Source organism: Schistocerca americana, chromosome 4, assembly GCF_021461395.2.
Source record: "Schistocerca americana isolate TAMUIC-IGC-003095 chromosome 4, iqSchAmer2.1, whole genome shotgun sequence".
Lineage (NCBI taxonomy): Eukaryota > Metazoa > Arthropoda > Insecta > Orthoptera > Acrididae > Schistocerca > Schistocerca americana.
The window spans coordinates 624,251,873-624,323,961 of record NC_060122.1 but is presented as its reverse complement, the minus strand read 5'-3'; the positions used below and the strand labels follow the sequence as shown (position 1 = coordinate 624,323,961).

Sequence of the window (72,089 nt, the reverse complement as noted above, 5' to 3'; positions counted from 1 at the left end):
AGCAGATAGGCGATGTATTTCTGCGCGAGGTTAATGATTATAAACAAGTATTGAGTAAAGTTATCGTTTGGTTTTCCAACTCACTATGTGCTCTCAAACAGGGATTAAAGCTGTGGACCTGAAATTCTGGACAATCAGTCACCACAAGACGCTTGTAAGCTATGCCACTGCAGTTGTGGGACTTAAAAACTACTAAACTGAGGGCCCCAATCATACACAAAAAAGAAAACACAGTTCTCAAAGGACACCTTTCGACTCCACATTTTCGTGGGGTACGTACGTCACCTTGTCAGCAGTGTTGGATTACCCGACGTGTCTGACTAGCGCAGAGAACTTCGTATAGGTCTGTACACCACTCAAGAGCTACCACTTAGGGACGTCCCGTATCGACCGTTGTTGAAAGCCTCTATAACTCTCTTAACTCAATACTCGTATTACAATCGTAGAGGGAATCGCAACTGAAGTCGTCTTCATCCTATTTCCACCTGTTACTACAACAGAACAGACCAGTGTCAATAGACTATTACGTTGGCCTCAGAACCAAGCCGTGAATCACAGTTCTCAGTAATAGAAACAAGATATTGATACCCACCGATCAGCACATAACAAACATTTCTGATTTGTCTCTTATCAATGGCAGCAGGGCGCAATGAACTCCGATTATTATGGTTTTCTTTAAAGATGTGAGTGTATGTGTCTGATTATTGTGTTTCATTGTAACAAACAATAATTTCGCTTTCATTACTGAACTGTGCACTCCTTAGTCTATCATAATTATAATGTATTTTATTGTACTATAAATTAATTACTTAAGGTTCATTTTCAGTTATTACATTTCAGTCGTGGGACTGAAAAACTATTGAACAGAGGCTCCTTAATACATTAGTTAACTGAATTCATTTCTTATCTAAAGATAGCTATTCAAATCTTATGCAGACCCATTTATAATGATCACACTTCTAACACCTTTGTATGCCAGTGTACATATCCGGAAACGTATGTGAGTAGTCATGTCGAATCCCTTCACCTACCCTTCTCTTCTAATGCTTTATTGCCGATGCTGTCTTTTTGAATGCTGAATAATTCCACCATTATTTTAGTCTCTAGCAGGGTTATGAAAGTTGTGTACGTATATGAAACATTATTCACCCACATAAAAAACAATTTCCTGTGAGATAATAATTATGTACCAGCAGACGACAAAGTAGGCGTATCGGCAGTTACATTTGCTCGTTTCGAATGCCGTATTTTGAATGTGCCATTCAACCTGCGTAATTGCTGAGTATGATGTTGCTATGTTGGCTTACAGTGCGCTTGTGTGTTCCTTGAGCGCATTGCTACTTGCTAATCATTTAGTGTGTGTCAGTTCAAGCAGTAGGTCATGTGTGGATGACGGGGTTTACCATTTCAGAGAAAGCCAACATGCTTATGGTGTACGGAGAGTGTAGGAAGAACGCACTTCGTTCCTGTACGGTCTATATGGCAAGATATCTCGATAGACATAAACCATCTCAGCAATTATTTATCAACCACTTCGACCAGTCACACGAAAGTGGGTGTGTAACACCTGCAAAACGAAACGGAAGGAAGTAAGTGACGTCAGATGAGGGGTAAATTAATGTTCTTGCTGCCGTTTCACTTGATCCGCACGTTATCTCCTGCGCAATTCCACAAGGAGCTTTAGGCAAGTTTAACAAGCTTTCTCCATGCACATTGGTTCCATCCCCATCACATCTCTCTCCATTATGAGTGGCATGGAAGTGACTATGGGAATAGTGTTAACTTCTGTACAAGGGCATTAAGGAGGGATACTCCAGATGTTTAGTGATGAAACAACATTTACCAACTATGGTCAGGTAAATCGCCGAAACATGCACTTTTGGTACGTTGACAATTCTCATTGCCTTCGGCAGTTGGAACGATAGCGTTCATTGATTACAATCATGTGGTGTGGGATAACGAACCATTAGTTCATTGGCTCGTTATTCACAGATGGCACACGGAATGCGCACAAGTATCTAAGGCTCCTAACACACGTATCTTCCACAGTTGCTAGAACGTGTTCCTCTGCAGACTAAGATGGATCTGTGGTGCCAACATGATGGCTGTCGAGCCCATTGTGCAAGAAGTACTACAGCACGTCTTCGTGAATTGTTTCCAAATCGTTGGACTGGACGCAGAGGACCTGTACGTTGGCCATTTCCCGTTTCTGAAGCCCGTAGACTTTTCTGTGGGGAAAGCTGAAAGATGCTATCTACAAGGACATACCAACTACACCCAATGATATGTAACGACGTATCACTACAGCCGGCTGGCACATCTCCAGTGAAATACCAGTACGTGAGCAGCAGTCATTCCATACCAGAATGGAATTTCTGCTGCGGGTGGTCATTTTGAACACAAACTGTGGTGGCCAATTATCTCTTTACTATCCAACTATCTAGTTTATGCCCTTGTGTTTTTCTTTAGTGTCTGCTACCACAGATATTGTACGAGTGTCGGTGTAGTATGTATTCAAAATACAAAAGTTCGTGAACGACTTGCATTAGAATCCTACAACAAATACCACTGGCGTTCTAATCTACTTTACTTTTAGTTTGTTAATGTCAACAGACATTTTTCAATATAAAAATGTGTAAGTTTGCACAATAAGTACGCTTTCTAAGTATTATTACAGTGTGTTGATTGACTAACAATACGAGCCCCTGACTAAGAATCTATTCTGTGAAAACCGCAGATGAACGGCAGTTTCCACTTCTCCAATATTTGAGGTGCTAGTGTTAGGTGTTTCATCGTGTAAATACACTGTGTCGCTATAACTAGAACGCCCATGTTTTAAAAAGCTGTCTGAATATAACAGTAGATGAGCATGGAATGTTTACCGTAGCATATTTTTGCAGTGAGAGTTTGATTCTATCGGCAAAACCCTTCGTATTGCCATTTTACCTACCTGTCCCAATATTCTTTTGCCATTTCAATTAATGGGTGTTAAACAAACCCGAAACAAAAGCAGTTTAACAAAGCTGTTGTCGCCTCCATAGCTGAGTGGTCAGATCAGGCAGCTCCTCAATTGGGCTCACTAAGCTGAGTGCACTCTATTCCAGTCCAGCCTCCGTAGTAGAATGTTTGTCACTATCGGGAATCGAATCCATATTCTCCAGGTCATGAAAACCGACACGGCCGGAACAGAATTGTGCTGACTCCTCATTCCTCCATACTGCATCCATTGACTCAGAGAATGACACGGTGTTCGGTTGATACTGTTTGGACCGCCAGGTCTTTCATGTTTTACATTCTTACATTGTCTCCATCTCATCTTGGTCACCATGTATGCACTTTTCTATTTTGGTTGAAACATTATGACTTCCTTGGCATACACTCAAGTGGTATCCTTTTGATGTATCCATGCGAAACTTTATTTGTTAGTAGTGGCTAATCTCCTTTGTTATTGCTTTTTTACGCCAGATTGTTGTCTTATTTCTTGAGACCGTATTCTCTCTTTTAGCGTTATTCCAAGAAGTGATCTTGGAAACGTGATCTCAGCTGCTCCAGTTCATCATTCATTTTAGTAGGGTACATTATTCATTATCATACGTAAGAGTAGGCTCAGCCGCTACGTTGTATAATCTTAATGCTATTTCTTTCCTCATACGTCTACCAAAATACTTCCTGATACAATCATTTACAGCATTATATTTCCGTATATTCTGAACCACAACTGAATTAATTTCTTATACAGACGTCTTTGTCGAGATATATTTCAAGTAATTTTTGGTATTTATCACCATTCTTGCTCTTTTTATATATTTCTCTTCCATTGCCATTATTTTTGTTTTATTAGTGTATATAACCATTTGATAAGTTTGTAAAACGTTATTCTGTTGAAACACACTTTCTTGTAAAGAGCTTTCACTGTCTGCTACGAGATCAAGTGGTTGTCTGTAGATAAAATAGAGTTAATAAAGTTGTTCCTTTCTGGGATACAAGAAACGGCTGAGGAGAGACCACACCTTTGGTTTACTCTTTAGTTTACAGTCAATAATTCTTTGTTTTTACCTATCTTAGCTTATCTTGCACCGATTTAACTACGTTCAACGATTTTATGAGTACATTGTAGTCAGTGATTATTTCCTATAATTTCATCCTGACTGCCTTACCATAGAATTCTCACAGTCTAAGATGAGCATAAATAGTGGCTTCTTGAACTCTCTTCTCTTTTCCATTAGTTGTTTTAAAATAAATATTTGCTGGAGTATACATAAAAATTTGTTGATTTACATATTTTCAATTCTGTTTGTACACATTGCCACGTTTCCGATACTTTTGCATCATTATCATTCGTAATCCCCCCTCCCCTCTTCTGCTCATCCACCTAATAAACAGATGTGAAATATCGGGACTGGCGCGGATAAGTCTACCACCACCCAAATATACATCTACATCTACGTCTACATTCATACTCCGCAAGCCTCCTGACAGTGTGTGGCGCAGGGTACCTTGAGTGGCTCTATTGGTTCTCCCTTCTATTCCAGTCTCGTATTGTTCGTGGAAAGAAAGTTGTCGGCATGCCTCTGTGTGGTCTCTAACCTCTCTGGTTTTATCCTCATGGTCTCTTCACGAGATGTACCTAGGGGGTAGCAATATACTGCTAGACTCCTCGTTGAAGGTATGTTGTCGAAACTTCAACAAAAGCCCGTACCGAACTACTGAGCGTCTCTCTTGCAGTCTTCCACTGGAGTTTATCTATCATCTCTATAATGGTTTCGCCATTACTAAATGATCCTGCAACGAAGCGTGCTGCTCTCGTTGGATCTTCTCTATCTCTTCTATCAATCCTATCTGGTACGGATCTCACACCGGTGAGCAGTATTCAAGCAGTGGGCGAACTGTAACCTACTTCCTTTGTTTTCGGACTGCATTTTCTTAGGATTCTTCCAGTGAATCTCAATCTGGCATCTGCTTTACTGACGATTAATTTTACACGTTAATTCCATTTCAAATCACTCCTAATTTATGGAATTAGCTGCTTCCAGTTGCTGACCTGCTGTATTGTAGCTAAACGATAAGGGATCTGTTTTTCTATGTATTCGCAGCACATTACACTTGTCTACATTGAGATTCAATTGCAATTCCCACCACCATGTGTCAATTCGTTGAAGATCCTCCTGCATTTCAGTAATATTTTCCATTGTTACAACCTCTCGATATACTACAGCATCATCCGTAAAAAGCCTGAGTGAACTTCTGATGTCATCCACAAGGTCATATATATATACTGTGAATAGCTACGGTCCTACGACACTCCCCTGCGGCACACCTGAAATCACTCTTACTTCGGAAGACTTCACTCCATTGAGAGTGACATGCTGCGTTTGATACCTAGGACCTCTTCAATCCAATCACACAATTGGTCTCCTTGTCCATATGCTCTTACTTTGTTCGTTGGACGACTGTGGGGAACTGTATCAAAAGCTTTGCGGAAGTCAAGATACGTGGCATCTACCTGGGAACCCGCATCTATGGCCCTCTGAGTCTCATGGACAAATAGCGCGAGCCGGGTTTCACACGATCGTCTTTATCGAAACCAATGCTGATTCCTACGGAGTAGATTTCCAGTCTGCAGAAAAGTCATTATACTCGAACATAATACGTGTTCAAAAATTCTACAACTGATCGACGTTAGAGATATAGGTCTATAGTTCTGCACGTCTGTTCGATTTCAATTCTTGAAAACGGGGATGACCTGTGCCCTTATCCAATCTTTTGGAACACTACGCTCTTCTAGAGACCTACGATACACCGCTGAAAGAAGGGGGGCGAAGTCCTGCGCGTACTTTGTATAAAATCGAACCGGTATCCCAACAGGTCCAGCGGCCTTTCCTCCTTTGAGCGGTTTTAATTGTTTTTCTATCCCTCTGACAGTTATTTCGATATCTACCATTTTGTCATCTGTGCGACAATCTAGAGAAGGAACTACAATGCAGTCTTCCTCTGTGAAACAGCTTTGGAAAAAGACATTTAGTATTTCGTTCTTTAGTCTGTCATGCTCTGTTTCAGTACCATTTTGGTCACAGAGTGTTTGGACTTTATGTTTTTATCTACCTAACTCTTTGGCACAAGACCAAAATTTCTTACAATTTTCTGCGAAGTCAGTACCTAGAACTTTATTTTCGATTTCGTTGAACGCCTCTCGCATCATGGCTTTGACTATGTTCATGTTTGCTGTGAAGTTGTAGCAGTTTTCTTACTCGATTGTTGTAGCACGGTGGCTCTTTTCCATCTCTTACGATCTTGCTTGGCACATACTCATCTAATGCATGTTGTACCATGGTTTTGAATTTTGTGCACTGATCCTCGACACTATCTGTACTTGAGATGAAACTTTTGTGTTCAGCTGTCAAGTACTCTGAAATCTGCTTTTTGTCACTTTTGCTAAACTTAAAAATCTTCTTACCTTTTTTAATATTTGTATTTCTGCCTGAAAACACCGATGCTGTAACCGCTTTATGATCACTGATTCCCTGTTCTGCGTTAACTGTTGCAAATAGTTCGGGTCTGTTTGTCACCAGACGGTCTAATATGTTATCATAACAAGTTGGTTCACTGTTTAACTGCTCAAGGTAGTTTTCAGATGAAGTACTTAAAAAATTTCACTGGGTTCCTTGTCCTTGCGACCCGTTATAAACGTCTGAGTTTTCCAGTTTGCTAAATTAAAATCTAAACCAAAAACTATAAGAAGGGCGGGAAATCTACTCGAAATTTTTTTCCAAATTTTCCATCAGGTGTTCTGCCACAACAGCCGTTGAGCCAGGGGGCTTATAGAGACATCCAGTTACCATGTTTGAGCCTGCTTTAACCGTGACCTTCACCCAAATTAATTCTCATTTCGGATCTCCGTCAATTTCCTTCGATATTATTGCACTTTTATCGCTATAAATACGCCTCCCCTTCACTGTCCAGCCTGTCTCAGCGGTATACATTCGAATCGGAGTTTAGAATTTCATTACTGTTGACATCTGGTTTCAGATAACTTTCCTTCCCTAGTACTATGTGGGCATTGTGACCGTATATTAATGAGAGCAGTTTTGGGTCATTTCTATACTCGCTCCTCCAGTTTACTGTTACCACATCAATGTTGTCATTCCATGTCGTGTTTTGCCTACTGCTGCCTTGTCGCGTCTCAGGAGGCGTCTTGTCGGGCCTAGAGAGGGAATTCTCTAACGTAAAAAACCAACATGTGCAATCCACACGGGTACTCACCTAGCCTTGTAGCCGCTTCATAATTGTGTTATACTTAAATTCATCCCCTTCACTTATTCCACATCACCGCTAAGTGTGTCAACTGTCCCTTCAAGAATATTTAGTTTCCGCCAGAGTAGCGGCGTTATGATTATATGCCATCGTTTTTACATCCACAACCACTGCAAATAGGTGTGCTACGTAATGTTCTTGGCCCACAGTATTTATCTTCTTTTCATATGAGCTAGAGAGACAATCTGAGTTCAAAGTAACGCTGTATCTTAATACTTCAGGTAAGAAACAATAGTCGATTTTATGTTGTGTTTTTCTTACCTGTGAATTGAAATGCATGTAAATGCATTAGAAGGTATACTGAGTACATCGAAAAAGATATCAGAGAAAGAGGTGCTCAGTTATAATGTTGAAGGAAATGTGATCAACGGATTACAAATATTCATCAGCCTGAGAAAAACAATAAGTGAAACTACTCTGAAATGAATACATTTATTTGGTAATTTTCACATATTCCTTACATAGAAGCGTTATTTTATTTGTCACAATTCAAAGTGATGCCGGTTGTATATCCATATATTCAGTAGACCGTTACACGCCGATTTCGTCTAAGGATCTCCATTAGCTCCACGCTCCACGAGAAATTGTTCCTACACATGAATGTAAAATCCATTGATTGTCTCTAAAAAAGAAGAGACAAAACGATCATTATGAAAGAAAGAGAAGTGTTTTGTAGGAATTTTTCATGATTTTTATGTCTGAAATCGCGCTCGAAGGGTTTTAATTGCTGAGACATGTGTGCGATGCCTCGGCATACACAGCAACAAGCGACAAACAATCGATTTTTTTAAAATTATGTTAGGAATCCGAAGGCGTATTCTGGAGAGGAAAAGAATTTTGATTAACTTTGGTACTATTGTATTTGTGATGACTGGATTACATTGGTAGCTGTTTCAAAATGCAGCAATTTTTGTTCGTCTGATATCGAGATAAGGAACATTTTTAGCATCTGAATTTTTGTTAGGACAGAGAAATGGATTTAAGAACTAGTTTTGGGAATTGTGTGTAACGAGAGATTATACTCCTGAAGGTCAATTTTTGTAATTATTAGATTGTTATTACGTGATTTCAGGAAGGCTTCACAGTTTTTGGAATTTCATTAAATTTCATCAAGTCAAACGAAATGAAACTGGAAGTGAGTTCATTTATACCAGAGTCACGGTCCACATCCCAAGAGTTGATTCATTATCATTTTATTTAAAACCAATAGCAAAAATTATGGACCAATAATGATAGTAATGTATTTAAAGCACGCATTACACCTCTGCGTATCTCTGTGGTTAAATTTTACACCTCAGTTATACAGACGTACTGTGGTTACGAGAGTAGTTTGCATCCAGGTAACACAAACTGGGTAGTGAACAGATTCTTCCCTTCACTAAACTTTTCAGGGACTGACTTTATTTTCACAGTAATCAGTTTTCTTTTATCAAAATTAATATCCAGATTTTGAGATTACAGTACGTTCGAGACACATAGCATGATTTTCGTAAGGTTTTCGAAGTTGAATTTTTGTCATCAACTTTTAGCGTCACGCTACTTACATATTCCGATTCTCCTTCAGATCTACTTTCATTTACAAAAACGAATTGAAACTGTAACTTTCACTTGGTTCCAGTTTTTCCACATCCAGGGGTCGGGGAGTCTGCTGATATTTTCTTGAAATTGTCAAATCAAGTGTACTCCTCTCGAAATTTTTCGGAAAAGCGGCAGTGAATGAAAATACAGACAATCAAACAATTCATCACACAACTGTTACCACGAATTATTCGTAGAAAAACGATCTTGACCTTATGCTTCAGCATTTGTTACAAGAAAACTACAAATTAATTGAAAAAAAATACAAGAGAGTAATAAAATATTAGCTAATCATTTATCAAATCCCCTTGAAACAAAGTCACAAGAAAACTACAAAATAACTAAACAAAACTATAAGGAAGTAACAAAACATTGGGAAATAAATTATCAAGGCACCATTGAACAAAACTACACGGACATGGCAAAATATTTGAAGCAAAGCAAAAAGAAACTATTGATTCGATCGTAAAGAATGTGACGACATTCATCAGAACAGAATTAAGTAAAATCTCCACAGCAACAGAAGAAACTGTCAAAACACACACACAATCACAATTTTAGTTTTCTCAGATTGTGGCTGAGGTTGATAGAAAATTTAACGAAGTTACAGATACATACCGAAAACACAAAATTAAGTTATTGAACACAGCGACAAGTATTTACAAGTGCCAAAGTCGGTAAAATACAGCGGAAATTACAAAACTATGCGGAACAGTTACAGACTTTGGAAACAGAAACAAATAAAACTGACACCAGAGCAAAAGTAAAATTTAAAACACTGAAAGCACAATTTGATGAACTTTCAAACTTGAGCAATTCCAAGTAAACACAGCCGATTACCCAGCAGACACACAACGAAAACACTGTAAAATAACGGAAACATTTCAATCTTTAGAGCGTTTTAAGGAAGGACTGACGACAGTAAACAAGCAGCACAAACAGGAAATAAGTTGGTTACACACTCATCTAGCTGACATTGAAAAGCATTTGCCACAAGACCAAGAGACACCTGATTGTAGTGAGAGCTGTCACGGATGAGAAAAAGATATCGTGCAATAACAACATTTTGGCCGACTCAGACGTGAAAGCACTTTGAAAATGAGCGCGAACAGTCACAAACGTAATTAAACCACACACAAATTTAATGACTTAAAAAAACACGACGGATCTGACTACCAAAATTTAATATCCGTTAGGAAATTTTATGTTTTTCGCAATGGCATCAATGATGTACATCCTTTAGATTGGATACAACAGTTTACCTTTTCTTCAACACCTGCTGGGTCAGTGACATACGAGTCAGGATATATTTGCAGTTGTTTGGAAGACGAACCAGTGGCGCGGATGCGACCCACAGGAAGACAAAACTCTTCCTTAGATGAATTTCAAAATGCATTTCTTGCAGCCTACTGGTCAGAGACCACATAGTGTCCAGTTGAGGACATACTCATCAGTTTGCCATATTTTTAAAATTCAGAATTTGCCACTTTAACGCATTTCTTCGATTATGTGGTACTGCAGAACCAATATTTAATAGACTCGTTCTGCCAGTCTGCTTTAATCCAACTTTGTATTTCTGAAATTCCTAGATCTTTATGTGTTTCTTTGCTGACAGGATACCAGAAAGGAAACATCTATGCGTTCCGTGACGTTCTGCAGTTACTTGAGATTCGAGTATCCGAATGTACGTAAAAAAGAAATTTTTATCAGAACAACCACAACCACAATGACAATAGGAATCGGGGACATTTCGGATCATCAGTGACTACAGAGACAGAACATACGGAAATAAACAACAGTGCCAAAACCCATATCAGGGAAATAACAGTTTCAATAGATCACCACAATACAACCTGCAAAAAATTCCGAATTTTTATCGCAACAACCAGTGCTTTTATAATGCAATGGGCAACATCACAGTCCTCCACAGCAACATACCAATTTTTAAACAATTACATACAAAGGAATAACAATTTGCTACAATAGGCAGCAACCATATAATCACAACTACTACGACAACAAAGCCACAATTTCCGAGAAATTTACAGATATGGGAATACGAGAAACGAAAATTGCAGACAACAGCAAAATTTAGTTTAGAATGAATCGGACAGTCGTTACACCCACGACAAGATAATTCTAATCCTGCAGAGCAGACAATATCTGTACAAACAGTTGAAGATTTGCAAGCTACTTCACACCAATGTGACAGGGGCGAAGAAGAGTGACTAGAGGAGAAGACTACAGAAGGTTTAAACACAGAGACAACAAGACGAATTACCAGTCCTGCTGACATTACTGAAAATATGATTTGTTTGGAAGATCTCATGCACACATTGTTACAGGAAAAAGGTGAAGTTCGAAAACGAACTTATCATCCAGTCATCTGCATAAAAATAGACACGCACGTATTAAATGCCGTTTTAGATCCAGGCTTTCCTGTTTCAGTAATCATTGATGCAGCATTCAATAAACATAATTTGGATGAAACTTAATCTACTTTACCATTACATAGAACAAAATCTAGAGGAGCTCTTTCAGGGAAATTTGCTATGTAAAATCCAATACACATTTACAGTTTTCCATATTTATTTATTTAATTTCTTCTTTTTACTGTACAAGGTAACACTTTTCTATGCAAACTTCAGGATCGTTCGACTACTAACAACAGAGATTATGCTTGGCATGGATTTCTTAAAGAGACGAAAAGCAGTACTGGATTTTGATAAGTCATGTATATTGCTACAAAACAATGTTGCGCTAGTTACATTGCATTTTGAGAAGAATTTGTCATTGGAGGAACAGGAAATTAACAGGCTACATCAAGCTAAAACATCCATTAATTTTGTAAAATAATTCTTATTCTTCCTCTTTTTTGCTAGTTGGTACACATTTCTTAGCATAGTCATGTTTTGATACATGTGATTTTCTCATTAATGAGGGCATATAGAAGTTAAGTCATAAGCCAGTTCATCCTGCGTGTGTGTGTAGATCATAACTTTTTTCTTGCATAAGGTAATAGAGGTTTTCCATTTCTTTGTATTTGTTTCACTTTATGTATATTAGTTAATAAATGACCTTTACTGTTTCAGATGTAAATTACAATGTCACTAATAAAGAAACTTTCTAGCTGAGTGTGTCTCACAAATATTTAGGCAAAACTACATTCCAAAGAAAGAAGCACCAACTTTCAAACGAGTAGAGTTGTGCAATGGAAGAAAACTATGAGTGTTGGATGTTAACATAGGGTACTGCGTTCAGTAATGGAATTTTTCTTGGGGATAACTCACTGATACATGCAACAACGGGATGTTTATGACAAATGTTGTACAAAACGGAATTGTGGAACAGACAGAGTTTTTCTTTGGAACTCTGAACATAATAACACGTAGTAGTACCTGTAAGGACTCCGTCTACGAACTTTATTTCTTTTTTATTATATAGTGTGTGATGGAAGTAATTCGAAGTTTGTGATGATGAATTAGATGATTTTTTGAACTTCGTATTTGAGGTGATATGTTCCAAGATTGCAGGAGAAAGGGAATGAGACTATGGCCTGTTAGGTATTATGTGATGATTTGGTTGCAGTCCACTCTCTGAGTTGTTGGGGTTATTATACTCGAACGTAATACGTGTTCCAAAATTCTACAGCTGGTCGACGTATGAGATATAGGTCTCTAGTTCTGCACATCTGTTCGATGTCCCTTCTTGAAAACGGGGATGACATGTGCCCTTATCCAATCTTTTGGAACACTACGCTCTTCTAGAGACCTACGGTACACCGCTGCAAGAAGGGAGGCAAGGTCCTTCGCTTACTCTGTGTAAAATCCAACTGGTATCCCATCAGGCCCAGCGCCCTTTTCTCTTTTCAACTATTTTAATTGTTTTTCTATCCCTCTGTCATCTATTTAGATATCTACCATTTTCTCATTTGTGCGACAATCTAGAGAAGGAACTACAATGCAATCTTCCTCCGTGAAACAGCTTTCGAAAAAGACATTAGGTCTTTCGGTCTTTAGTCTGTCATCCTCTGTTTCAGTACCATTTTGGTCACAGAGTGTTTAGGCTTTTTGTTTGTATCCACCTAACGCTTTGAAATAAGACCAAAATTTCTTAGGATTTTCTGCGAAGTCAGTACATAGAACTTTACTTCCGATTTCGTTGAACGCCTATCGCATTGGCCTGCTCAGAGTACATTTCGCTACGTGTACTTTTTGTTTGTTTCGAAGGATTTGGCTATTTTCATGTTTGCTGTTGCGAAGTTGTAGCAGTTTTCTAACTCGGTTGATGTACCACGGTGGCTCTTTTCCATCTCTTACGATCTTGCTTGGCACATACTCATCTAATGCATGTTTCACGATGGTTCTGAAATTTGTCCACTGATCCTCAACACCATCTGTACTTGACAAAAAAGTTTTGTGTTGAGCCGTCAAGTACTCTGAAATCTGCTTTTTGTCACTTTTGCTAAACAGAAAACTCTTCCTACCTTTTGTAATATTTCTATTTGCGCCTGAAATCACCGACGCTGTAACCACTATATGATCGCTGATTACCTGTTCTGCGTTAACTGTTGCAAATAGTTCGGGTCTGTTTGTCACCAGAAGGTCTAATATGTTATTGCCACGAGTCGGTTCACTGTTTAACTACCCAAAGTATTTTTCAAATAATCAAAAAAAAAATGGCTCTGAGCACTATGGGACTTAACATGTATGGTAATCAGTCCCCTAGAACTTAGAACTACTTAAACCTAACTAACCTAAGGACGTCACACACATCCAAGCCCGAGGCAGGTTCGAACCTGCGACCGTAGCAGTCGCGCGGCTCCGGACCCAGCGCCTAGAACCCTAGACCACCGCGGCCGGCTTCAAATAATCCACTTTAAAAAGTTTCACAGGGTTCTTTGTCCTTGCCACCCGTTATAAACGTCTGAGTCTCCCAGTTTGCTAAATTAAAATCTCAAACCAAAACTATAACATGTGAGGGAAATCTACTCGAAATATTTTCCAAATTTTCCATCAGGTGTTCTGCCATAACAGCTGCTCAGCCAGGTGGTATATAGAGACATCCAGTTAACATGTTTGAGCCTCCTTTAACCGTGACCTTCACTCAAATTAATTCACATTTCGGATCACCGTCAATTTCCTTCGATACTATTGCACTTTTTATTGCTATAAACACTCCTCCGCCTTCACTGTCCAACCTGTCTAAGCGGTATACATTCCAATGTGAGTTTAGAATTTAATTACTGCTTACATCTGGTTTCAGATAACTTTCCGTACCTAGTACTGTGTGGGCATTATGACCGTTTATTAATGAGAGCAGTTTCGGGACATTTCTATAGACTCTCCTGCAGTATACCGTTATCACATTAATGTTGTCATTCCATGTCGTGTTTTGCCTACTGCTAATCTGTCGCGTCTCAGGAGGTGTCTTGTCGGGCCTAGGGATGGAATTCTCTAACCCAGAAAACCCACATATGCACTCCACACGTACTCCGCTACCCTTGTACCCGCTTCATAATTGTGTTATACTTAAATTCATCCCCTTCACATATTCCACATCACCGCTAAGTGTGTCAACTGTCCCTTCAAGAATATTTAATGTCCATCAGAGTAGCGGAGTTATGATTATATGCCATCGTTTTTACATCCACAACCACTGCTTATAGGTGTGCTACGTAATGTTCTTGGCCCACAGTATTTATCTTCTTTTCATATGAGCTAGAGAGACAATCTGAGTTCAAAGAAACGCTGTATCATAATACTTCAGTTAAGAAATAATAGTCGATTTTATGTTGTGTTTTTATTACCTGTGAATTGAAATGCATGTAAATGCATTAGTAGTTATACTGAGTACATCGGAAAAGATATCAGGGAAAGAGGTGCTCAGGTTTAATGTTCAAGGAAATGTGACCAACTGATTACAAATATTCATCAGTCTGAGAATACATTTATTTGGTGAATTTCACATATTCCTCACATAGAGGCGTTATTTTATTTGTCAAAATTTAAAGTGATGCAGGTTATATATGAATATATATTCAGTAGACCATTACACGCCGATTTCGTCTTAGGATCTCCATTAGCTCCGCGTTGAAGTTGTTGCTACGTCCAAATCCAAAGCCATTTACTGTCTCTAAAAAAGAAGAAACAAAACGATCATTAAGAAACAATGAGAAGTGTTTTGTAGGAATTTATGTTGTTTTGTACGTCTGAAATCGCGCTCGAAGGGTTGGAATTGCTTATACATGTGTACGCTGCCTCGACATAGACAGCAACAGGCGACAAGCAATCGAATTTTTTTGAATTATTTTATGAATCCGAAGACGTATTCTGGAGAGGAAAAGAATTTTGATTAACTTTGGTACGACTGCATTTGTGAAGACTGGATTACAGGTAATGACAAAGATTGATTTATTATTGGTAGCTGTTTCAAAATGCAGCATTTTTTGTTCGTCAGATATCCAGATAAGGAACATTTTTAGCATCTGCATTTTTGCTAGGACAGAGAAATAGATTTAAGAACTAGTTTTGGGAATTGTGTGTAACGAGAGATTATACTCCTGAAGTTCAATTTTTGTAATTATTAGATTGTTATTACGTGATTTCAGGAAGGCTTCGCAGTTTTTGGAATTTCATTAAACTTCATCAAGTTAAACGAAATGAAACTGGAAGTGAGTTCATTTAAACCAGAGTCACGGTCCACATCCCAAGAGTCGATTAATTTTCAGTTTATTTCAAACAAATAACAAAAGTTATGGACCAATAATGATAGTAATGTATTTAAAGCACGCATTACACCTCTGCGTATCTCTGTGGTTAAATTTTACACCTCTGTTATACAGACGTACTGTAGTTACTAGAGCAGTTTGCATCCAGGTAACACAAACTGGGTAGTGAACAGAATCTTCCTTTCACTAAACTTTTCGGGGACTGACTTTACTTTCGCAGTAATCAGTTATCTTTTATCAAAATTAATATTCAGATTTTGTGATTACAGTAAGTTCCAGACACACAACATAATTTTCTTAAGGTTTTCGCAGTTAATGGTAGCTATGCTTGCTCGCAGGTGAATTTTTTCATCAACATTAAGGGTTACGCTACTTACATATTCCCATTCTGTTTCAGACCCACTTTCATTTACAAAAACAAATCGAAACTGTAAGTTTCACGTGGCGGCAGTTTTTCTACATTCAGGCGTCGGGGATTATGCTGATATTTTCATGGAACTGTCAAATCAAGATTACTCCTCGCGAAATTTTTGGGAAAAAGCGGCAGCGAAATAAAATACAGACGAACAAACAATTCATCACACAACTGTTACCACGAATTATTCGCAGAAAAACGATCTTGACCTTATGCTTCAGCATGTATTACAGGAAAACTACAAATTAATTTAAAAAATACAAGAAAGTAATAAAATATTAGCTAATCGTTTATCAATTTCCCTTCCAACAAAGTTACAAGAAAACAACAAAATAACTAGACAAAATTACAAGAGGGTAACAAAACATTAGGAAATAAATTATCAAGGCACCATTGAACAAAATTACACGGACATGGCAAAATATTTGAAGCAAATCGAAAAGAAAGTATTGATTCAATCGTAAAGAATGTGACGACATTCATCAAAACAGAATTAAGTAAAATCTCCACAGCAACAGAAGAAACTGTCAAAACACACACACAATCACAATTTTAGTTTTCTCAGATTGTGGCTGAGGTTGACAGAAAATTTAACGAAGTTACAGATACATAACGAAAACACAAAATTAAGTTATGGAACACAGCGGCAAGTATTTACATGTGCCAAAGTCGCAAAAATACAGCGGAAATTACAAAACTATGCGGAACAGTTACAGACTTTGGAAACAGAAACAAATAAAACTGACACCAGAGCAAAAGTAAAATTTGAAACACTGAAAGCACAATTTGATGAACTTTCAAACTTGAGCAATTCCAAGTAAACACAGACGATTACCCAGCAGACACACAACGAATACACTGTAAAGAAACGAAAACATTTAAATCTTTAGAGCATTTTAAGGACGGACTTACGACAGTAAACAAGCAGCACAAACAGGAAATAAATTGGTTACACACTCATCTAGCTGACATTGAAAAACATTTGCCACAAGACCAAGAGACACCTGATTGTAATGAGAGCTGTCACGGATGAGAAAAAGATATCGTGCAATAACAACATTTTGGCCGACTCAGACGTGAAAGATACTTTGAAAATGAGCGCGAACAGTCACAAACGTATTTCAACCAAACACAAATTTAATGACTTAAAAAAACACGACGGATCTGACTACAAAAATTTAATATCCGTTAGGAAATTTTATGTTTTTCGCAATGGCATCAATGATGTACATCCTTTAGATTGGATACAGTAGTTTACCTTTTCTTCGACACCTGCTTGGTCAGTGACATACGAGTCAGGATATATTTGCAGTTGTTTGGAAGACGAACCAGTGGCGCGGATGCGACCCACAGGAAGACAAAACTCTTCTTTAGATGAACTTCAAAATGCATTTCTTGCAGCGTACTGGTCAGAGACCACATAGTGTCTAGTTGAGGACACACTCATCAGCCTGCCATATTTTGAAAATTCACAATTTGCAACTTTAACGCATTTCTTCGACTATGTGGTTATGCAGAACCAATATTTAATAGATCCGATCTGCCAATCTGCTTTAATCCAGCTTTGTATTTCTAAAATTCCTAGATCTTTATGTGTTTCTTTGCTGACTGGATACCAGAAAGGAAACATCAATGCATTCCGTGACGTTCTGCAGTTGCTTGAGATTCGAGTATCCGAATGTACGTAAAAAAGAAATCTTTATCAGAACAACCACAACCACAATGACAATATGAATCGGGGACATTTCAGATCATTTAGTGACTACAGAGAAAGAACACACGGGAATAAACTACAGTGCCAAAACCCATATCAGGGGAATAACAGTTTCACTAGATCACTACAACACAATCTGCAACAAATTCCGAATTTTTATCGCAACAACCAGTGCTTTTATAATGCAATGGGCAACATGGACAGTCCTCCACAGCAACATAGAAATTTTGAAAACAATTAAACAATTACATACAAACGAATAACAATTTGCATATGAATAGGTAGCAACCACTCAATCACAACTACAACGACAAAAAAGCCATAATTTCCGAGAAAGTTATAGATATGGGAATAGGAGAGACGAAAATTGCAGACAACAGCAAAATTTAGTTTTGAATGAATCGGACAGTCGTTACACCCACGACAAGTTAATTCTAATACTGCAGAACAGACAATAGCTGTACAAACAGTTTAAGGTTTGCATGCTACTTCACAGCAATGTGACAGGGGCGAACGACAGTGACTAGAGGAGTAGACTACAGAAGGTTCACGCACAAAGACCCCAGGGAGACATTGTTACAGGAAAAAGAGGAACTTCAAAAACGAACTTATCATCCCGTCATCAGCATAAAAAAAGCCACACACACTTTAAATGCAGTTTTAGATCTAGGCTTTCCAGTTTCAGTACCATTGATGCAGCATTCAATAAATATTATTCGGATGAAACTATTTCTACTTTACTATTACATAGAACAAGAGTTAGAGGAGCTATTTCACATTTACAGTTTCTTTATTTTTTTTTTTTACTGTACTAGGTACCACTTGTTATGTAAACTTCAGGATCGTTCGACTACTAACAACAGAAAGTATGCTTGGCGTGGATTTCTTAAACAGACGAAAAGCAGTACTGGATTTTGAGAAGTCACGTATATTGCTACAAAACAATGATGCGCTAGTTACATTGCATTTTGAGAAGAATTTTTCATTGCAGGAACAGGAAATTAACAGGCTACATCAAACTAAAACATCAATTAATTTTGTAAAGTAATTCTTATTCTTCCTGTTTTTTGCTGGTTGGTACACATTTCTTAGCACAGCCATGTTTTGATACATGTGATTATCTCACTAACGATGGGATATAGAAGTTAAGTCGTAAGCCAGTTCATCCTGTGTGTGTGTAGATCATAACTTTTTCCGTGCCTAAGGTAATAGAGGTTTTCCATTTCTTTGTATTTGTTTCACTTTATGTATATTAGTTAGTAAATGACCTTTACTGTTTCATATATAAATTACGTCACTAATAAAGAAACTTTCTAGCTGAGTGTGTCACACAAATATTTAGGCAAAACTACATTCCAAAGAAAGAAGCACCAACTTTCAAACGAGTAGAGTTGCGCAATGGAAGAAAACTATGAGTGTTGATTGTTAACATAGGGTACTGCGTTCAGTAATGGAATTTTTCTTGGGGATAACTCATTGATACATGCAACAACCGGATGTTTATGACAAATGTTGTACAAAACGGATTTGCGGAACAGACAGAGTTTTCCTTTGGAGCTCTGAACATAATAACACGAAGTAGCACCTGTAGGGACTCCGTCTACGAACTTTATTGCTTTTTTAATATATAGTGTGTGATGAAAGTAATTCGGAGTTAGTGATGATGAATTAGATGATTTTTTGAACTTTGGGATTACGTATTTGAGGTGATATGTTCTAAGATTTCAGGAGAAAGGGAATGAGGCTGTGGCCTGTTAGGTATTATGTGATGATTTGGTTGCAGTCCACACTCTCAGTTGTTGTTGTGTAGTGATTTTTGTCTAGAGCAGGAGACCTCTTATCAAAAGAGACGAGATGTATTGGGAAATTTATTACTTTAAATGAAACATCGTAATGAGAACTTTTGGCCTGTGAGAACTTTTCTGTACGAGTGGTGATATTTGTGGTGGCTAACACTTCCGTTCATGGGCTTGACTTGACAACTGTCTGGTTCTGCTTGACCTAACAACCCTTCTCTGTCGTTTAACTGGTTAATGACACTTTCTACATTTTGAGCTCAGCTTAACGGACTGGCTTACGTTTACTAACAGTTAGCACAATTATTTATCATACTTACGTATAGCTGCAAGGTATTTTTGGTACCATTTAGTCTTTCTTGCATTTTCGGGGAAGCCAAGCATATTTGTAGATAATAGTGATAATATAGCATCTGTGGCCACATTTTCGCTTTCATTTGATTTATTTTGATAGGTACAGCAATAATTTTGTGCGCAAACCGTTATTGCCTCATCCGATTTCCTTCTGAACTGTTGAACGAGCTAATGGATTTTATAGAAAATTGCATTATGTTTTACGATTACTTGATAGAGTATCTACGACAGCTTTTACTTTTGTAGCTGTCTTACAGATATTTGTACTAAAATGCTATAATTTTTATCCTCAGTTAATTCCTTTTATACACACGATGTTTTTCTCGTCTTTTCTTACCTAGAATACGGTGTACCACTGATGTAAGAATCACATGTAATGTTGACATTCAATCTTTATGGTAATTTGTCAGCTTTACCTGTATGTTGTGGATTGGTCTTGAATGCAACCAACTAACTCTTTCTCTTAAGCAAACTAACTTTAGATGTTTCCATATGGTAACATACACACATTTCAATTTTTATTCTAGCTGAAGTATTTTTTCATTCGTATAATTGTTTGCATGTTATATCTTTCGCTGAATCAGAAAATTCATGGGCGTATTTGGACATTCTCTTCTACGCCATGAAACCCTTTTGTAACGTGTGGATGTATTTTTACAATAACGATTTGTTAGTTCATGTGAACTGGATTTTATTCTTTTTATTTCAAAAACATTTGGTGAGAAAATGCTACTATACTATGGGACTTTACAGTGCTACTGTGAGTGACTTTGGCCCTGAGACGTCATCCGAATATTTATAGACCAATACTGCATTTTCTGAGTCTACGCTTTGCCTCACAAATAATCCAGTACAGTGATGTAAATGATTTTGCATTCAGTCCTTCCAAACCTTGTTTACTTCAAGACACACTTCGATGATTTTTTTAAGGGATTTACTGGGAACACTCAAGTTAAAGATGATTTTCACTGAGTACATGTAGTTCAACGATAGCTACATAGCTTATGTATTGGTGTATAAAACAGTAACTCTACCGTATTTGTTTTGAACACACAAAGTTTTATGGACTGCTGCTGATCCTGTACACGATTACTTAAAGCAATTTGTTGTAGACTGTTTATGCGCCTGTGCACAATTTAAACCAGTATGTGACGGACTGTTAGTGTGCCTGTGATCGACAATTGAAAACAGTTTGTAACTTCTGGAACCTGCAATCGCTTTACACCATTTACAGTTATCATTCGTTTATCTATATTTATGAATTTTGAATTTTAACTCCGTTAGCGAATTTTGCAGTCTAATCTCTATTAATTACAAATCTCATCCAGCAAAATTCGGCCAGAGAGGTCGAGGGACAATGAAAAGTATGTATGTTAATTTTGTAGGAACTTTTCTTGTTTCGGACGTCTGAAATAGCGCTCGTAAGGTTTTAATTTCTTAGACATGCGGGCGCAGCCTCGATAGAGATGAATCAAAGATAATCATTTCTCTGTGAAGAGGCGCTGCAGAGTTACCACTCAATCGCAAGGAGAGAAGAGGAGACAGTTAGTTGAACTCTGTTGCTAGATGTGAACAGTTCGGTTTTGAATTGGTACCAAAAAGAGACAAATATTATGAATCAGCAGAAGATTTATTCCAGATAGAAAAAAATTGATTTCACTTTGGTACTATTATATTTGCGAAGAGTGTATTACAGATAAAGATGAAGTTTGTTTCATTAGCGTATCAGTTTAATAACGCAGCATTCCTGGTTCGTCAGACATCCACACCCAGAAGCTTCTTGCTTTTGATTTTTTGTTATGATTTACGATCATTGAGAGAGAAATGGATTTAAGAAATAGATTTTGAAATTATACATGTGAAGTTCACATTTTCTAATTCTTAGATTATTTCTACGCAAGTTTACGGGCAGCTTAACTCTTTTTGAACTTTCATACATTTATTAAGTTACAGGAAATGAGAGTGGAATTGAGTCTATTTAAACCAGAGTCATTGTCCACATCCAAATAGTCAATTAATTTTCAATTTATTTGAAACCCATAATCAAAACCTGTGAAGCAAGAATGATAGCAATGTTTTAGAGTGCGAATTGCAATCTCTGTAGTTAGATTTTGCAGTTCTGTTATCTAGACGTGCAGTAGCTATGAGAGCCATTTGTACCCAGGTTAGACAAAATGTGTAGTGAACAGATTCTTCTATTAATTAAATTTCACAGGGACCAACTTTACTTTCAATGTTATTAGCTTTTTTCAATCGAGGTTTATAGCTCTTGTGATTGCAATAAGTTCCAGGCAGAGCTTGGTTTCCTTAAGATATCGAAGTTAGATTTATCCATGCAGTCTCACAGTTCAACTTTTGTCACCAACAGTTAACATTAAGCTACCTACAAAATCAGATTCACTGTCATACCACCTCTCATTATCAGCCACAGAAACAAATCGAAACACCTAACTTTCAGCAAGAATGCTCGAATACAATGAGAGGGACAGGACAGAAAGTAAGAAATGCTTCTCAGACCCCATAAAGAGTATGTGTGAACGAGAGCTGGAAAGAGAGCTTAATAGTCATTCGCAGCATTTAACTACAAAATAGTGAACGTCCGTCTTCGATTCCACTTCTTCCATCAGTTTCCTACAGTGTTCACATTATCTCCTGTGCAGTACGACCGAAAGTCATGAATCTGATATGCACGACAATGATCTGGTGACATAATCTTCGCATTTCTAGTATCAAATGCTGTAGCGCCGTTAGATTTTGGAACGTGCCTTCACAAAATCGTCTAAGTTGATCGTGTTTTCTGACAGTGTCAGATCTTCTACTTCTGCTGCTCATTAGAGTTTCCACTATTTGTCTGCCTCATTCCATGGACGAATTAGACCAACTGTTGTCCCATCTGTTGGGTGGTCGTCCAGGCAATCGTTTCCCTTGCAGTCGTCCATGTTTTCAAATTTTAATTAGTCTTGTGCGGTTCACATTTCCATATTATCCTCCCAATTTCTTTTTGTGTCAGCCTCAATTAATTTATATCTTGTATTCCACACTGGTCCACTGTAGATACATTTGTTCTCTTGTCACGCATGGTTACTGCCTGGATCTGTCTTACTACTTTCATTTCCATTGCCATTAACTTTTGTTTTACATTTTTTTCTATTTCCGCTCTTGTTTATGCTGAATATATCACAACAACATGCACTATTTTCTTAATTGTTTTTAGTTTTCCGTCAGTTGTTTCTTCATACAGTAAGCGTTAGTTGAAGCTCATCACTTGTTAAATTGACACACCATCTACTTCTAATTTACACTTTAAATGTGCTTTTCATATTACCATACCCTATGGTTTTTTAGATGAGATTTCCGTGTTATATTACCTAGCAGTTTTCCTGAATTGGTTAAGCAATTTTTGAAAATTATCTTCTCTATGAGCATACATTATAGCATTTATCACATTTGTTTCCAGTTTTATATCCTGGTTTCTTTGTTATGGCATCAGTTATATCGTCTACTGTTAAGTTAAACAGGAGTGGGTGTAATGACTCATCACACTTGTTGTGACTCATTACACTTGTTTAGCATGCCGTTGTGACTGAGCGGTTCTAGGCGCTTCAGTCTGGAACCACGCTGCTACTACTGTCGCATGTTCGAATCCTGCCTCGGGCATGGATGTGTGTGATGTCCTTATGTTAGGTTTAAGTGGTTCTAAGTACAGGAGACTGATGACATCGGATGTTAGGTCCCATAGTGCTTAGAGCCATCTGAACCAACACTTGTTTATCTGTTATAATTTCATCTGTCCGTAGTTCGGGTCTGGTAATTCTCGCTTTGTGTACTGTATATAAACTGTCGCTAAATCTATTGAGATTCTCTTGACAATTAAGGTTTGAATTTTATGCTTTTCCTGTTCCTTTTGACAAGCCAATGAAAAAAACGCATAGGCTGGGTCATTAAATGGCTCTGAGCACTATGGGACTTAACTTCTGAGGTCATCAGTCCCCTAGAACGTAGAACTACTTAAACCTAACTAACCTAAGGACATCACACACAGCCATGCCCGAGGCAGGATTCGAACCTGCGACAGTAGCTATCGCGCGGCTCCAGACTGTAGCGCCTATAGCTGGTCGGTCACCCCGGCCGGCGGTTCATTAGAATCTATGGATATTTCCACAATCTGTCCTACAGAGAAAACAACATATATCGTGCTTCTGCTTTCCTTAAATCTTTGATGTTCTTCTGCTGTTTTCATATTATTCTGTATTCTGTCTCTAATTACTGATAGCAACTCTTTTAAGGTTGTAACTGTCAACTAATTATCTATTACTTACTGATTTTTCTTTTCTTTGTATGGTTTTTTTTTTGTATAGTTTTGTTTCCACTCTATAGGTACCCCTAAATAATACTCTTAAAGAAAGTTTCAAGCTGTTAATGTATTTGTCTGTATACCCTCATTGCTGAAGATTTCTTAATTCTTAGAGCAAGATAACAATATTTTTCCCAGGCATTGATTCTTTGCTAGTTTGTCTGCATTCGCAATACGTTCCCAGTGACGTCACCTCTCTTCAAACAACTTCTTTGTCTACAGACAGCCTCTTAGGGCTACAAACGCTATCGATAAGGTCATTAAAGTGTAGACTGTAGCAGATAAGACACCTCACACTGAAGGTATAAACATAACGATAAAATATATCGAGTATCTGTGTCTTTGGTACAGTTCGTGTGATTACCTGTGCCCTTGAAGCCCATTAGACTGTGCTCTGCTGTTATGCTGACCATATGATTTCGTGGTGAAGAAAATGAGATAATCTCAGTGTATAAGTAGGTATGAGTCTTTCATGATGGAAATCAAGAAACTTTTAAAGGAGTGGTGTGATTGCATGCTCAAAGACACTCTGTACCACGCCCTCATGATGTGTATTTGCATCATCAGCCTCATCATTATTAATTTTCCGGTATGTCATCAGGTCCTCTGTGAGTCTTTCTTCTTGTGTCCATTGCTTCCTTCTAATATTGCTGTAGGCGCTGTCATCCATCATATCACTCAGGATCTCAGATCTCTTTCGCTACTGTCGCAGGTTCGAATCCTGCCTCGGGCATGGATGTGTGTGATGTCCTTAGGTTAGTTAGGTTTAAGTAGTTCTAAGTTCTAGGGAACTGATGACCTTAGAAGTTAGGTCCCATAGTGCTCAGAGCCTTTTGAACCATTGTCAGATCCCTTCCTTCCTCGCCACATTTTCCCTTCCACATACCCCTCTAACACTCTTTCTCTGATCCGCTTCTTCTCTGTTAATACGTGTCCAGTATAGCTAGTTTTTCTTATTTTTGTTACATACAGTCATTCTCTCTGCTCTTGCACTTTTCTATTATCTCTTCAGTTTTCACTCTATTGAAGATTTTCATTCCGTCCTCCACCAAGTCCACATTTCACAGGTCTCCAGCCTTGTTCTGTCTTTCTTCCTCAGTGTCCAGAGCTTCAGCACCATCAAAACCACAGCCCATAGGAAATACATTATTTTCCAGACATCTTTGTCCATATTTCTGCAGAAATACCTCCTTATCTTATAAAACACCTCTTTCTCCTTTGCTGTCTTGATTTTAATTTCTGTACTGCTCTTCCAGTCGGTTTCTAACATGCTCCCTAGGTATTTAAAGCGTATCATGTTCAAATATTTCTCCATGCAGCATTATGTTTACCCCTTTTATTTGCAGCCAATGTCGTTACTTCGTTATTTATTCTTCAAATCTTTGCAATCACTACAAAAAAAAAAAATCACTACACTGCAAGTTTTACTTAGTTTTTAATATACCTCGTTGCTTATCGTTCTTTTTCAGTCATTAAAAATGTCATGGTAATGCAGATGTGGTTAATAAAACGAAAGAACTAAAAATAACACCATCTGATAAGCGAATGAAAACTAAAGTTTTATTGATTGTCATTCATGTCACTGTGACACAACTTGAATATACTGGTTGGATCAGCCAAAGGAATGTTCTGCAAGCATTATGATACAATGCATTAGACGATTTCCACATTTTCTTCTATCAGCTACTTCACGACAATTTTCAGATTAGGTTACAGTTTGTAATGTTTTAAACTCGTTGCATGAATGAGAATAGAGACAGACAGATCACAGGTTCAATATGGCAAAGGCCGTCGGGCCTGAAAAGTACGCGCTAAAGAAGGTAAATGTTAGTGAGCTGGAAGGATGTGCTAAGTCCACTCCTGGGGTGCAGGTGGCGGGGACCGCTGAATGAAAGCAGGTTCCAGAAGGGACAGTTGCAGTGACGCATCAGAAACTGCGTCGGGGACCAGTAGTGGGTAATAGCTTCCGTTCTGAATGCGGGAAGTACAGAACAGATCGAATAATGTTGCGGAAAGATATAGTAAACATATGCTACCGATACGATATGTAATAAATAAGTATACTGTGTTACAAATAATGCAGCAACACAATTATATACACAATAGGAGACAGTAATGTACAATGGAACTTCTAAAATGAATGATACAAAAGCTCTTAGAACATTTTAACAAACTAAGTATCGTGGGATATACCTGACAGTAAAAACAATCTTCTGTGTAATGCAACGTATAAGAGATAGTACCATACACGAAGAGGACCCCACAGTGTAAATTGAGCCTCCAGAGTCGCGCAACATCGCTATGGTCAGACGCCACAGAGGGCTCACAACACGGACTATGTTATGCATCTGTCTGATTTCACCTGAATAGTTCTCAAGTGGAATTCATGTGTCAAATTCGAATACAATCCGCCGCGCTACTCCACTGAGAGTGTACTAAAAGTCTGTTACAATGCAGAATTTGTTCATATGTGAAACATAGCGTCTGGTCGAGGGCAGCATTTGAATGGCACTTGCACCATGACATGGCGGCTGGACGTGGTGGAGCTGTGTGTGTGTGTGTGTGTGTGTGTGTGTGTGTGTGTGTGTGTGTGTGTACCAATATTTAAGTAGGCACAGACTTTCTGGCAAACTATTCTGGTAGCATCAGTTACCAAGACGGATATATTGGACTGAACGTTGGCACTAATCGGAACCACCTTCGTTTCAAACATTCACTTTGTGGTGAAACGTTGCTAACTCATTTGTACATAGATATAAGTTAAGATTTTTTGGAATTTATTTTGCATGTATGTTATGTATGTTTTACTTATGGTAAGTTTTAGTGAAATTAGTCTTGTGGATTAATTATTGGTGTGCGGAGGTACATGTAACGGTGTTTGGCCGATTTCATGATATTTAATAAAATTTATTTGGATTTTGTGCCGTCATGCTCAAATTTTATGTAGAGATAGTTGGTGTGCCAGTTTATTTGCTTGATTGATTGATTGCACCAAGAGTAACTTAACTGAGGCAAAGGTGCCGTTCTCTGATGGATGCAGTAATTTGGTCGCTGTTGTTTCTGCGCAAAGACACTGATCACAGAATCTGAAGTACAAAACTGCAGCCGGCCTAGGTGGCCGAGTGGTTCTAGGCGCTTCAGTCCGGAACCGCGCTACTGCTACGGTCGCAGGTTCGAATCCTGCCTCGGCCATGGATGTGTGTTATGTCCTTATGTTAGTTAGGTTTAAGTAGTTCTAAGTTATAGGGGACTGATGAGCTCAGATGTTAAATCCCATAGTGCTCAGAGCCATTTGAACCATTTTTTTTGAACAAAACTGCAGTCACGCGTCTTGTTCTCCAAACTGCGGCGGGACTGGTCTGCGTTTGTCCTAATGAATTTTCTGCTGTGTGAGTTTGGTCTGTCAAGGGTGGAACTCACATAGCCATTCCTGTAGGGGCGCGTTTGTATTAAAGGATCACATAGCTAATGGTTCGTGTTCGTTTCTGTGATAGAAAATGAGAGCCATCGAATTTAATTAACAGCCCAAAATATTTTCTACCCCTACCGTCGCGAGTCGGACAGTATTAACACCATGCCTCAAGACAGCAATTGTATATATCCATCGTCGTGGCTAAGAAAAGTCCAAATGGACGTTCTGCAGAGTGGTTATGATTAAACTCTCGCTACTTGAGAGGACCCTCATGAAAAAAGAATCATAGAAGGGCGATAATGTTTTTCGGAAACATTTGTAAGTCATGCTAGAAAGATCATTGTTTGCACCACACTTCGGACGGTGGACCTCGGAATGAATGTTCAGCTGTCGTAACACAGCTTGTGGACTGCTTGCAGATCGCATATTGGGTCTATCACTCTCAGCTGTACAAACAATAACCTCTTCAGCAAAACGTGGTGCAATTGGTAGTCGGCTTCCCTCAAGAGCAGCTCCAAAATCACCAGTTAAATCGAATCTCTGAATCATGTTCCTCAACTCCACCTCTCCATATTCCTTTAATGCATCGATACACGCGAAGAGCAGAGAATTTCTGGTGTTTTAATCAAATAGTTTTACGTGTAATGCCTTGCTGATCTTGTACACACCCATACTGACTACCTGCAACTGTAATACACGTTGGACTAGACCAGTGTTCAAAGCTATAACAGTGCAAGTGAACTTTTAACCAGATTGTCAAGCATCATCTTCACACTTAAATTCGTCATGTTTGTTTTTCCTTAATCATTTATTGTAAATTGTTGTTATTCTGTACTTCCTCCAGTTTTATCGTAATAGGAAGTGCGAAGAAGATGTATAGATTCTACACGTAAGAATGCAATTTCATAACAGAACTTACACTCGGTGGTAGGGAGTTATCTTCCTACGATTTCGGTTTTTGACGCCAAGTGTATTTGGTGAATACAACGAAATCACTACAGTTTATCAAAATTGCAGTACAATTTAGGCAGACTACACAAGAGTATTTTAGTGCCCGAATTCACTAGTTTGTGATCCATTACTAGTAAAAGAATTAGAAAAAGTAAAAAAATAATATGATTAATAATAAAAAATAAACAGCGAAGGAAAAGTGCAATATGTCACGGATCTGAATGCATGTCTGGAAACAGGAAAAAATTTCCTATAGTAGCGACACTGTACATGGGTCTGTGGCACATACCGCTGACTGGGCTACTGGTCTGCCTGTTGGCGGTATACAGCCATTTTTGCTGCTGCACTAGAATGGGGCGGGTTCTGAGACAAGTTGACCGCCACCTGTACCGCAAGAGAACATTCCCGGTAACCGGGTGTCTCTTCCGATTTTCCGCCGGATTGTAAAATCAAAACGGCTCGATATTTCGGCGCCCCACATGCCCAGGATCTTCAGGAGAATGCAACTGTTGCTGAATCCTGCCGAAAACTGATGCCAAGGCTGCAAATCGTCGTCCAATGTAGACCACTGTACCACACACAGCGCATGCGTCGTCCATCACGTTTGCTGCCCCTGAGAGAGGGTTGGTGACGGTCCTCTTAGTAGAACAGTGGCGACAGCGATATTTCGTACTCAGTACACGCGGACTGGCCGCACCAAAGAACATGGTCTTTTGAGGTGTTTAGAGGAAAACCCGTGTCTTCTTTAATTACATCGTCTACCTCTTTATAAACACTGTTCCAGGTACCGGAAGTACTGGCAACTATGATTCTCGTCAAATGTTATCCTTTGGCTGTCGTTTAAACTATGTTTCGATGAAGCCGTTTTTTCAGACAGTCGTAACTTTGCGTGAGGGCAATGTCTCAGGAACCTGCGAATCCAACGGCGATGTAAAGTTTCGCACACTGGCATCCTACGTAGCAAATTGTCCCTAGCGGAGCCAAGATGTACCCCAATCTTGGTAGATGGGCGGAACACACTGTTAAGGTTGAAATTCCTCAACATTCCTCCAGTTTTCAGGGATATGCCTTAGCGGAAAGAATAAAGGCCACAGATCTGTGCTACGCTTGATGCACCTCTAGGATTGGTCCAAAGGCTACGACGTATCTGTTTCTCAGAGAATCCATTTTGGTGAAACACAAGCATCAAATGTGCGCGATTCTGCGTTAAAATGCTTACCAGAGTCCTAAGGACGCTCTTTCATTGGTTCAGTGGGTGGCAAATCTTAGCATGCAGTTACCGACTTGTATGAATCAGCTTTAGGTTAACAATATGTCCTAGAGTACCGCCACGTATTCTGTAAACCGTGACGTCCAGAACTGAAAGTCTCCTAACACTTGCGACCTCGATGGTAAATTTTATGCCGGTATGAAGACATTTTAAGTAGTCTAAAAGTCAGTTAAGAGTATGACGTGCATGATATCAAATAATATAGATATGATCTAGAAACATACAGGTTGCAATACTGAAGTCCTCAGTTCTCTGTCCTCTATGTCCTCAGTGTATAAATTGATGACTACAGGCGAGAAAGGACCTCTCCGTCGTTCTGTTCGTAAATGTTAGCAGTAGATTAAAAGTACGTGGATGTCAGCAAATGACGACAAAGCTTCACCAACTCGTCATCCAGTTTTTTACTAGTCAGACTGAAGGACAGTTCCAAGCGGACTCATGTGAATACAGATATTGTATCAAAATTCGCAAATAAATCCGAAGGCTCCAGCCTGAAAGACTTCAGCCGTCGAAAAAAATTCACCGAACTGTAGGTATGGTGTCCTCTCTTGGCAATGTATGGATTCTACGTGGGTGCATCAACGAAATTAAAAAAAAAAAAAAAAGCTTGTCAAGTAGAATAAAAGGTTTTATTTTTCCAGTTCTAAATGAAAGATTTTGATTATTATTTTTACTCAATTAATTGGTCTTAATGTAATCTTACTCTTATTTTTCTTCCTGTCATTCTCTTTCCGTTTTAAATCTGCTTGTCTGGCCCATAATCTGCAGCTGAGTGGGAACCAAAACTGCTCGTCGGTTGGTTAATGGGAGAGCCCGTGAAGCCAGTGTGAGGATAGTCACAGGTAATCAATGACCACAAGAAATTATAGTAGACTTCTACCGCTGAAATTGAGATTTTAATGTCCCAGTTGATCGATGAAGAAGGAAGTACATAAATGTTCAGGGAAATTCAGGAATAAATCAATACAAGTCACTGAGGAATGAAGTAAATAGGAAATGCAGGGAAAATAAAAGGAATGCCTGGATGAAAACTGTGAAGAAATCGGAAAGGAAATGATTGTCGGAGGGGCTGATTCAGCATATAGGAAAGTCAAAAATTCTCCGGTGATATTAAAAGCAACGGTTTTAACATTAAAATGTTAGTGGGGAACCAACTGTTAAACGCAGACGAGAGGAGGATAGGTTTAAAGAGTACATTGAAGGACCCTGTGAGTGGGAAGATTTGTCAGATGAGATAGAAGAAGAAACAGGAGTCGATTTAAAGGTTGTCCAGGAAATCCACTATTAGAATCATAATTTAAGAGAGCTATAGATGACTTATGAACAAATAAGGCAGAAGGGTTAGATAACATTCCATTAGAATTTCTAAGATCACTGGGGGAAGTGGCAACAAAGTGACTGTCACATTTGTGGTTAGAATATATGAGTCTGGCGACATACAATATGACTCCTGCAAAAATATCATCCACACAATTCCGACGACTACAAGGGCTGACAAGTGCGAAAATTATCGCACAAGCAGCTTAACAGCTCACGCACCTAAGTTGCTGACAAGGATAATATACAGAAGAATGGAAAACAACATTGAGGATTTGTTAGACGACGATCAGCTTGGCTTTAGGGAAGGTAAAGAGAACAGAGGGGCAATTCTGATGTTGCTATTGATAACAGAAAGAGGACTAAACAAAAATAAAGACACGTTCATAGCACTTGTTGACATGGAAAAAGCGTTCGACAATGTCAAATGCTGCAAGTTCTTTGAAATTCTGAGACAAATTTGGGTAGCTATAGGGAGGGACGGGCAATACACAATATGTACAAAAGCCTGGACGGAACAATAAGAGTAGGCGACCAAGAACGATGTGCTCAGATTAAAAAGAGTGCAAGCCCAGGACATAGTATTTCGCCCCTACTGTTCAAACTGTACATCGAATAAGCAATGATGGAAATAAAAGAAAGCTTCAGGAGTGAAATTAAAATTCAAGGTGAAAGGTTTCGCTGATGACATTGCTATACTGAGTGAAAGTGAAGAATAATTATTTGATACACATCAGATGACTATGCAATTGCGAATAATGACTACCATCAGCTGTAGAATGGAATGACAGGTGATGAACCTAACATCAGGATTGATGGTCACCGAGTAGATTTTAATTGAGAAATTCTACTACCGCGGTAGCAAAATAACCAATGACGGACAGAGCAAGGGCCGGCCGCGGTGGTCGCGTGGTTCTAGGCGCTCCAGTCCGGAGCCGCGCTGCTGCTACGGTCGCAGGTTCGAATCCTGCCTCGGGCATGGATGTGTGTGATGTCCTTAGGTTAATTAGGTTTAATTAGTTCTAAGTTCTAGGGGACTGATGACCACGGCAGTTGAGTCCCATAGTGCTCAGAGCCATTTTTTTGACAGAGCAAGGAGGATACAAAAAGCAAACTAGCACTGGTAAAAAGGGCATTTCTGATTAAGAGAAGTATACTGGTATGAAAGATAGACCTTAATTTGAGGAAGAGATTTGTGAGAATGTACGTTCGGAGCACAGATTTGTATAGTAGTGAAACATGGACTGTTGGAAAACAGGAACAGGAGAGAATCGATGTATTTGAGATGTGGTTCTACAGATGAATCTTGGAAATGAGATGGACTGACAAGGTAAGGAATGAGGAGGTTCTTCGCAGAATTGTAGGGGAAAGGAATATGTGCAAAACACTGACAAGGAGGAGGGACAGAGTGATAGGACATCTGTTAAGACATCAGGGGATAATTTCCATGCTGCTAAAGGGAGCTGTAGACGGCAAAAGCAATAAAGACGGAGACTGGAATACATCCAGCAAATAATTAACGATATAGGTTGAAAATGCTTTTCTGTGATGAAGCGGTTGGCACAGGAGAGGAATTCGTGGGGGGCCTGCATCAAACCAGTCAGAAGACGGATAACTGAAGAAAAAAGAAGAGACCACCACAAAAGCGTTCTGATATCCATAATGCTCCCCCTGTCATCACTTGTCCATCCAACATTACGGGACACTAACCTCCACCGATTTAGGGAAGAGCGTTTTGTCATCCATATATTTTCTCAGGCAGAATGTGTGACATTTAAAAAATTATCAGCAAAACAACTGGAATGCTGCCGTTCGAAGCGAAATCTATGTCGATGCCTGTCGGTAGATTGGCGTTGACACCGTCAAGTGTCCGGAAGTAGAACGAATGGACCATCTCTTGTGGGCATTTACCCCAAGTTTATCAGACTGGGTTAGGGGTGCTGCGATGTGGCATTCTGTGGAGGACTTCACGCACCATGAATTGGCAAGAAGATATCGTAACTGCCTCCACAATTACACGTAACTAAGCCCTTAGTTCACTAAAGATTCGCTTTTATAATACAGTTACGATGTGTCTCCAAAGAGCTACGACGTGTCACCATTATCGCTTTTCCAACAAGACGGATATCTGCTGCATATGGTTACCAACTTTCGACACCTTGTTTATCCATGATAAGACTAAGTGAACAGCATATTCATTCAAATAGCCACTGTGAAAATATACAATGAGATGACGAATGTCATGGGATAGCGATATGCACGTATACAGATGGTGGTAGTATTGCGTACACAAGGAATAAAGGAGCAGCACATTGGCGTATCTCCTACTTGTCCTCGTGAGTACTGACACGTTGCAGGAACTGGCGGACTTTGAAAGCAGAATGTTGACTGGAGCTATACCTATGAGACAGAGATCCACAGTGCCAACTGAGTGCCGAGAAAACCATTTCTGGCATTACCTCTCACCACAGACAACGCAATAGCCGACGTCCTTCACTTAACGACCGAGAGCAGCGGCGTTAGCGTAGAGTTGTCAGTGCTATCAAACATGCAACATTGTGTGAAATAATCGCGCAAATATACGTGGGACGTACAGCGAAAGCTACCATTAGGACAATGCGACAAAATTTGGCCTTAATGGCCTATGGTATCAGGCGACCGATGCGAGTGCCTTTGCTAACGGCACAACGGTGCTTGGATCGTCTCTACTTGGCTCGTGATCATATCGGCTGGACCCTAGGGACGACAGGAAACGTAGCCTGATCAGATGAGTCCGATTTCACTTGGTAAGAGCTTATGGTTGGGTTCGAATGTAGCGAACACTCAACGAAGCTATGGGCTCCAGTAGTCAACAAGGCAGTGTATGACCTGGTGATTGCTCCACAATGGTGTGGGCTGCGTTTACATTAAATGGACTTCGTCCTCTGGTCCAACTGAACCTATCATTGATTGTAAATTTTTATGTTCGGCTACTTGGAGACCATTCTCAGCCATTCATGGACTTCATGTTTCCAAATTACACGAACCCCCACCGAACATTTGTGGAACATAATAGAGAGGTCAGTTCGTGTACAAAATCTTGCACCGGCAACGCTTTCGCATTTACGTACCGCTAAGGCGACAGCATGGATCGGTATTTCCGCGAGGAACTTGAACGACTTATTGAGTCCATGCCACGTCGAGTTGCCGCACTACGCTAGACAAACGAAGATCCGACACAAGATTAGAAAGTATTTCATGACCTTTACCACAACAGTGTACATCATGAACTACGCCTATCCACGTTACGTACAAGAAAATGATGTAATTTTGAGATTTGACAGTATGTGTACTGGAAGAGCCAGCACATGGGTACTACTAAATCATTATTTAAAGTGGAGAAAAGGACTAACAACCAGAAAATAGAAAAACAAATCCACTTACGTTTCAGCTTCAGATGGTGGTTTCAAAACTTTCAGCATTGTGAGCCAATATTTTTCATTCGTCCCTGGCCAGGGTTTGCATGGGAAACTCCTGAAGCCTTTCTCCTGAAAGGAAAACACCAAGTATTAGGAATGGGCAGATATGCTCTGATAAATCTGTGTTCGTTTCTATTGCCACCAGTTGCTGGTTGACTGTTCTACCATTTAAGATAATGGAATTATTGGGGCAGTATCTTAGTGGATGCTCACTACAAATTACATGCAAAGATATTGACGATGTACGTGTTGCTATAGTGGCAAGGAGTTGATCTTGTGCAGAATTATTATAGTTATTGTCTAGTGATGCCAAACTGTGTGTTCAAACTGTCAACAAGATGAGACATATCTGCATATATTGTCAATACCATAAAATCGTTGCCTGGTGTATAAGTACAAGGGCAACTCAGAATTGCGGGGTATTCCGCCTTTAGCGGCAGTTCGCCATTCCAACGGTCATGAGATGCCCCGAACCTCTATCTGCTCCTCCGCAGCCTAGACAAAGCCGTTGGAAGAACGACGGTGAAGTCTTAAATGGGAAGAAGCGGTAATAACTGGTACAATAGGAAGTACCAACTTCCGGCCCTTCACAGAGGTTCACTAAGTATGACTATAGATGTAGATCCTATAATTTAGTTATTTGTCAAATATGCTACCCTACACCACACTAATGTATCTGATGTTAACTGTGTTATCACTAAATTGTACGATAATCGAGGCATTCGCATTCCAAAAATTGGGGGGGAGGGGTAAGAATGTAGGGGATGGTAGATGATGGATGGAGGGAGTGTGAGGTAGCTCTGATTGGAAGAGGAGGATGTATGCAGTTCAAACGAAAACTCTGAAACAGGCTACTTCTGGGTTTGTAATAGTGGATAGTTATGGAAGAAGACAAATCAACATTACAAGCTATAATACATATTTTCTCATATTTATATCGTATGGCACAATTTTTAGGGCAATATATCCCTTGGAAAGAGCAGTTCAGGTAATGTACGTAGTTCACCTACCATCATACTACTGACAACTCTTGAAGGCATTAGACATTTTATTCTCATTTCACAATTCATTCACTTGCTAATAAAACTACAAAAGAACAGTCTATTTATGTTCATAGTTACTACACTAGTAGAAAAAAAGGCAGGTTGGCATCAATCAAGACGCCAGCATCATCCGACAATTTCGCCAGTATAATAAATGTCTTAGGCATGACTTAATGTGAACAATATGTCAGGTATACTTCAAGTGAAGAATATTGGAATTTTTGCTGTATCAGGTGACGCTTTAATATTCAGAAACAGTATCAAATACACGAAAACCTCCTGTGGAATTGAATTGTACCAAGTTAGGTAAATATTCTTTCTTACCTTGTAATAAAGTTGTTTTTCTATTTCATCTGTTGTAGAATGTCGGTATATCTAGCGCAATTGGAGGCTGATTTTTCTGTAGACAACAAAACGTGTATGGACTGCAATGCTGTCTTTTTGTCGCAGTCAGTCTACCGCTCTGTGTTACACTGTGTTCAGACTTAAGTCCCGAATTAGTTAAGTAGGAAAACCTTGTTAAGTTACTGGATGAACATTATGATAGTCAGGTCCATGTCATAGCATCGACCTATATATTTTTCATCTCAAACAGCAGCTTACACCAACAATAAACCACTGGATTAGAGTACTAACCAGGCATCGTACGTTTAAGTGTTCTTGTGCTGTCAATTACAGTAAGGTCATGATACATTACTGTATAACTCATAATGTATCAGATACGTGCATTAGTGCTGCAATTCTAAAACTATCAGGTACTTATTTAAGAAGAGTGCCGTCTACTTTGGCATCTGTCACTATTGTACAGCCGATAGAGGTTGATTTTGAGGCACCATGCATTTCTGTTGTTCAGTGCTCATTCTAAAGTACAAGACAAGGTTAAAGTGATAAAACGTAGTGCTCAGGTACACAGTAAATGTAGAAGTACAAACCTTCAGTCTCAAAGTGCGCTACAAAATTCTGGGGGGCAGTCTTCTACTCCGTGTTGTTCGCATCATGACCAGACAGTTTGCCCTTGTCATGATGCAAAATGCTACCAATGTGGACAACAAATTCACATTTAAACAGTGTCTACGCGGCAACCCTCACTCTGGCAACTAGGGCCACGAGGAAAACGCGTGGCTATAGCAATGCTGTCAACAAGAGCACACAGTTATGGGGAAGCCATTAACAATGGAACAGGCCATGCCGCGCACTTCCACGTCGCATTATCTTTCACTATAGTACGCAGGCAGGAAAAACATAACTTTGTTCATTTATTTGTGGAACAAAAACAATTAAATTAAAATGGATATTGGTACTTCTGTTTCTCTAACTGACAAAGACACATATGGCTCAATTGATACTCTACCGCTACAGCAGCCTACTTCTATTTTGTCTGCCTACAACAGACAAGAAATTCTAGTCCTTGACGTGTGTATTTCGCCTACAACTTTTCATGGAGTGACAGAGGGTCTTTCGCTTCTTATTCTTAGTTCTAGAAACAGTGCAAACACATTTCGGTTATACACTGAAGGGTGAAAGAAATTGGTATAGGCATGCTTATTCAAAGGCAGAGACATGTAAATAGGTAGAATACGGCGCTGCGGTAGGAAACGCCTACATAATATGACAAGTATCTGGCGCAGTTATTAGATCCGTTACTGTTGCTACAATGGCAGGTTATCAAGATTTAAGTGAGTTTCAACGTGGTGTCACAGTCGCCACACGAGCAATGGGCACAGCATCTCCAAAGTAGCGCTGAAGTGAGGATTTTCCCGTACGACATCAGGAATCCGACATAACATCAAATCTCCGTCATCGTTACGGCCGGAAAAAGATCCTGAAAGAACAGGACCAACGACGACGGAAGAGAATCGTTCAGCGTGACAGAAGGGCAATGCATCCGCAAATTGCTACAGATTTCAATGCTGAGTCATCAGTAAGTGTCAGTGTGCGAAACATTCAACGGACCATCAACGACATGTGCTTTTGGAGCCGAAGTCCCACTCGTGCACCCTTGATGACGGTATGGCACAAAGCCTTACGCCTCGCCTGGGCCCGCCAACATCGATGTGAGACTGTTGATGACTGGAAACATGTTGCCTGTTCGAAAGAGTCTCGTTTCAAATTTTATCTCATGAATGCATGGGCACTGTATGTCAGCAGGGGAATGTTAGAGCTGGTAACGGTGGGACGTGTCCACCTGGAGTAATATGCGACCCCTGATGCGTCTAGATACTACTCTTACAGGTGATACGTACGTAAGCATCCTGTCTGATCAGCTGCATCCATTCATGTCCGTTGTGCATTCCGACGGACTTGCTCAATTCCTGCATGACAATGGCATACCACACACCTCCAGAATTGCTACAGAGTACCTCCAGGAACAGTATTCTGAGTTTAAACACTTCCGCTGGCACCAAACTCCCCACACATGCACGTTATCGAGCATATCTTGGATGCCTTACAACGTGCTGTTCAAAAGAGATCTCCACCCTCTCGTATTATTACGGATTTCTGGAGTCAGTTCCCTCCAGCACTACTTTAGACATTAGTCGAGTCCAGGCCACGTCGTGTTGCAGCACTTCTGCGTGCTCGCGGGGCTCTACACGATATTAGGCAGGTATATCAGTTTCTCTGGCTCATCAGGGTACTCATTTCATTTGTTGAACCATTTGAATACAAATCAATGTTTCATGGCCTCACAGTAACGTTTAAGAATTGAGTAGTAAATACGAGGAATTGTTCGAGCAAGGTTTAGCAAGGGTACAGTCTTTGAAGCGCACATTACTGTGAATGACAATGCACAATCAAGATTTTTTCGCGCACGGCCTGTCCCCCCATACAATACGTGAGGAAGTTGCTGAAGTACTGTAAATATGTAAAGACAGCTGGGCTGTCCATCCCGTTTCTGCAATCTAGTGATCATCGTCCTTGGTCATTCTTAGGAAGTCTTCAGGTGGTTTACGTCTGTGTACCGATTTTAAAGCATCACCAAACCAAAAAACTGCCGTAGATTCTTTTCCTATTTCACGTTTGGAGGAATTTACGGAGAATCTGGGGCAAGGTCGATATTTTTCAAGTAAAGATTTGTGTGAGACGTATTTTCAGCTGCCACTGGACGAGCAATCCAAGCAATACTTCGCGATAAGCTCTCACCTGGGTTGTGTTCCAGCATAAAGACTACCGTTTGGTCGAGCTTCACCTTAGGAAGAACTGTACTACTTAGGTCATTTAATTAATGCACAAAGTATTCATTCTACTACATCACACTTGGATGCGTTTATAGATCTGCGAAACATTAAGGAGCTCCAGTCAGTCGTGTGGATGCATGCATACTACATCAAATTTATTGCTAACTCTGTGTAAATTGCTGCATCGCTCAACTGCCTGCGCTGCGAAAATGTTCCTTTCGTGTAGCTCAAAGAGCTCCAGAACGCATTAAACGAAGCATTGTTCAGTCCTCGACGTTTCATTCACCTCGACCCAGCTAAGCAGGTTGTGTTAGCTGTAGATGGACCTTCATGCAGGATCGGGGCAGCGCTCTCCCATAAAAATGTTTATTCCAGTAGACCTATAGCTTTTGTCTCGATAACTCGTAACAAAACACAGTGTAACCACAGCCAGATTAGAAAAGAGACACTCGCCTTATCTATGGTATTACAAAATTCTACCTACATTTCTGCCGTCACAAGATCTACTTGCCGACAAACACCCACCTGCCTCTGTGTCTGCGAACTATTCCACAACAGTACTGGCCTTGTGACATGACGCTTTGTATTGTTGAAAAATGCCACTGCCATCGGGAAAAGTGATCGTCATGAAGGGATGTACGTGGTCTCCAACCGGTGAAGGGTACTCCTTGGCCATCATGGTGCCTTAGCACAATGGAGAAGTCGCCAGTTTGTCCATAACCCGAAGTACATGTGTCAAGGAACTGTTCCCCTGGAAGGCGACGGACTCGCGACCTCCAGTCGGCATGAACATTATGACGAAAGAAGACGAAAGAAAAAAGTTCATCGGGTCATGGAGTGCTCTGCCACCAGTGCCGATGGTCGCTTGCCCATTTCAGTCGTAGTTGTCGATGTCGTGTTGTTCACAGCGGCAAAAGCTTGGGCCGTCGGTTACGGAGGTCCATCGTTAGGGGTGTTGGGCGCACTGCGTGGTCACACATTGTTTTACTCTGCCCAGCCTGATGTTCGTTCCGACACAGTTCGCCGCCTTTCCTCTTATATAAGTCTGCCAGTCCTACGAAGTCTGAACGTGTTTTCACATGGTTTTCGCCACGTGTTGAATACACTCATGCAGTACTCCTCGATCTCCCAAAAAGTCGTACAGTTTCCGAAATGCTCGTGCTGAGCCTCCAGCCATCACAATCTGGCCTCGATCAAACTCAGATAAACAACACACCTTCCCCATTCTACACACGGACAGACACTCACTGATACTACTCGCACCATGCATGTGTCTGACTTCCACACATTCCTCGCCAGGTGACTCTGCTCCCGCCTGGACGTTTATATAAACAGTAGGTCGTTGATCATAATGTTCTGGGTGATCGGTGTATGAATAATAAAGATGAGGATGGCCAATGACCTCTTTAGTGCTGATGCACACCAGGTTCGATGTCTTGTGGGAATAGTGGAAGTACCGCGAATAAAAAGGGAAATGAGCAATGGGCACTACATCAGAAGTGTGTGGGCAAGGTTAGAATTTGGGTCTGACATGAGGCGTACTAACGAAGTGCGCGCAGTTATGCTGACCACGGTCTCTTAGTTGTCAGAGCATCTGCTTAGTAAGCAGGAGACTTTGTTTCAAATTCCTGTCTGGCACGAATTTTGACATTCCCTACTGACGTAAATCCATGCCCACTGACAGCCATTGCCGTCAATTCCTTTGTGCCTGAAGTAATATTGATTTCGCGAGTCCATTCTGGAATACACGATTGTTGTTAGAGGTAGGCACATAAACAATGTTTCCTTTTGTTGTCCCCAAGACATCCGGATTTGTTTTCTTTTATTTGTCGTGAAGGTCTTCCAGAGGTCATTGTCTCAGGCAATGGATCACAATTAACCTCAACCTATTTCCAATAGTTTTGTTCCACCAATTTCATACACCATTTGACTACTGTACCTTTCCATCCTCAGTCTAGTGGTGAAGCTGAACGTTTCGTTTAAACGTTAAAACTTCACACGGGAATACTCCATTTCCCCACACATGGGAGCAAGCTTTACAGATTTCCTGTCGTCCTACCACACTTTGCAACGTGTCGAGTCGTCGCCAACTGAATTGTTACACGATCGTAGACGCCTTACCCTGTTGCATCTTATGCGGACACCATGGAAACAAAATTTCGGCTGCAAAGTGAGGTGTTCTACAAAGTATTTGCGCAGAAACAGTGTTGGTACCAGCGAGGGGTTGCGAGAGCCTTCCAGACGAGCTTCTTACTTCACACAAGTTAATGTAAGACTGCAGGGGTGACACTGAAACCAGATATGTTCTTCTTCAGAATGAGATTTTCTCTCTGCAGCGGAGCGTGCGCTGATATGAAACTTCCTGGCATATTAAAACTGTGTGCCGGACCGAGACTCGAGCTCGGGACCTTTGCCTTTCGCGGTCAAGTGTTCTACCAACTGAGCTACCCAAGCACGACTCATGCCCCGTCCTCACAGCTCTACTTCTGCCAGTACCTCGTCTCCTACCTTCCAAACTTTGCAGAAGCTGTCCTGCGAACCTTGCAGAACTAGCACTCCTGAAAGAAAGGATATTGCGGAGACATGGCTTAGCCATAGCCTTGGGGGATGGTTCCAGAATGAGAGTTTCACGCTGCAGCGGAGTGTGCGCTGATATGAAACTTCCTGGCGGATTAAAACACAGTTTTAATCTGCCAGGAAGTTTCATGGTGTTCTTATTCGCATATTATTGATTTTGCCGCAGAATGCCTATCCTCAGACCGAGTATGTCGGCCTAGCCCACACCAGCAATCGCATTTGTCTCTCTGCAAGTCGCGGGTGGCACAATCCACATTGTTGCTCATGGAGGTAAATGGCTCACAGCCGCCCCTGATGTCATCAATTTGGGCGCCTGTCCAGCAGGCTGAATCGATGTCCACACCCAGAAGTGTCTTGTGCCGCCACAGATGGCCACATTGTTGTTCAAGACACCACAGTGTCTGCGTGTCTGGATGCAAGTGTGCCATCTGCGACTGGTTCTTCGTCCAGTGTTCCTGGTCACCACAATGTGGTGTGGACCCTCTTTACCCTCGCTGTGTTCTCCATTGTGTCAGCATTCAGTTATCACCCCATCCCCCCCTCACTCTCGTCAAAGCCACATGCATGCTCCCTGCACGACGAAGGTGCGAAGGTGCGGTTGGCGAGGAGCGGCTGGGACGTGATGTCGTCCAAAGAACAGGGCGACAAAGCAAGGTTGGCACCTCGCAAGGAACCCATAGAAAACAATAGTTGCTGCATGCCGTCTCTTCAGGTCGTACCAAGGAATGATGTGTGTCAGCGTAGCGACACCTCCTAGAGATATGCCACGCCACTGGATTCGATAGTCTAGTTGCAGCTAAACAGAGGGGGAAGTTCACCGCAAATCTCAGTCACCGAGCAAAACGACACCGTATACTTTTCCAGTATGTTAGATATCTTAGACAGAATGAGTTTCGTGTCGGCGCCAAGTTTCAAAACATCCAGAGAGTCACAGTGGTATTTCCCAAAATATAAGAAACTTGTGGAGATAGCAAAAATATACGTATAAATAACTGTAAATGAACATTTATGCAGTATGCTGGAAGTTAGTCTAATTTCATATCTTACAGTTCCACCGAAAGCAAACCTAAGAACGCACCATTGAACCAGGGAACGTATTTTCTCTCGGCACAACAATTAAAGTTTTCGGTGGCCGAAAAGTTGTTCGACATTGCGCAGGGTGGCCATGCATATGTAACCTGTCGTCCACTCCTCCCACTTACATCTTGTGTAATAAATTGCTAATGAACTGAAGCTATCTGGCAGATTAAACTGTATGCCGGACCGAGACTCGATCTCGGGACCTTTGCCTTTCGCGGGCAGGGGCTCTACCGACAGTCGGTAGAGTACTTATCCGAGTAAGGCAAGAGTTCCGAGCTCGAGTCTCGTTCCGGCACACTGTTCAATCTGTCAGGTAGTGGTTTCACTCTCATTTTGCTAAATAAGTGATTCAACTTTTTTCCATTGGCTGAAAACGTAATAAAAAGCAAAACAAATGTAAAAACTGGCCGACAATCATTTCTCCTTGACCACTTCATCTCTCCTACAAACAAATTTTTAGCTGAAAGTGGATCACATGAAGAAAACAAGTGCAAGAATGAAATGTGAGTGTACCACTGGTTACACGAGCAGTATTCAAGACATACACTGCACCATGTAGGACGGCTTGCTTATGTTCCCCTGCGCCAGTGATTTGGATCTTAGCGCTGTGTTTGGCACTCCTGTTAGACACGTGACCGAAGAGACCACCGACGTGGCGGTGCTGAGGAGAGGCGCGAACGGCGGCAGTCAGTTGGACTGAAGTAGAGGGGACAGACACCTCCCGGAAGCTAGCGCCGAGTCTGTAGGAGGGGCTGTCTGCACGCCGTCGAAATTCAGCGAGGGGGAACAGAGGGCTATGACGGCCACCGAGTCTGGGAGCTCGACCGGTGATTAGAGATGGACAGTGAATCAAGGGACCTTCTGGAGAGACCCCAAGAAGAGCAGTTCTGGTGGTACGTGAGTCCAAGACTCTAAGTTGGCGTGTGTAGCGACACAAAAACGGACGTGGTCAGCACGGGCAGCACCGGAACTGGCGTGTGGACTGCAGCCTGTTGGAGGGGGTGCGAGAGGTCTGAGGCGGTGCAGTCATGGGATGTGCCGCTGGTCCTGGCTGGTCCTCCCTTGGGCATGAGTGTGTGTGTTTGTCCTTAGTGTGTAAGCTTAGGGACTGATGACCTTAGCACAAGTCCCATAAGATTCCACACGCATATTTTGGAGCGGGTGCTGTTTTCTTCAGTCACATGAACTCTGTTGGTGGTAGGCGAGGAATGGTTTCAGCAGATTCCAAGGACCTCACCGAGAGTGCTTTTGAGTTAATCTCGGCAGCCTGATGCTTTTGTATTCAAGTCGAGTGACAGAGTTACATACAAATGTGACGTCAGTGATAGCTCACTTCATCCAGAAGTTGCGATCGCTATGGCTTCATTGGCCTATTGTACGTGAGACAGTGATAAGAGGATATTGTGTCGAAAGGAAACTGGTTCACATCGGTGCATGCAGTGCTCGTGATTATTCAAAAGTAACTTAGCATCTTGTCACAACTGTGGATCTATTCCATACTCCTTGGTTATTTTGTCGATTCACTACAGATCCTGTAATTGAACCTGTGGTTCATCCATGTATACTGCGAATTTCTATATTAATATATTCTCAATATACACTCTAAGACAAACAAAAAAGAACGGCTCACTACGGAATCGGTAGGTGCGATGTGCATGTATACATAAACAAATGATTATGATTTCAGAAAATTTTTATGATTTATTCAACAGAAAAGGTTTCACAGTTGTGCAAGTTAATAACGCATGGGTCTACCTCTGGCACTTATACAAGCTGTTATTCGGCTTGATATTGATTGACTGAGTTATTGGGTGCCTATGTGAGGGGTATCGTGCCATGTTCTGTACAATTGGCGGTTACATCGTGAAAATCCCAAGCTGGTTGGAGGACTCTGCCCACAACACTCCGAAAGTTCTCAGTCGGGGAGAGGCTCGCCGACTTTTCTGGGGGAGGTATGTTTAGGCAAGCATGGAGATAAGCACTGAAAACTTTCGCCACTTGCGGGCGGGAACTACATGCTGAAGTTTAAGAACAGAATGGCTTGGCGTGATTGGCAAGAGCGCAGGGCGTGGAATATCGTCTACGTAGCACTGTGTTATAAGGGTACCGCAGATGGCAACCAGAGAGGTCCTGCTACCAAAAGAAATGGCACTCTAGACCGTAAATCCTGGTTGTCAGGCCTTATGGCGGGCAATATTTAGGCTGGTATCCCACCGAGTCGCACGGTGGGCCATCAACGGAGACCACTTACCTTCAGCCAGTGAGATTCAAGTTTTCTGTTGTACATAAATGAATATTTACTCTTACAAAAAGTTAACATTGTCATAACAGTTGGAGGCCACAGACTTTCTAATGTAGTGTATTTGGATTTCCCATTTGGGACTATGTATGATGGCTTTGTATTAATTACCGTCAGTATTTCAAAAAGGTATATCGCATTAACCATATTTTGTTGAAGTTTATTCGGGCCTCAAGGAGTATTTTGTTCATAATACTTTTTTAGATCTGGTTAAAACAGTTTTGTCATTGTGCAAAAAAGGGGTAATAAAAATACTGAGTCCCATGTCTGCACAACCCCAGTCCGAACACCTCAATCACCACGTTAATAATTATTATATTGCATCTAGAGCACTATTTCGAGACCTTTAAGTGGCCAGTACTAACAAAAATATCGTGCGTAGTTGGCCTCTAAACTGACGCGGTTTACCGAATTTGATGAACTTTACGTACGAAAGACAAGAATAAAAATTAATTAAATGTGTGTTAAATCTTACGGGACTTAACTGCTAAGGCCATGAGTCCCTAAGCTTAGACACTACTTAACCTAAATTATCCTAAGGACAAACACACACACCCATGCCCGAGGGAGGATTCGAACCTCCGCCGGGACCAGCCGAGACGAGAATAGGTAAAATTTTTTGCTCACCACAGTTTCCTCATCCGGGTTCCTCAGTGGCAGGCACCTCCTCGAGCCGAGGTCGTACGTCTCGAGCCAGTTGCACTTCTCTAACAGCGGCGACACGCCTACACGATCGCAGACAAAGAACAATTCGCAGGCGAACCAAGCGGACGCCACACCTTCCTCGAGGCACTGCAACCTTCTGACCCTGGAACAATATAAGAGAGGACGACATGTGTTGTTGTTGTGGTCTTCAGTCCTGAGACTGGTTTGATGCAGCTCTCCATGCTACTCTATCCTGTGCAAGCTGCTTCATCTCCCAGTACGTACTACAGCCTACATCCTTCTGAATATGCTTAATGTATTCATCTCTTGGTCTCCTTCTACGATTTTTACCCTGCACTCTACCCTCCAATACTAAATTGGTGATCCCTTGATGCCTCAAAAATTCTCCTACCAACAGATCCCTTCTTTTAGTCAAGCTGTGCCACAAACTTCTCTTCTCCCCAATTCTATTCAATATCTCCCCATTAGTTATGTGATCTACCCGTCTAATCTTCAGCATTCTTCTGTAACACCACATTTCTAAAGCTTCTATTCTCTTCTTGTTAAAACTATTTATCGTCTATGTTTCACTTCCATACATGGCTACACTCCATACAAACACTTTCAAAAACGACTTCCTGACACTTAAATCTGTACTCAATATCAACAAATTTCTCTTCTTGAGAAACGCTTTCCTTGCGACTACATTTTATATCCTATCTACTTCGACCATCATCAGTTATTTTGCTCCCCAAATAGCAAAACTCCTTTACTACTTTAAGTGTCTCACTTCCTAATCTAATTCCCTCAGCATCACCCGAGTTAACTCGACTACATTCCATTATCCTCGTTTTGCTTTTGTTGATGTTCATCTTATATTCTACTTTCAAGACACTGTCCATTCCGTTCTACTGTTTTTCCAATGTTTTGCTTTCTATGACAGAATTACAATGTCATCGGCGAACCTCAAAGTTTTTATTTCTTCTCCATGGATTTTAATACCTATTCCGAATTTTTCTTTTGTTTCCTTTACAGCTTGCTCAATATACAGATTGAATAACATCGGGGAGAGGCTACAACCCTGTCTCACTCCCTTCCCTACCACTGCTTCCATTTCATGCCCCTCGACTCTTGTAACTGCCATCTGTTTTCTGTACAAATTGTAAATAGTCTTTCGCTCCCTGTATTTTACCCCTGCCACTTTCAGAATTTGAAAGGTAGTATTCCAGTCAACATTATCAAAAGCATTCTCTAAGTCTACAAATGCTAGAAACGTAGGTTTGCCTGCTCTTAATCTACCTTCTAAGACAAGTCGTAGGGACAGTAATGCCTCACGTGTTCCAGTATTTCTACATAATCCAAACTGATACTCCATTCGTCTGTAAATAATTCGTGTTAGTATTTTGCAGCCGTGGCTTATTAAACTGACAGTTCGGTAATTTTCACATCTGTCAAAAACGGTTCAAATGGCTCTGAGCACTATGGGACTTAACATCTATGGTCATCAGTCCCCTAGAACTTAGAAATACTTAATTAACCTAAGGACATCACACAACACCCAGTCATCACGAGGCAGAGAAATCACATCTGTCAACACCTGCTTTCTTTGGGTCTGGAATTATTATATTCTTCTTATAGTCTGAGCGTATTTCGCCTGACCCATACATCTTGCTCAGCAGACGGTCAGAGCTGGCTCTCCTAAGGTTCAAATGGTTCTGAGCACTATGGGACTTTACTTCTGAGGTCATCAGTTCCCTAGAACTTAGAACTACTTAAACCTAACCAACCTAAGGACATCACAAACATCCATTCATGCCCGAGGCAGGATTCGAACCTGCGACCGTAGCGGTCGTGCGGCTCCAGACTGTAGCGCCTAGAACCGCTCGGCGCTCTCCTAAGGCTATCAGTAGTTGTAATGGGGCCTTTTTTCGACTCAGGTCTTTCAGTGCTCTGTCTAACTCTTCACGCAGTATCATATCTCCCATTTCATCTTCATCTACATCCTCTTCCATTTCCATAATACTACCCTCAAGTACATCGCCCTTGTATAGACCCTCTATATATTCCTTCCACGTTTCTGTTTTCCCTTCTTTGCTTAGAACTGGGTTTCCATCTCAGCTCTTCATATTCATACAAGTGGTTCTCTTTTTTCCAAAGGTCTCTTTAATTTTCCTGTAGGCAGTATCTATCTTACCCCTAGTGAGATAAGCCTCTACATCCTTACATTTGTCCTCTAGTGACGCCTGCTTAGCCATTTTGCGCTTCCTGTCGATCTCATTTTTCGTTTTTGCCTGCTTCATTTACTGCAATTTTATAATTTCTCCTTTCATCAATTAAATTCAATATTTCTTCTGTCACCCACGGATTTCTACTAGCCCTCGTCTTTCTACCTGCTTGATCCTCTGCTGCCTTCACTACTTCATCCCTCATAGCTACCCATTCTTCATCTATTGTATTTCCTTCCCACATTGTTGTCAATTGTTCCCTCGTGCTCTCCTTGAAACTCTGTACAACCTCTGGTTTAGTCAGTTTATCCAGGTCCCATCTCCTTAAATTCACACCTTTTTGCAGTTTCTTCAGTTTTAATCTACAGTTCATAACCAACAGATTGTGGTCAGAGTCGACATCTGCCCCTGGAAATGTTTTACAATTTAAAACCTGGTTCCTAAATCTCTGTCTTACCATTATATAATCTACCTGAAACCTGTCAGTATCTCAAGGATTCTTACATGTATACAATCTTCTCTTATGATTCTTGAACCACGTTTTAGCTATGACTATGTTATGCTCCGTGCAAAACTCCACCAGGCTGCTCCGTTTCTTACCCCCAATCCATATTCACCTACTACGTCTCCTTCTCTTCCTTTTGCTACTATCGAATTCCAGTCACCCATGACTATTAAATTTTCGTCGCGCTTCACTATCTGAATAATTTCTATTATCTCATCATACCTTTCTTCAATTTCTTCGTCACCTGAGGAGCTAGTTGGCATATAAACTTGTGCTATTGTAGTAGGTGTGGGCTTCGTGTCTATCGTGGCCACAATAGTGCGTTCACTATGTTGTTTGTAGTAGGTTACAGGCAAACCTCAGGAGGTTTCCTCCTTGTTTCAGGTAGCTGACTGAAGATAAGCAGGGGGCGCATCTACATACGGGAGATGGTACCTTCCCACGGCGAGAACTACTGTAGGCTAGCCCCCTCGTACGCAGCCACAGTCCGTGGTTAAGCAGCCCCATCACAACCGTGCCGTCTGCACGTCATACAGAGTGAGGTATTACAGATCATAAGCAGTGACCCAAGTTACGCATGTACCGAGAATTTATATAATGGAATCCTCTTCGATACTCTTGTAGAGGTATTCAAAGTACTCGCCACACGACTTTACAACGCCTCGGCACACTCGAACAAACCCTTCAATCTGAATCTGAGAAACTGCTATCATACCCAGAGGTGGAAGTATAACCACTCAACAATTCTGTTCCTTAGGGAAAATTAACCATCTATGGAGTGCTTAAATTAAGCATACAAGCTTAGAATCTAAATGATAGGCACCGCCAGCTGTACAATTCAACGATTTAACACAAGCAGGGACTTGAAACGTTCCGTGCAAAAACAAAGCCCACACAACTCTATGCAACAAGCGGCCAGTTTTATAGTCAACTTTAGCAGTAATATGACGACTTGGCAAGTTACAGATACGCAGACACTGTTGGTGGCCCAAGAGATTTCCCCAAAGATAATTTACACCGGTATCACCTCTCCACTAAAATTTTCCAATACCCAAGCATGAGTTGCCCCTACTGGCACAAATTTATCGGCAGTCCTATTTCCCGCCCAGACAATTGCAGAGGTCTCTTTTCCCAATCGACTTAACGTAGCGCTTTTTCCGCCTCTGCACTTAAAACTGCTAGCCTACAGTCACTTTCCGTCTAGTGTCTCCCTGAAGTGATCGTATCAATGGGTATCGCACCCAGACGTACAGGTGTTACAGACCCGCTTCCTGTCACTCCTAGATTCGAATACTAACTCGTAGAGGTGACAGTAGAACGTCCTGTGTTGGTCACCATGATAGTGCTGGCTTGATGTGGCTCCACTACTTGATAAATAACAAAGAAAAAAAGCCTTCATCGTCAATTCGTGACATATTCATGGGAAGAAGGAATTAATTTGTTGACTCTACCCGGAACGTAAGTTCTCGGAAGCTGACGTTGGCTTAGCATCCTCCTGATGTTCACGAATTTGCTAAAAGAACCTCCAGCGAAACACGTTAATCTTCTTTCGATCTTTTCTGTTTCCTCCATGAATCCTATCTGTGAGGAAGAACCTTCAGCGAAACACGTTGCTCTTCTTTCGACCTTCTCTGTTTCCTCCGTGAATCTTATCTGTGCGGATCCCAGACTGGCGAGCAATATGCAAGTACTGGTCGAACGTGGTTTTGTAAGCTACCTCCTTATGGGTGGACTATAGTTCCTGAAGATGCTTTCATCGGATCTTAGACTGTCGTCTGCTTGCTTACAGTTTGCTTTAGTATTGTTTCAGATATCTAACGGATGAGACTGTTTTCGATGATTATGTTGCAATCGTGTAATTATAAAAATGGGTCTTCCTCGTTATTTATACGTAATAGTTACATTTTCTTGTACTGATATCACAATCTCAGGCTCCTGAAAGAAGTGGTTACGTAACTTCAGTGTATTACCACACTTAGTTGCTGTTTGTTGTGTGGTCTTCAGTCCAAAGACTGGTTTAATGCAGCTCTCCATGCTACTTTGTCGCGTGGAAGTCTCTTCATCTCCGAGTAACTGCTGCACTCTATATCCTTCTGAATCTGCTTACTGTATTCATCTCTTGGTCTCCCTCTACCATTTTTTACCACCTACGAATCCCTCCATAATAAATTGTTAATGATGTCTCAAAATGTGTCCTACTAACCGATCCGTTCATCTAGTCGGGTTCTGCCACAAATTTCTTTTCTCCCCAGTTCTATTTAGTACCTCCTGATCTACCCAGCTAATCTTCAGCTTTCTTCTGCAGAAGCTTTCAAAAACTTTTATTCTCCTCATGTATGAACTGTTTATCCTCCATGTTTCACTTCCATACGTGATTAACCTCAGACATATACTTTCAGAAGCGTCTTTCTAGCACTTAATTCTATACTTTTCGTTAACACATTTCTCATAATCTTTTCTTGCCATTGTCAGTCTACATTTTATATCCTTTCCACTTCGACCATCATCAGCTATTGTTCTGCACAGATAGCAAACTCATCTACTACTTTAAGTGTCTTACTCCTTAATATAATTCCCTCCGCATCAACTGATTTAATTCGACTACATTCCATTATACACGTTTTGCTTTTGTTGATGTTAATCGTTTATCCTCCTTTTAAGACACTGCCCGTTCCATTCAGCTGCTCTTCCCAGTCCTTTGCTGCCTCTGACAGAGTTACAATGTCATCGGCAAACCTCAAAGTTTATCTTTCTTCTCCCTTCATTTTAATTACTGACGCACACTTTTCTTTTGTTTCCTTTACTGCTTGCTGAATATACGGATTGAATAACACCGGGAATAGGCTACAACCATGTCTCACTCCCTTCTAAATCACTGCTTCCCTTTGATGCCCCTCGACTCTTATAACTGCCATCTGGTTTCTGTACAAACTGTAAAGAGCTTTCGCTCCCCGTATCTTACCCATACCACCATTAGAGTTAAAAGAGAGTATTCCAGTGAACATTGTCTAAAGCTTTCTCTATGTCTGCAATTCCTATAAACGTAGGTTTGCATTTCTTTAACCTATCTTCTACGAGGAGTCGTAGGGTCAGTATTACTTAGCGTGTTCCGGAATCCAAACTGATCTTCCTCGAAGTCGGTTTCAACCCGTTTATCCGTTCATCTGTAAAGAATTCGTGTTGGTATTTTGCGACCATCACCTTTTAAACTGACAGTTCGGTAATTTTCATTTCAGCGTTTTAGCGTTTTCATTCTCCACACCGCAAAGAATAAAGGACACCAAGAAGATTTATTGGGTAAGTTATTACTCAACTTCTCTGTAATTTGGCTCACATGGAAAACTGCAGCTTGTGCTGAAGTCGTTCCATCTTGGTTTGGGATTAGGATGGTATGTAGAAGTAGCTTTCAGTTTACAGCCCTTAATAATTGACAAGTCTCGGAAACATTCATTGTCCATCAGTCACGCCTCTTTGTAGCCTTGCAGATGTTCGAACCCAGCATTTGAATGTATGAGGCTTGGGGACACGAAGAGCATTAAGACAATATCACATAACCAGTGCGTGGCAGGGCAGTGGACTCAAGACTACAGTAAGACATACCTTAAGTTGTCAGTCTGTGCTTCTTGAAACCAGCAAAATACTTCGTGCACCGATGAATTCCTTCGTGATTATGGAGAAAAAACTCATCCTGGTGGCAGTTCGCTATAATGGCCATCTAACATTTTAACAAAATATCTACCCTCCCTCGCTAGAAAAAACAGTTGAATGTAAGCATTTACATAATTAAAACAATGTGGAGTCAAGTGGTCTTCTTTATTCTCCCATCATCGGGTAAGGTGTTGTGTAAATCCGTGGAGTTTCATGGCTGGTTGATTTCTTGCCCAAATTTGTAATGCATTGCAAATATCGGCTCAAATGTGCAAATGACGACATTACACGTTGTGTGTGTTCTATGGAAACTAACTTGTTTAATTTACGAAACGGTATTTGTGTACTCTCGGGTATACAGCCCAGTTGTTGTTCAATTTTCAGAATATGTTTCGACGAGTTATGCAGCCGTCGTGTTTAGATGTTGCAAGTTGCGGTGCTACGTGCACTCGCTCCATGTACTCCAGCCACACTGTTAACCAATGTTGATACCGCTCCGCTGTTTATAGTTGATTGTGTGTTCGACTCCCGACGCTCAGTACGCACTTTGATGTTCTTTCGTTTTTCAGTTCCCGTATAGGCACAGGCATATTCTATCAGTCTTTTCCAGCTGTGATGGATGTGACAGCCGTCGAGATCTTAATACGGCGCCAGACTTCAATCATAGTTCAAATTGCAGCCTCCCTTCCCGTCTATTAGATTTTGCATAATCTTCATTTAGATATATTACCTAAACGCTCTCTTCCACGAACTTGGAGTTTGCACTGCAATACTGATCTCCCCGTATTTCATATCATAATCGTATTTAAAAGAGTGCTTGGCGATATCAAATGGTCATGGTTGTTTTAGACGGGTGTGTCGCTAATGTTCACTGCATCTCGCCTCGACTTCTCTAATTGTGTGCCCCGTGTAAGACGCGCCGCATTCGCATGGAACACGGTACACACAAGGCTTTCGGGTAATTTGATCGTCTTTAACATTATAAAACACTCCTTATATTTTTATATGTAACAGAAGATGGGGAAAGAATGTGAAAGGAAGTATGAGAATTCGTGACCTCACATAGTGTATTGTGGTAATGCAACGCCGAAAGTCGAATTTGTGCGATACCGGGACTTGAATTCTGATGCTCCACGTCCGTAGAACGGTTTCCTTAACTTCCTCTGCCATCCGAGCATGCTTACCATCCGACCCAAATTCTCAAATTATCGTACGCTGCAATGCAGGGTCCCTCGTCCATTAATTATCTTGCACGTAAAAGAATGATTCTCGTAGGAGTGTAGACTGTACTAGTGCACCTGCACTGAAAATAACTTCAAGGAACCGTCACACTGTTTCAGAAAAGCATATATTCGACCATCAAACACAGCGTACATCACTCAGATCTACACTTTTTATCTTCTTTGACGGGAGCGAAACCCAGCAAATGTCATTGTTCTCTAGAATTTTACCAATCTCGCCAGAAAATGGGGTGGGCGTCACATAGATTAGAGATTCGTGGCTTCTCTTTCGGAGCGAGTGCACATAATATCGCAACTCACAGCACCTGAAGAAGAGGACTGGGTCGTCAAAATATTGTGTAAAGAAGTGTAAGCTCATCATTAATCAGTGACACCGAGAAAACGTGAAGGATCGCGTCAGTCACGGTTCTTGCCACTGCCAACAGGAACTTTTTCCTTCTATGCCCTCAAGCTTGCATTCGCTGCTGCTCGGATTTCTCTTAGGTTTGCTTTCCCATTAACAGCGATTGACCTATGACGTATTTTATAGGAGAGATTGATGTGAGAGAAACCTCCATTCATAGCTTTAGTATATCATATATACTACATCTCAAGTCAACATTCCATTTTCTCAACACATAATACTCGTACAGTGGTTAATTAAGTACCGTTAGAAACTTATTTCACCGGCTTCTGAGATTGTATAGCGATTTTTCCCTAAGACTTACTATTTGTGGAAAATTTTAACATGAAATAGACTATTAACTAGCACAGGAAAAAGGGCGTCATGGATGCCCAGCTTCGTACCTGTTGTTTACGAAGGTACCTTATTGACAAGAAATTAGAGACTCCCTTTCCAAATTATGTCATAACGAATACCATTTCTTTTGTTTTAATGTACTTATTAACAGGATAATTTGTAAAGAATCGCCGTCGATAATAACCGTGACCAGTGCGGTAGTTCGTAACTCTGCCCGTCGTACACGTTGGCTTCTCTAAATAAATATATTTTCCAAAATGACTAACACATTTTTCATGTCGCCATGAATTGTGATTTACCTACTGCTACTATGGCCTAACGTGCTTCTGTAACTGAAAACCGCCGTCTGCTTCACGTCTGCTGTGCAGCGAGCTACCTTAATTTAAGTATTAACTGTATTTTTCTTACTTGTCACTTCTTCTTCCGTGTGTTTTTGCTTTTAGGAAGCTTTATTTGTCGAGTGCTACTAATAGTGTTCCATAGATTTCGTGTTTGTTTTGAATACAGTCAGAGAGAGTCCCTTTAGTCAACCATAGTGACAGTAGTGCTAGTGTTTGTTTTCAATACAGTCCAGAGACAGGTAGTGCTATTTTCTTTGTTTTGTACAAGAAGTGGCTAGCAATCACAGTTTAGTCAATAGTCGGATGCCTTTAGTGAATTAGCAGTCTAGTTAAAAGTTGATTAACTCTCTTCAGTAAATTGATTCCTTAGGATGGATAGGATGTGTGACTGCTGTGTACGGACGCAGGAGGAGCTGGCCAGGACGCAGGAGGAGCTGGCCACTGTTCGCGAACAGCTGAACGTATTGTTGGCCGCGGTCAGCCGTCTACAGGCTGCTGCCTCGGAGTGTAGCGGTAGTAGGGAGTCTGGTGCGTCGCATGGTACACCCCAGGTGTTACATGCTTCACCCAGTGTCCCTGCTGTCGAGACATATTCGCGGGTACCGGGCGCGGTTGGGCCACCCTCTCCCCAACAGGAGTGGCGGGTTCAGTGGCGTTCGCGGCGCACGAGGCGGGGGGTAAATGTGGAGGCTGGCCGTGTGGCATCGCACGCTCTGCCTGTGAGTGGACATGTGGCTGCTCCTTCAGCAAGGTCCGAGCAGGCACACGGGGGGAGGGGTTTATTAGTTATTGGGAGCTCCAACGTTAGGCGGGTGATGGAGCCCCTTAGGGAAATAGCGAAAAGGTCGGGGAAGAAGGCCAGTGTTCACTCTGTCTGCTTGCCGGGGGGTCTCATCCGAGATGTGGAGGAGGCCTTACCGGCGGCGATAGAGAGCACTGGGTGCACCCGACTGCAAATTGTTGCTCATGTCGGCACCAATGACACGTGCCGTCTGGGTTCAGATGTCACCCTCAGTTCGTACAGGCGGTTGGCGGAATTGGTGAAGGCGGAAAGCCTCGCTCGCGGGCTGGAATCAGAGCTAACTATATGTAATATCGTTCCCAGAACCGATCGCGGTCCTCTGGTTTGGAGCCGAGTGGAAGGCTTAAACCAGAGGCTCAGACGATTCTGCGGCGATCTGGGGTGCAAATTTCTCGACCTCCGCTATCGGGTGGAGAAATGTAGGGTCCCCCTGAATAGGTCAGGCGTGCACAACACGCCGGAAGCGGCTACAAGGGTAGCGGAGTACGTGTGGGGTGCACATGGGGGTTTTTTAGGTTAGAGAATTCCCTCCCTAGGCCCGACAAGACGCCTCCTGAGACGCGGCAAGGTAGGAGTAGGCAAAATGCAACAGGGAATAAATATATTAATGTGCTAATAGTAAACTGCAGGAGCGTTTATAGAAAGGTCCCAGAACTGCTCTCATTAATAAACGGTCATAACGCCCATATAGTACTAGGGACAGAAAGTTGGCTGAAACCAGACGTAAACACTAATGAAATCCTAAACTCAGATTGGAATGTATACCGCAGAGACCGGCTGGACAGTGAAGGGGGAGGCGTGTTTATAGCGATAAGAAGTGCAATAGTATCGAAGGCAATTAACGGAGATCCGAAATGTGAAATGATTTGGGTGAAGGTCACGGTTAAAGCAGGCTCAGACATGGTAATTGGATGTCTTTATAGGCCCCCTGGCTCAGCAGCTGTTGTGGCTGAGCACCTGAAGGATAATTTGGAAAATATTTCGAGTAGATTTCCCCACCATGTTATAGTTCTGGGTGGAGATTTTAATTTGCCGGATATAGACTGGGAGACTCAAACGTTCATAACGGGTGGCAGGGACAAAGAATCCAGTGAAAGTTGTTTAAGTGCTTCATCTGAAAACTACCTTGATCAGTTAAACAGAGAACCGACTCGTGGCGATAACATATTAGACCTTCTGGTGACAAACAGACCCGAGCTATTTGAAACAGTTAACGCAGAACAGGGAATCAGCGATCATAAAGCGGTTACTGCATCGATGATTTCAGCCGTAAATAGAAATATTAAAAAAGGTAGGAAGATTTTTCTGTTTAACAAAAGTGACAAAAAGCAGATTACAGAGTACCTAACGGCTCAACACAAAAGTTTTGTCTCAAGTACAGATAGTGTTGAGGAATAGTGGACAAAGTTCAAAACCATCGTACAATACGCGTTAGATGAGTATGTGCCAAGCAAGATCGTAAGAGATGGAAAAGAGCCACCGTGGTACAACAAACGAGTTAGAAAACTGCTGCGGAAGCAAAGGGAACTTGACAGCAAACATAAACATAGCCAAAGCCTTGCAGACAAACAAAAATTACGCGAAGCGAAATGTAGTGTGAGGAGGGCTATGCGAAAGGCGTTCAATGAATTCGAAAGTAAAGTTCTGTGTACTGACTTGGCAGAAAATCCTAAGAAATTTTGGTCTTATGTCAAAGCGGTAGGTGGATCAAAACAAAATGTCCAGACACTCTGTGACCAAAATGGTACTTAAACAGAGGATGACAGACTAAAGGCCGAAATACTAAATGTCTTTTTTCCAAGCTGTTCCACAGAGGAAGACTGCACTGTAGTTCCGTCTCTAGATTGTCGCACAGATGACAGAGTGGTAGATATCGAAATAGACGACAGAGGGATAGAGAAACAATTAAAATCGCTCAAAAGCGGGAAGGCCGCTGGACCTGATGGGATACCAGTTCTATTTTACACAGAGTACGCGAAGGAACTTGCCCCCCTTCTTGCAGCGGTGTACCGTAGGTCTCTAGAAGAGCGTAGCGTTCCAAAGAATTGGAAAAGGGCGGAGGTCATCCCCGTTTTCAAGAAGGAACGTCGAACAGATGTGCAGAACTATAGACCTACATCTCTAAAGTCGATTAGTTGTAGAATTTTGGAACACATATTGTGTTCGAGTATAATGACTTTTCTGGAGACTAGAAATCTACTCTGTAGGAATCAGCATGGGTTTCGAAAAAGACGGTCGTGTGAAACCCAGCTCGCGCTATTCGTCCACGAGACTCAGAGGGCCATAAGCACGGGTTCACAGCAGATGCCGTGTTTCTTGACTTCCGCAAGGCGTTCGATACAGTTCCCCACAGTCGTTTAATGAACAAAGTAAGAGCATATGGACTATCAGACCAATTGTGTGATTGGATTGAAGAGTTCCTAGATAACAGAACGCAGCATGTCATTCTCAATGGAGAGAAGTCTTCCGAAGTGAGAGTGATTTCAGGTGTGCCACAGGGGAGTGTCATGGGACCGTTTCTGTTCACAACATACATAAATGACCTGGTGGAAGACATCGGAAGTTCACTGAGGCTTTTTGCAGATGATGCTGTGGTGTATCGAGAGGTTGTAACAATGGAAAATTGTACTGAAATGCAGGAGGATCTGCAGCGAATTGACGCATGGTGCAGGGAATGGCAATTGAATCTCAATGTAGACAAATGTAACGTGCTGCAAATACACAGAAAGATAGATCCCTTATCATTTAGCTACAAAATAGCAGGTCGGCAACTGGAAGCAGTTAATTCCATAAATTATCTGCGAGTACGCATTAGGAGTGATTTAAAATGGAATGATCATATAAAGTTGATCGTCGGTAAAGCAGATGCGAGACTGAGATTCATTGGAAGAATCCTAAGGAAATGCAATCCGAAAACAAAGGAAGTAGGTTGCAGTACACTCGTTCGCTCACTGCTTGAATACTGCTCAGCAGTGTGGGATCCGTACCAGATAGGGTTGATAGAAGAGATAGAGAAGATCCAACGGAGAGCAGCGCGCTTCGTTACAGGATCATTTAGTAATCGCGAAAGCGTTGCGGAGATGATAGATAAACTCCAGTGGAAGACTCTTCAGGAGAGACGCTCAGTAGCTCGGTACGGGCTTTTGTTAAAGTTTCGAGAACATACCTTCGCCGGAGAGTCCAGCAGTATATTGCTCCCTCCTACGTATATCTCGCGAAGAGACCATGAGGATAAAATCAGAGAGATTACAGCCCACACAGAAGCAAACAGACAATCCTTCATTCCACGAACAATACGAGACTGCTAAAATAGAAAGGAGAACCGATAGAGGTACTGAGGGTACCCTCCGCCACACACCGTCAGGTGGGTTGCGGAGTATGGATGTAGATGTAGATGTAGATGTAATCAGTTAGCAGTGTTTCAGAGGTACCTTTGTCCTGAGATTGGTACTAGCATTTGATTAATGCTGATACTTCTTATTCGACGCAAATTATGTTATGTGTATTATTGGCGCTACTGCTTAAAGTGTAAGACTTTCATTTTTTCTTTTACTTTATTGTTATTTTGACACCTGAACAATCAGGTAGGCTGGCAGCAGCACAATACGCCGATCTTCAGCAAGACTTTCATTGAATACGAACAGTTTAAACCATACCTGGAACCAGTATAGCCCTGCGAGAAGAACAGGACCTGTAGAAGCAAAAAGTACGAATTAAAAAAATATAGCAGATTATCATAAAAGAAATGAACTACTTAGTCATATACAGGGTGGTCCATTGATCATGACCGGGCCAAATATCTCATGAAATAAGCGTCAAACGAAAAAACTACATAGATCGAAACTTGTCTAGCTTGAAGGGGGACACCAGATGGCGCTATGGTTGGCCCGCTAGGTGGCGGTGCCGTAGGTCAAACGGATATCAACTGCATTTTTTTTTAATAGGAACCCGCATTTTTATTACGAATTCGAGTAGTACGTAAAGAAATTAGAATGTTTTAGTTGGACCACTTTTTTCGCTTTGTGATAGATGGCGCTATAATAGACACAAACGTGTAAGTACGTAGTATCACGTAACATTACGCCAGTGCGAACGGCATTTGCTTCGTGATACATTATCCGTGTTAGAATGGACGGTTTTCCAATTGCGGATGAGGTCGATATCGCGTTTATGTATGGCTATTGTGCTCAAAATCCCCAACAGGCGTGTGTATGTATGCTGCTCGGTATCCTGGACGACATCATCCAAGTGTCCGGACCTCTCGCCGGATAGTTACGGTATTTTAGGAAACAGGAAGAGTTCAGCCACATGCGAAACGTCAACCACGACCTGCAACAAATGATGATGCCCAAGTAGGTGTTATAGCTGCTGTCGTGGTTAATCCGCACATCAGTAGCTGACAAATTGCCCGGTCACCATCAATGGACCACCTTGTGTAAATACGCAGTCTACAACACTGATCCTAGGAACACGGTATCGAGAGATAAATCCTTATATAGCGCAGGCACACACTCTGAAAATTCGATGGAATCATATAGCAGCTGTAGGAAAATACTGTACAGTCTTACTACTGGAGTGATGCTAGACAGGCACTCGTTTCAGATACACAGCAAGAAACGAATACTGAGCTAGGATAAGGCTCTGTCAAAACCTAAACAAATGGAAGATAAACAAGTAAACAGTTCATTATTTCAAAATTAATCGCCGTTACCGTTAACTGTTTTATCCCACTGTGAGAGAAGGTGGTAAGTGCCTTCAAGGACTACTTTTAGTGGTTTCCTAAACCAGTAGATCGAATAATTAATTAGCAAGTACCGAATCTAAATGGGGAAAAAAGAGGTTTATAGTACAATTACGGTAAAGGGAAGGAACGGTTCATGGGCCAGGCCGTATCCTGGTTAACTATGAGCTGTTGCGTTTATGTAAATGTCACTTTCTTCCCTTTTTCGTCTATAAGTAATGTCTTAGCACCAGAGAATTTCTCCTGTCAACATGACGGTGGCAGCGTCTTACCTTATTGAAGGGCTCCTGCACGACATTGCTGTGTGGATGTATTCGGACAGGTGGGACATTTAGAGACAAGAAACAATTAGCGGAAGTTTAGCTTGATTTAACTCTTCTTCACTACGTAACAAAATTGAGGCAGCGTTTCAAACTTTGCGAACCACTGATTCACAATACCGATTTATTAGTGAAAATAGCCCCATTACTCATGGGAAGCTGACAGCATAGAGAGAGAATTGAAGACAGTAAACTTGGCTTACTCCAGCCTGTGCCACGTTACAAATACAACAACAATAAGGCAACTGACCGATTAGCTACGATGCTTGCTTAAAGAGACAGGGACTTGTTAGACTCAATATTCTGCAAGATATATTAATTTATTAATTAAACCTGTTTTCGGCTTACAATGTCACATTATCGTCGTAAAAGAAGTTCCAACATTTGTAGATAACATTGTAAGAGATGTTACTCATCTAGAGTGAGGTAAAAACACAGAATAAATATTATTTTAGACATTGGAGTCAAAGATAATGCAATTATATTAAGAAAAGGAAAGCTGCTACTCACCATAAAGCGGAGATGCAGAGTCGTAGATAGGCAGAACAGAAATCCTGTCACAAATAAGCTTTCGGCCAGCAAGGCCTTCGTCAAGAATAGTCGACACACACACGCACACACGCAAACGCAACTCACAGACACATGATTGTAGTCTCTGGCAACTGAAGTCTGTCGTCTATTCTCTGTATTTTAAGGTTAGCAGAACCAAGTGCTATAATTTTTCCATGAAACAGCGGGGGCATTGAATTTCATTCAAAACAGGAGCAGATTTTTCTCGAAACGTAGAAACAGATTACAGATGTTTTATAATATAAATGGGCACAAAACTTGTGTGGCCGCAAACTGGCCGCAAACATCCTGACTCGGAGTATGAAGCAATGACGTGGTCAAATTGATGGAAGTTTCAGATGTAGTTCAACAAACAACCATGGTTAGTTCTAACCAACTAGACTCTTCACTAATCATGCAGTGCTGGAATACGTTGTAGTAGCTGAGTTTCAGCACAATGTGATTCTACGGGAGTATGTTTTATAGTCTGTGAAACTATCATCTGAAACGTCTGTATGTTTTGAACTTTCTCAAATGTCTTCCTGTAGCGGATGACAGTAACTATAGCTTACTTGAGCTGTTCATACAGGGTACATTAAGTTCTTCACATTTGGCTCTGAGCACTATGGGACTTAATATCTGAGGTCATCAGTCCCCTAGAACTTAGAACTACTTAAACCTAACTAACCTAAGGACATCACACACATCCATGCCCGAGGCAGGATTCGAACCTGCGACCGTAGCAGTCGCGCGGTTCCGCACTGAGCGCCTAGAACCGCTAGACCACCGCGGCCGGCTCTTCACATTTCCTGGTGTACTGCTCTTAGGACACCATCGAAAGAATAGGACACAATTGTTCCGAAATTTCGGATTTAATTCATTTAAGATGCGATACTGGAACTGCTGGGGACTTTTTCCCATGTCGGTTAAATCCTAGGTTTAGCACTCATTTGAGCACAGAAGACAGATCGTCATTCACGTCGTCGATGACCGTTTTGATGTATTCCGGTGTGGAATTAAGATAGGGATGAAGGTTGTCGGCGCAGAAATTATAGTTACTTGTAGGAGCACAAAATCAGCTGCACGTCACTGATGTACAAGGAAAAGAACAGTGGTCTCAGGATTAAGACTTGTGGCTGTGCTGAGAGGATATCGTTCCAGATCGGCTCCTCATCCCATGTCTGATTTGCAAATGGCTTTCAAATCACTTCGGCACACTATCTGAATAATTTAGCTGGTGCATGTTTTCTAACATATTTAGCAAAGCTGGCAGCGTAAAATGCTTTTCTGAAGTGCTACAGTGTCAGTATTTGAGCATCACGGTTGCCCGTAGCTTAATTCAGGTCATTAGGTACCTTAATTAGTGTAGTGTTTACGAAGCGTAGCCTGATATTTGTCGTGTAAGTTGAATTTCCGGAAGTATTCAGTCAGATGATAGCGAATAATATATTACTGGGCTTTGGACATGGAGGGTAAGAAACTGGTTGGGCAGAAGTCACAAATTTATTGTGGGATTTCATTCTTAGGGCAGGCATGACTGTACTACTTTGCAACTGAGATGGTTATCTACCACTCACGAGGGAAAAATTTAATGTCTGTCTTTTAAGACTAGGAAGAAAAGACGCAATTTAATCATAACTAACTGGCCAGTTGTCAGTGAATTCTAATATGGGGTGCTCCATCCCTGACGACGGCTCGAACGGTGATGGGGACACTTTAAGGCAGGTGTTTGAATGTCTATGGAGGAACGGCAGCCCCTCTTGAGCCGAGTGGTAATAGTGACTAATGTACGTGCACGTAGGGTGCCTCTACCTTCGTTCATTAACAGAGAGTGAGTCCATTCTCTTTTACCGAGGAACCGAAAAAAACATCTTATGTTTTTTAATCCTGGAAAAACAAAAATACATTACGGTAGGCGCGGGCTCTACTCTGGGCTACCGCTTCACCTTTTCTCTTTACCTTTGAAGAAAACGAAAACATAAAAGCAAGAAATGCGAAAGGTACATCACAGAAGCCACTGCATAAAAAGGTGTTACGCTTATTTTCTTTTTAGAAATGAAATGTGCAATTAATCTTGAAGTTTAATGTACAGATCATTTTGGACTCCTGCCACCGACCACTGCAACCTCTCTCCTTCCTTGTTTGCGTCCGTGCTGACTTCCGCAGTAGCGACGCAACACTCTGTACTTCAGTAATGGTGCTGCACAAATGTCAGTTAACAACCTAAAGGAATTCGCCAAATCTGTAATCTACCCTCGCACAACCATAGGGTGTAGCGTGTTAAACACTGCAAATCTCTTGTTTCAGGTTATTCGAAATCCAGTGGCGTCGCTCTTTACTATTCCTCTATCTTTGCTTACCCCTGACCACGGCAGAGTGCAGATAAAGTGGAACTGATCGACCATTGTACTACATACACTACTGGCCATTAAAATTTCTACACCAGGAAGAAATGCAGATGATACACGGGTATTCATTGGACAAATACACTATACTAGAACCGATATGTGATTACATTTTCGCGCAATTTGGGTGAATTGAGCCTGATGAATCAGTACCCAGAACAACCACCTCTAACCGAAATAACGGCGTAGATACGCTTGGGCATTGAGTGAAACAGAGCTTGGATGGCGTGTACAGGTACAGGTGCCCATGCAGCTTCAACACGATACCACAGTTCATCAAGAGTAGTGACTGGCGTATTGTGACGAGCCAGCTGCTCGGCGACCATTGACCAGACGTTTTCAACTGGTGAGAGATCTGGAGAATGTGCTGGCCAGGCCAGCAGTCGAACATTTTCTGTATCCAGAAAGTCCCGTACAGGACCTGCAATATGCTGTCGTGCATTATCCTGCTGAAATATAGGATTTCGCAGGGATCGAATGAAGTGTAGAGCCACGGGTCATAACACATCTGGAACGTTACGTCCACTATTCAGAGTGCCGTCAGTGCTAACAAGAGGTGACCGAAACGTGTAACCAATGGCACCCCATACCATCACGCCGGGTGATACGCCAGTGACGCGATGACGAATACACGCTTCCAATGTGCGTTAACAGCGATGTCGCCAAACACGGATGCGACCATCATGACGCTGTAAACAGAAACTGGATTCATCCGAAAAAATGATGTTTTGCCATTCGTGCACCCAGGTTCGTTGTTGAGTACACCATCGCAGGCGCTCCTGTCTCCGATGCAGCGTCAAGGGTAACCGCAGCCATTTCCTCCGAGCTGATAGTCCATGCTGCTGCAAATGTTGTCGAACTGTTCGTGCTGATGGTTGTTGTCTTGCAAACGTCCCCATCTGTTGACTCAGGGATCGAGACGTGGGTGCACGATCCGTTACAGCCATGCGGATAAGATGCCTGCTAGTGATACGAGGCCGTTGGGATCCAGCACGGCGTTCCGTATTACCCTCCTGAAGCCACCGATTCAATATTCTGCTAACAGTCATTGGATCTCGGCCAATGCGAGCAGCAATGTCGCGATACGATAAACCGCAATCGCCATAGGCTACAATATGACCTTTATCAAAGTCGGAAACGTGATGGTACGCATTTCTCCTCCTTACACGAGGCATCACAATAACGTGTCACCAGGCAACGCCCGTCAACTGCTGCTTGTGTTTGAGAATTCGGTTGGAAACTTTCCTCACGTCAGAATGTTGTAGGTGTCGCCACCGGCGCCAACCTAGTGTGAATGCTCTGAAAAGCTACTCATTTGCATATCACAGCATCTTCTTCCTATCGGTTAAATCTATCGTCTGTAGCACGTCATCTTCGTGGTGTAGCAATTTTAATGGCCAGTAGTGTACTTTTCAATGTGCTAGCTTGGCTACTCAAACCACTTTTCAACTCACGAGTGATTTCTTCTGCTAATTTCATGCGATTTCTTACAACTCTTCGGCATGTTCGACACTGCCAGTCCTTCAGTACAGAGGTCTGCCCGGTGTTGTTTATAAGTAGTTAGTTCCTTCCTGTTTCCGCTTTACTGCCACATCACCAAAGGTCGAATGCGCAGCCGTATAAGGGTTGAATGTCCCTGACATATTTGTTACACAGGGGACATAGAATTGCGAGCCACATTCGAAGCTACTGAGTCCTTCTGACTGAACCAGTCTGCTGCTACTACTACGCCCTCCTGCAAACACAGTAATCACCACGGTCTTTTATTCTGTCGAGTACAACTCTCATGCCATCTATCGATGAATTTCGCATTACATTGGGTTGTCCGGATACTTTGATCGGTTAGTGTAACTAAAGACTTCAGTTTATTCGCAGAGCGTGTGTTTAGCATATATTACAGGACAACAGTTAAGTGTCCTGCAAGATGTGTTAAATACATAAAATCAAATACTTGAAAATGGCGTAATAGGCCGAAACGTGGTTTGTACTTAAATAAACAACAGAACAGTCACCTGCCGGTGTGGCCCTTTAAAATAAGTTTGTTGGTAGGTGTGTGGAGGTGTGTGACATTATATGCCTATGTACAGGTCTTGTAATTCACGTAAATAATGGGCCGCTGATTTGCGCACGTTGTGATGACGCCCGACAGTGACCCAGAGGGGTTCCACATGCATAAGGCGAATCTGGCCGCCGTGGCATCAACGTGAGTTAACTATAATGCTCTTCAAAGCACTGTACCACGGGTCTGTCTCCGAGACACGAACAATTATACTTCTGAATTATGACATCGCCGTCGAAGAAGACATCAAGCATGAAGGGATGCAGGTGGTTCGCAGCTGTCAGCGTGTTTTCGATTACTGCCACAAGCCCTATGTAACAGCAGCATGATGTCCAAGGTCAAGTTGTATAGGTAAATACATGGACTCCACATAAATATGGAAACGCAGCGAGAAATGCAAGCTTGAAAATATACGCAGATGCTACCCACTCCTGAAAGGTGCACTGTAGTATTTTACTTGGACCGGCTCAGGTGCAATGTCCTCAATGAGTTAAAGATGTTATTCGTGGTCTGGACAATGTCACGTGTAGTTGTGAGTGCATTACGACGGATTTAAGTGAATTCGATTGTGGACAGTTATTCGTGCTCGTATCGTGGGCGCCTCTGTAGCCAAGGTAGGTTGGTATTTGAAGAGGCGGCGTATCGAAGATATAAATCGCATGCAGGGAAAGCGTAAAAGCGCCATCCGCTAAGTTACGACGTGGACGAAAATGTATGTTGAGTGATTGTGACAGACGGTCATTAAAGAGGACTGTGACAAGAAATAAAAGGACGACGACTGTGAAAGTCATTGCATAACTGAATATCGTGCTCGTGGATCATGCTTGCACCGAAACAAAAAAGTGCTCCCCAAGCTGGAAAGTACTGACTGAGCTCGATTCCTAAACCACGCCGTAATAGGGAAATGCGGTACCGAGCCATAAAATATGGCATACGCAGCAACGGGGAAAAATTCATTTGGTCGGATGGGTCTTGTTTCATACGGTTTCCAACATCAGACCGAGTTTGCGTCTGGCGTACGATGTGACCAGCTTACGATGCACACTGCTTGCTGCCAAGAGTGAAACATGGTGAGGCTTCTGTGATGATTTGAGCGGTCATTTCATGTTATTCCATGGTAATATGGTTATTCTGCAAGGTCGCATTACTGCTAAGGATTTTGTGACCATTTTGGGTGATCACGTCCTTCCCATACCAGTGTTTGTTCCCCACTGGTGATGCTGTGTTCATAGGAGACAGCGTCCCAGTTCACAATGCACGCATCTTAGAGGACTTCTTTAGTGAGCACGAGGATGTATAGCCGCATCCACCGTGACGACCTCAATCACCAGATCTCAATATGTGGTCTAATTTAGACAGAAGTGTATGTAATCGCTATCACCTCCATCATCATTATCCCAACTAGCCATCGTTTCGCAGGAACAGTGCTATAAGAGTCCCTTGAAACCTTTACAGAATCTATATTCACTATTTCCAGACAACTGGGAGTCGTTTTGAATGCGATATGTTTTTATCCATCGTTTTAGGCAAGCCAATTATTTTTGGTCGCTTCAGAAGAGGTTCTCATTATTTCTTTCACCGTCGATATCCTTGTAATGCGCGTCGGGTGGAAAGTGTGAGAGTTAGTTCTGTAGCCCGGTGATTTTCTGCAGAGTTCATAGTTGTGGAAAGGTTACTGACAGGGCTAGAACGGAGATCCTTCCACAGAATCGCCGTTGTCGTCTCGCTGCAAGCAACACAAAAAGCGTACCTGATTTTGGCACTGCGGAGTTATTGCCCTACGCTGTTTCGCTGCATTCTTTATTTTTCGTAGTGTTGTGCCTTTGAATTTGATTTGAAACGTTTTTGAGATGCGCCACCAAAGAAGGAGGAAGTTTTGTTACTATGACTGTATGGACTGTTGAATGTTTGTCGTAGAGAACCGCTAGCTTATCAGTAACTTCCTCAGTATTGCCATCTTTCACGGGTACCCCGATTATTTGATGTCATTGTGATGGTGAACCCCATTCTGTACAGATTTAGCGAACGTAATTTGAAGAGAAAGTTGTACAGAAAATTATTTAGTTACACAAACGTGTGTATTTATCCTTTTAACATCAACAGCACGACATCGGTAAATGGAATTTCATCATTCTCGCTTATCAATTTAGACTGAGTCTTTCCCGAACGATAGATCTCTGCCTGACAACGATACGTTTTTCTCTCCGTCATCCAGTGAAAAGATTGTCCAACCCGGTTACAGGGATTAATAACCGACGCCAGTGAAAAGTGACAGGTTAGAATTGTCGAACAGAAAAAAACGTCACTTTACGAAAATCTGTCTTGAAGATTCCGCCTCGAACAATGAGCAATTTGTTATTTTTTGGGTTTCGTACAACATTCGGTGCCAGCGGAATCATTATAGGAATTCTTCGCAGTCTGTTTGTCTGTCTGTCTTTTCGTCCGACTGTTCAGACCACGACATTCGGAAATGGGACAGGAAGGGGGAGAGCGACGTACAGTTTCACCAGTAGCGCCCTCCGGTGCACCACCGTAAGGTAGCTTGTGGAGTGTTGATGTGGATTTAGTTCTAGGACACTCTTTGCAAACCACTATGTATGTTGTGCGGAGGTGACGTCTCAAGAAACTGGTTACGAAATTCATGAAGACTTGCAGAAAATCAGTGTCTGTTACAGGGAATAGCTGATAACTCCGAACTCAAAGTATTGTAATATAAAGCTTATAAATATAACGTGTAATACAATACGTGTAAATAACGCGACTGGCGGTCAATTAATGCAAACAGTCACAAACGTCAAGTATCCAATTTCATTTTCCCGACCCATTCAAGGTGTAACTACACGCCAGTATGTTCTTCGGGGAGGCGGACACCAGATTCAGGTTTGATAGCATAATGTCTTTTTTCCTTAAGTCACTAGCCTTTTGACCGGTTTGATGCAGTCTGCCACGAATTACTCTCCAACGTCTTCAGCCAACGGACTTGCCTCAGAGGTAACACTGGTTCCCGTCAGATTACCGAAGTAATGTGTTGTCGGGCTTGGCTAACACCTGGATGTCTGACTGTCCGGTCTGCCGAGCGTTGTTAGCAAGCAAGGTGCACTCGGCCCTTATGAGACAAATTGAGGAGCTACTTGATTAAGAAGTAGCGGCTACGGTCATGGAAACTGACAACTACCTGAAGAGCGGAGTGTTGGTCAGACGCCCCTCCATGCCCGCAACCAGTGACGCTTACAGGCTGTGGATCACACGGGGGTTGGTCAGTACCTTAGAGTCTTCCCGAGACCTGTTCGATCGGAGTTTAGTTTTAAGTTATCCTCTTCATCTCAGATTAGCATCTGTACCATACATCCTCAAGTATTTGTTGGGTATGTTCTAATCTCTGTCTCCTTGTACAGTTTTTACACTCTACAACTTTTCTAATAGTATGTACAATAAAAGTTACTCCCCGACGTCTTAACACACGTTCTGTTATCGTGTCCCTCCTTTTTGTCAGTGTTTTCCATACGTTCCTTTCCTCGCCGATTCTCCGATGAAATTTCCCATTACCTACGTTACTAGCATCCATAATTATAAGCATTGTTCTGTAGCATGACATCTCAGAGACTCTGATATTCTTTCTCTTCCAGTTCTCCCAAAATCAGATATTTACTGTGCTACAAACGTACATTCTTATAAATTTCTTCCTCAAATTGCAGCCTATGTTTGATACTAGTACACTTCTTCTCTTGACCAGGGATTCCCTTTTTGCTAGTGCTAGTCTGCTGTTTACGTCCACTATGCTTCGCCCATCAAGGGTTATTTTGCTACCACGGAAGCAAAAAAAAAAAAAAAAAAAAAAAAAAACAGAGTTCCTTAAATTTCGTCTACTTCGGGATCACAAGTTTTCATGTTACACGATGTATGGACTGAACACTAGGAGCGAAAGACTGCATTCCTGTCTTACACACTTCTTAAGCCGAGCAATTCGTTCTTTGTCTTCCGGTCTTCATTTTTTCCTCTTGGTTCCTGTAAATAATGTATACATAATGTGTGTGTCCCTGTAGCTTACTTCTATTTTTCTCAGACTTTACATCTTGAACTATTTTACGTTGTCGAACTCTTTTTCGAGGCCGGAAAATCATATGATGATGTCTTGATTGTTCTTCTGCACAACGTCAGGACTGCCTCTCTGGTACATCTTTCCTAAAGCGAAACTGTTTGCATCTAACAAATTCACGTTTCTCTTTTCCCTTCAAATCTAGTTTATTTTTGTCAGCAACTTATATTCGTCAGTTGTTACGCTGATTACGCGGTAGTGCTCTCACTTATCTGCTCTTTTGGCTCAAATGGCTCTGAGCACTATGGGACTCAACATCTGAGGTCATCAGTCCCCTAGACTTAGAACTACTTAAACCTAACTAACCTAAGGACATCACAGATATCTATGCCCGGGGCAGGATTCGAACCTGCTACCGTAGCAGCAGCTTGGTTGCTGACTAAAGCGCCTAGAACCGCTCGGCCACAACGGCACATTCTATCTTCGGAATAGTGTGGCCGAGATTTTCCCTAAAATATGATGGTATGTCACTGGTCTCACAAATTCTACACATCGATATCAATAGTTCCTTGGCTGCCACTTTCCCAGTTATTTCAGAAATTCCAGTGGAATCTTATTTAATTCTTGTGCCTAATTTGATGTTAAGTCTTTCGAAGCTGTTTCAAATTATGGTTCTAGTACTGGATCCCTTAACTCTCCCGTGTCGGCTCCAGTGCGAAGTAAGTGAAATTCAACAGATAGAAACGATTCAATTAAGAGTGGCACGGATCGTCACGGGCTTCTTATGCAAGAATGTATCACAGAAGAGAGGCAGTTACGTGGAAGTTGTGTGACATTTCAGAGATCCTTAAAAAATTCTTAAATAACTCTTAAATAAATTGTTATATAATTCTGAAATAAATTCCGAAACAGGTAGAGAACCAATCTACTTCCTGCATATTATATCTCGTGTAATTTGCCACGACTTTTTAACTAGGCACATTCTGGCAGATTCAGAGGGGTACCACTAACAGTATTTTTCTGACGCAAGATCGGTAAATGTATTCGTAGGGGGAAACCACGCCCGTAAGCACTGCAGAGTGCAATTGTAGATGTAGATGCATGTGCAAGATTTCATCCATTATCAAATGTTGGCGTCACCATAACCCCGAAACAGTGACGGATCTCTACAGTTAAAAATGGTGAACATTATCTCCAGTTACTGAGAAAACAAGGCGACAGATGCTCTGAGCAATGACTTACCGCTAAGACAAAGGAGAGCGTGAAGTATGCGGGCGGTGACTTCATGATCGTAGCAGCCAGTGCAGATGGCGTCACCAAAATTCAGCAGCGCCTCCGTTTGAGTGTTTATTCTGAAATGAGGTGACACAGAACGTAACAACTGTATAAATCAGATTTCAGGAGTTTATCATCGAAATAACAGCTGAAGAATATAAAGAAAATGAAATTATATGAGAAGATGAACGATTCAGGCGGATATGTTGCTGAAGAACTGAAGGACTTACCTGTTTACCTGCGCTGGGTTATGTAGTAGAGTTGTTTCTGCGCTAAAAGTTTCCACACCTGCACCCCGTGCGGAATGACTGTTCTGGGTGCCGCGCCTGCTTATATTAGCGTTCTGAGTTCTTACATGGTAGCGTTCGGCACACGGCGTAAAATTATCCAAATAAGAAATTACGCCACTGGGTTTATGGCACCCTTTGTTCTTTATTTAGACAACGGACCACTGCCTGCACGAGTGAAAGTCTTTCGGTTCTAAAAAGCTGCCATATAGCTCGAAGAGAAAGAGACATTGAGTAGAACAATCCAGTATAGTTATGTTTGTGAGCGAATGTTAACTTCTCACAAAGGGGATTGTTCTCAGGTTACGCTCACGAGTGCCGACCGACACACTTCTTTTAGCCCTGCATGCTTTCTGTGTTGTTAATAACTCATCTGGTACAATGGCGGCATCGTGAAAAGATGTTCCATAGAGGCACAGATTTTCGTTATACTATACTACAAGCACAAAATTATACACAGGGATCGGTCTGCATATGGCCCACATTTTCTACATTTTTACCTCGCAAGCCGCCGTACGATGTGTGGAAAAGAGTTAGTGGTGTACCAGTGTCATTCACTTCTTCCACACCCATCCGCGCCCCCATTTCCACACACTTATCCTTCTTAAGGTGATAAGTGGAAAGAAAGGCGGTTTGTGCCATTCGGTATTAGCCCCAAATTCCCTAATTTTAGTGTTTTCGTCATTAACCGGCATGTACAGGGTGAGGCAGCTAAGACAGCCAACTCCACATATATCCAGAATGAGTAAACATATCGAGGTGAGGGCAATACGGCAAATTTCCCGATGTTCGTAAGTAAATTCCATTGTTTTTAGTCGTCAAATTACAACGACTTTGTTTCTTCTAATGTAACTACACAATTTTTTTTCAGGGCATCTGAAAGAAGCTTTTAATAGAACTTCAGAGACATGACATGTATGAGAATTGATCAAAAGTATCAAGATAACAGCGCCGTAAATCCACTGTTATGCCGTCAGCGGAAGAGATTCCACAGACTTCTGCCCTGTTATAACAAATGCACACAAAAACGTAACATCAGATGTGGTGCTTGTGTTTACGTGTGCATTTGAACCCCTTAAGCATGTTGCAGCAAACAAATAACTTGGTCTTAAACCAGCAGAGTAAGTGAATGTCGTTTGTGTCGAATGTCTCAAAAATGTTAGAGCAGCACTAAGGTTTTCTGCTGAAGAGTATCCAGATCGCGCCAAGCATTCACGATTTCATTTTGCTAGTATTAATATTTTTAGATTCTAGAAGTGTGGAGAGTAAAATATGCCAAGAAAACAGAACAGCAACTGACGAAAGAAATGTAACTAACATCTTAACAGCATTAACACACAGTGTAAATGACACTAAGAAGCACCTCGAAAGTTCGAGTGAGATTCATATATCGCTGCAGATACAGATTCATGGCAATTTACATCCTATTTTGGTTG

General features: G+C 41.5%; 1 protein-coding gene and 1 long non-coding RNA gene across 2 annotated transcripts; both read right to left on the bottom strand.

Annotated features, from left to right (window-relative positions):
* Positions 1–14,888: 14,888 nt before the first annotated feature.
* Positions 14,889–51,579, bottom strand: LOC124613663. The gene is made up of 4 exons (XM_047142379.1): positions 51,545–51,579; positions 45,463–45,643; positions 34,626–34,729; positions 14,889–15,024 (listed from the first exon to the last, which is right to left on the bottom strand). Exons 1-4 carry the CDS (start codon positions 51,577–51,579, stop codon positions 14,994–14,996), a joined length of 351 nt encoding a protein of 116 aa, XP_046998335.1. The 3' UTR covers positions 14,889–14,993.
* Positions 51,580–58,636: 7,057 nt separating this feature from the next.
* Positions 58,637–70,653, bottom strand: LOC124612478. Its single transcript, XR_006979544.1, has 3 exons — positions 70,597–70,653; positions 70,334–70,443; positions 58,637–58,672 (listed from the first exon to the last, which is right to left on the bottom strand). It is a non-coding gene; the product is annotated as an uncharacterized LOC124612478 (long non-coding RNA).
* Between the last annotated feature and the right edge of the window lie 1,436 nt (positions 70,654–72,089).

Bases quoted from the DNA above. Each gene is read 5' to 3' on its own strand.
- LOC124613663 (XM_047142379.1), bottom strand. From the start codon at position 51,579: ATGGAACGACTTCAGCACAAGCTGCAGTTTTCCAT. The intron at 45,644-51,544 runs GTGAGCCAAATT...ATATTGTTCCAG, and splicing joins CACAAGCTGCAGTTTTCCAT to GGTCAGAAGGTTGCAGTGCC. The intron at 15,025-34,625 runs GTAAGTGGATTT...CTTCTTTTTTAG, and splicing joins CCACCATCTGAAGCTGAAAC to AGACAGTAAATGGCTTTGGA.